A 72089-nucleotide genomic window follows, 5' to 3' on the forward strand; every position below is an offset into this window, starting at 1 on the left:
AGTCATCTATTGACTCCAGTTAGTACTTGTAAGATCTTAGTTAAAGGAATGTGTCTGATAGTGAGCGCTGCACTTCAGGAAAGATGTAAACCCACGAAGGATAGGGATTTTTCCTCATAATCTCCTTTATCCCTTACTGTCATTCTTGTTTTACATCAGTCACAGTAGTTGCAAAGCAGATTCCTCCCCTCCAAACATATACACAGAGCAGAAAAACCCTTGATGTCTATACAAGAAGGACATGAAAAATAGCCCAGAGAAGAGCAATCAGTGGCAATGCAATATCAGTTTTCAGAAAAGGCAAAAGGTTGATGCAAGAAGTGACAGAAGCACTGGATATGGAGTGAAGGGCTAAAATTACGCTCATGGACACGTCAGACATTAGGGCTGATTTCTAGTGAAAGAATAGTTGAGCATCAGGCTCTTTAAAGGACCTGTGGAATCTCTATTATTAGAGGCTCTTAAGAACAAATAAGATAACCATCTTTTAGAGGTGGTTTAATTATGAACTGGTCCTGTCTTGAGCCTAAGAGATGATCCTCTGAAGATCCTTTCCTGCCCCACTTTTTATTATTATATACCAGCTAATCCTCCAGTGAGCCTTTATGAAAAAAAAAAATCATCCCACGTATCCCCTGACCCAGCTGTGAGCTACAGACCACCCAGATCCTCCATACCAAAGAAAACACTAATTTTACTCTGAGCTGCCATTTCATAGCTGTTTGTCAGGGGGGCTCTATGTAACTCAGAGAGAATCACTCATCTGCAGAAAATGCATGACAGTCCCTTCAAACTTTGCCAACACCTGAAAAGAAATTTAAAAAGGAAAACAATTCCAGACGGAACAGATCTGGACCAAACCTGCAACATTTGTTTGGGAAAGCAGGAGAAGAAAGAGGAAACACTTGAGTTTGGAAAATGCTATTATTACACACCTGACTTTCTCTATGCAGTCTGTCACAGAGGTAGTTTGCAAGTGAAGAGCATGATCTCAAAGGAGAGATCGTGGTAGCAGGGAAGAGAACTGGGACAATAACTGGTTAAGTAGCACTGAGAATAGGAACCACCTATGTGAAACAAGAGTGGAAAATGTCAGGCAGTGAATGAGAAAGTGAAAACGTCAGAGAACAAAGAAGGGAAGAAAAGTCATCTTGGAAAGTAACCTTAAATGTGCAAATGCAACAGAGGCCTAATCCACAAAGATCTGACTGTTTTAGCGTGTTTTTAAAGGACTGCTGTGGGAGGAAAAGAAACCTGGTTCTAGAACCTGGATCCCCTGGTATGCTGCTGAGATCCTCACATTTCTGAAGCGGTGCATAAAATCTCAGTCAAAATTTTCATCTCATTCAGGGGATTGAGAAGGTATCCTTCATAGGTACGTTCTCTACCACAGGATACAACAAATGTTTCTTTCTCCCAGAGCTACACCCATTCTGTTTCCCACATGCGAAGGAAATCTTTCACACAATAGATTTTTGCTGCCTTCTTCAAATAAGTCTGGAAATCTCTTCACCCTGAAGGCTTCCACTGATTGATCCCAAAGGACTCATGGAGACCATAGTGTTGGTCTTTCTTCCCCACTGTCGGATGAAAAAGGAGAACTGCTGTCCCCTGATGCGTGAAGAAGAGGAATGAGCCTAAAGAAAGCAAAGGAGTCCACACCAACAGACACCTTACAAGAAGAAAGACTGCAACTACATTTCAAGTTCTTACATTTCTCCCATTCAAAGCTCTATCTCACAAAACATGGACGGGTTTCTGCCCTTTCTCTTCTCTTCAAAGATGCCCTGTCCTAATCCCTATAATTTTATCACCTTTCCTGCAGTTTAGTCCTCCTGTTTCTGATCAATCCTAAATACAGCTTGGAAGAGCAAAGAAGAATTCAGACTCCATGATCCACCAAGCACCTTCTCAGATCCGGCAGGTCTTTGGCAGACATACACTTAGGACTTCAACATTTCCTTTAGAAGGAGCTGCATTTCCTCTTAACTAAGGAGGTTCAGCTGAATTAAAAATCATAAAGATCAAATATGAAGATGCACCTTTAAGCTCATGATTTTTACTCACTATGCTATGGAAATATGTACATAAACTATGGAAATATGTACATACAGAGGCACAAACTATATTTGATACTGCACACAGAATCACAGAATGGCCAGGGTTGGAAAGGACCTCAAGGATCATGAATCTCCAACCCCCTGCCACATGCAGGGCCACCAACCTCCCCGTTTAATACCAGGCCAGGCTGCTCGGGACTCCATCCAGTCTGGCCTTGAACACCTCCAAGGGCATCCACAACCTCTCTGGGCAACTTGTTCCAGCACTGCCTGAATATAACAAATGATTCTTCACTATTTAGCTAATTTCAACCTAATTCAACAGTCACGCTGCATGGTAGCAAGGTGTGTTTTTGCATCCAGATGGCTCTTGTATTAAAAACCATTTAGAGACATGCAAAAAGTGGAAGGAAAAAGAGGATAGAAGTGAAGACCACTGTAGGAGAACAATTCACATCGTCTCTGTAGAGCTCGCTATCACCCTGTTTACTGAGACTCAGAGTGAAGGCCTGCAAATGTATGTAAATGATTTCCACTAAAAGAAAACATACATATGCATCTTTATGCAATCTGTGGAGTTTTGCCAGGAGTAGGGCGTTAGATGTGGCGCACTTACCCAGTTCAGCAGCAGCAGGTCCTGTATGGCCGTCCAGCTACACAGCTCTGGTGCAGAAAGCAAGCGTGAAGTGGGTGCAGACATCTGCCTTAATTAAGCCTTGCATGGCTTCCTGAGCATTGTGAATTGCCTTATGTTTAAATGAAAATCAAGCTGTGTGTTGTCTGCTCGGCATGGTGTTGGGTACACGTTCCAAAGGGATTTAAAGATAGCTTTGTTAAGATATGGGCTGGTATACTTGTTTTGTCTACTGGGAGGAAAGTGAAACTAGGGCATGACATGAGCCGACCATTTTCTCTTATTTGGATAGTGCTTACTACAGACAACTAGTATTTACTGAAAATACATACGAATAACAGTAAGTAAATAAACAAGTACATCACCATACATAACTCACAAAGACATCACAGCTTGTAACTGGCTGTTTCCCAGCCAACAGCGAGAAGAGAAAGAGAAGGAGAGGGAGAAAGAAAAACAAGGGGGAAAAAAAAGGAGAGAGGAAAATAAGAAGAAGAAGAAAGAAGAAAAAAATAAAGAAAAAAAAAGGAGGAGAGAAAAAAGGAGAAAAGCAAACTAGAGAAAAGCTCACTCAGCTGAAGAAAAAGGAAAAGCTGGCTGGTACAGATCAGCATTTTTTCATTCACCTTCTGGATTTTACACTTGATGACCTGGTAGAAAATCCAAGAGGCAAAAAAGGAAAAAGATTTGCTATCCTAAAACACCCTGAAGCAGTAAAATAAAACTTTGCAGCAGTGACAGCATCGTTTCCAGGGGAAGGGCGGCAGCTTGGAGGCAGAGGATGGAGGCCAGCAGGAACGAGGCGTTTGGGGAATTCCAAATGGGGGCACGTGGAAAATTTAGCAAACGCAGTCTTCTTCCCCCCCCCCTTATTTCTCTCCTTTCCTGCCGACCCCCCGGTGCCACCAAGGACCGTTCCCAGGCCGGGCCACCGGGATGCACTGCCCACAAACTGCCGCCTGCAGCCAGCAGAGGGCACAGGAAGCCTGCCCAAAGCCTGCAATCCAGAAGGACGCAATATCCCGAGTGCGAAGGGATCCACAAGGACCGTCGCGTCCAACCCCTGGCTCCACGCAGGACCACCCAAAACTCAAACCCGACGTCTGAAAACATTGTCCAAACGCTTCTTAAACTCCGGCAGCCGGGGGCTGCGACCGCCCGTGACTGGGGAGCCTGCTCTATGCTCAACAAAAGAAGTCTGAAAAGAAGTTGAAAAGCTGTGGTTTTCCAAGTGGCCTTTTGCTTTCAGCTGCACCCAGGTCCAGGGTGAGCATTTAGATTAGAAACAAAGGTGGGATTTGTTATTGTGCCTATGTAGCTTTGGGTCAGGTTGAGTATTAGGGAGAAAAGAAACCTGCCGGCACCCACCAGGAATGGTGAAGCTGATTGCTCCCCTCCTGCAGCATGCATACATACATACTGTACTAATTAGTATACTAATGTAATGACCAGATATTTGAATGAAGAAGTGAGACTTCAGACCCTGTCTGGCCAGGAAGCTCCCTGACAAGCAAGTTTCTTAAAAGAAAAGACTCAATTCCCAGGAACCAGATTTTCATTGAGACCAAACGATTTTCAGGTTGAAATAAAAATAATGATGAAATAAAAAGAGGAGAAAAATATATATATATATCCCAGGTACAACAAATACTGTTTTAGTGGGTGATAACATGTTTTTATGCTTCTTTTTGAAATTCTTAAATTGAGCGATAACTAACCTGAGGATACAAACAAATATCCTGGGTGAATGCATTCGTTGCAGGTTTATCAGACATGCACGGCTCCATGGCTTTTCTTGTTCCTTAAAATCAGCCTTTTGTACTCTTCCAAAGTCAATTTTTGCTTTTTCAATTCATTGTGAATTTATTTTCCCCTAATTATTCAGTCCATCAGCCAAAAAACCATCCTCAAACCCACTTCTTAAGACTCGAAAGTTGAGCTGTGCAAAGAGTGACACTGACAAAAAGTCATTTTGCCATTGTCATTTATTTTGGCTGCGTAGCTGGAATAAATTACATTAGAAATAAATGTATTTGCTGGCATAGCAACAACAGCAGAAGTTATTCTGCAATTCCAGTTCCGAATGTTAAAAAGAAATTAAAAAAAAAATCATCAAGACCTAACAAGAATCATAATAGTGTTTAGGATGCTATTATCCTAATTTTGGAGCAGTTTTATTTCACATCTTCACACAGCACCCCATCACATTTTGGGTCTCCAGGGCATGTTTTTAAGCAAGCAAAGAAAAAAGTGAAATATTACAATATTCAAGTCAAATTGCAGCAGAAAAGCACTGGGTCTCCTGGAGGTTGAAAAAGACGCCCTAATGCTGAAGTGAAATGCTTTAGTTTCAAAATTAGATTTAGGGGATTGCAGCCACCCCACGCTCAGATTTAAAACGAGTTTTGCGCCTACAGCTCTGCATCTGGGTGAGCAAATTGAAACAGCTCGTTTTAAAACGTTTTGCAGATGAAAAATAAGGCAATTCAGCAAAAAATAGCTGAGATCACACTTGCAGCTTATGAACGAGCTCCATGCTCCTCTCCTTTCCGCTGCAGATACAGAGCTCTGATAGAACGTTTTATGCCTCAACTTTATCAGGTTTTGAAATCATTGCTTTCTTCACTAGCATAAGAGCAGACCATCACGTCACATTTTTGTAACTGCTTGCATTTTTATTAAACTTGCCATTTCCTCACCGGCTCAGGATGCTTCTTTTAAGTGCTGCCTTTCAAAGCAACTTCACACGGAGCAAACTGTGTTAAGGCGTTTGTTAATGCAACAGCAGTGAGGCGTGGAACAAAACAAAAAGTGAAGCCATTATTCATTTTCAGATTATTTATGTCATATTCAATGGTGGGGGAAACGTTGCAGAGCTCCGCTTCTTTTCTCAGTTTTATTCCCACAGCCCGGTACACTTATTAATTCTTATGGCTTTCATTATTTAAATGAAGATGATATACAGTGCTCCGTTTCCTTTTCTGGGGTCCTTTTTGTCTTCTCTAGTTTCTCCATCTGGATGCACGCTCAGCCACGGTCATGAATCACAGATAAAGCCCAAAAATCCTTTTGGTGTCATTCTGCATCTGAATCACTGGTTCAGCTTCAGCCACGCAAATTACTTTATGCGGACCTGCTCCAGAACCAATGAGTAAAATAACCACTAGCAGGGCACCGTAAGGTGAAAATTAGGAGAAACACTCATTTTGCCTTGTTTGGATATATTCTATGTGTGATTTTTAGTGTGTTCTTGAATTGGCATCTGGTATGGCTGAAATTTGGATGCCTGGTCTGTTTTTCCTTCAGGTTACACACTTCTGGAAACCTTCTTCTTGAGCTAGCGTTGTCTTCTTTAACCTTACTGCAGTTCTGTTTACGATCATACTGCATGTGTGATTTTGTTACATGTTATTTTACGTGGCTTACAGTTTCTCGTGTGATTCTAGGTTCTAAAATGTCTCCATGGTCTCCTGTTATCATACCGTACAAATGGAGTGCAAAGTTTTACGGTTGGCACATAGAGCAATTCATCTCAAAATTACATGTTATTTGCTTAATTTGGTATTTCTATTTACACTAACTCTAAATACCCACTTGGATCTTATGATCAGCTTCCAATTTATTTCTGCTGTAACATCCAGACAGTTGCTATTTATGCCCTCCTAGTTTTTCCAGTGTGTTCATTCTGGCGAGCACATCCATCTCACCACAGCTGCATTGTGGATTCACATTTCCAGAATAATACAAGCGTTAAAAATATTTTAAGTCGCAACATTTTGAAGGTCAGGTTTGTGGACATGCTACTATTTGGGAAAAAAAAAGGCTTTACCAAAGTTTTTCTAAAGTTTGCACTTACAAATAATTATCAGCCATATCCCTCACAGCTTTCCGCTAGGATTTTAAACAGAGGTCCAAACGTACAGATAGAAGGCTGAACTAGGAGAGGAACTTGAACATCAGAGATCTCAGCTCCTCCATCATTAAGGGAACCTGGAGTGGCTCCAGGCAGACAAGACACCCAAACACCATCTGGTCTGTTTGTATGTTTATGAATGGGGGTGGGACCAACCAGTCCCAAGCCTGCTACCTGTATGCTGCCTATGGAGAGAAAAATGTGTTGTTTTTGCTGTGGGAGAAAGCTGGATGTAACAAGCAGCAGCAGCAGCTGAGGAACAGGGCTGGAGGCAGCCCACACTGGCTGCACTGAGGGCTCGCTCATCCTGTTCTCCTCCACTTAATTCTGCATTCCGGCTTCTCCCAGCTCCTTTTGAGGCAAGACAACTCCAGCCCATCTACTTGGGATGGGAGACGTCAGTTTTGCCTATGCGGTTGGGATGGCAGCTGTACCTTTGAGACAAGTACACAGACTCTTCTGCTTTGCATAAGGAGAACTAAGCTTCTGAGAGAAGGATCCACAAAGGAAACATGTTCCGATCCACATAAACAGAAGAGAGATTCACCCTTGCAGCTTAGATAAGCGTTCTTATTATTAAGGTAGCAAAGGAAAAGGAAGCATCCGTGTGTTCAGCCAAGCTTGTTGAAACATTAGGAGAACAAAGACAGGGAGCAAAAGAAGCTTTAGAATTCTGTTTCAGGAAAGGATGATAAAACTTTTAGGTTGGTCTCTAAATAAAAAAAAAAAGAAAGAAAAAAAAAATACTTCCAAAATAGCAAACCCCATAGGTAACACTTTCAAAAGAGGACAGAGGGATTTAGGAGCACGGTTCTTGCTAAAATTAGTGGGAGCTGCACACTTATTTTCCCTCGGGGCTTTGAAATCTCAGCCTACAATGATCCTTATTAGTCTTCTCCCTCATCAGGCATGTAACATGGAAAATACTTCCCTGTGACTTAAAACACAAGTAGTTGTCTGTCCAGAACTACTGGAAAACACGCCAAGTTGTCTTAAGTGCTAGGTAAGCCATGTGGTACATGCTAACTCATTTAAGAACAACTGAAAGACGTGTAAAGCCTCGTGAAGAAAATTAGGGGGCACAAGCGTTGGAGTTTTATATGTGCATACAAAAATGCAGGATGTTCCCAGAGCTTTGTAAAATGAAAGAGCAAATGCGGCCAAAGTCTTTAACCATCTGAAACAATCTAATCATCCTCTGGCAATGGACTGTTTGGGGTGACTGTGATAACTGAAAATGGGAGTGATTAAATAAAGTCAGGCTGATAAATCTCCTGAGTACTGCTAACTTATTTGTAGTACCACTGAAGATGAGCAGCACAACTGGTGCCTCGAGTGTAAAAGCTATGAAGAGGGAAGTAACTGGAAGGCTGCCACTCCAAAGCCGTGGGTATGCATTCAAATACAATCAATGCAAATTTTACAAGCATAAATTTGCATCAAGATAAAAATTAATCCTTCTTTTGGCTGCCCTGTCTATGAGAGAGCATAGGAATAAACTGTAGTAAGTTTGTAAGCGACTGCGTATCAACCATGACTTTAAGATAGGAAGTGAAAGTAAAAAACTGTTCTCTCCCACGTGCAGCTTTCTCACTGGAGAACAACAGCGAAGACAAACAGATTGCCTCATGAAACAAACAAAAAATGGCAGAACAGAAGGAGGAATGGTTTTCAGTAGGAAGACCCCTGACAAAAGGTGGCCCAATTCCAGTAGCTACTGCTAAGCATAGGCTAATTGTTTAAGAATCACAGCTCATCCCAGTTCTGTAGTAACTCAAAAAGTGGATTCTGATGATAACATATCCCCAAGTTATTTAGTATTTCACAGTTAAAATTATGGTATGTTCTGTCCATAAAGTCTGACTGGAAGGCAGTGTGGGGTGTAAGTAGGTCCTGAAATCCCACAGTTTCATATTATTGCTTTCAGGACATTTTAAGATGCCTTGAGGCAGAGACCCAGGTGAAAACTACAAGAGCAATTCTCGTTTGAGCTGACATAAGAATGAATAAATTGCCTCTGAAAAAGTAGGTAAAAACTTTTGACACAGATAGACAAAGGGATTCATAGCAATGTAGAAGAAATTCTAGGAACAGCTGACTAGAAGATAAGCACCTAAACAGAGAAAGGCTCCAGCTATTCAAGAAACTGTTACCTCCATCTCTGGGAGTAAACACCATAAATTATAGATTCAGTGGCAGTCATTTGCCCTTCTTTAATGCATCTTGCTGCTTGAAGTCCCCTCACAACACCTGGCTGAAATAAAGCAGACAAAGTGCTGAGTTCCCTACCTGTCTGAGGGACAGTGCTTCCTATCTGCACTGTTTTTGCTAACCATCTTTCTCCAAAAACAGGAGAACGCACAGTTTTGAAGACTGGTATCAAGCCATGGAAACCTTGACCTGAAATGAGGACACGGATGCCTCTCAGAAATAACTATTCTATTCCTGGTAGGCTTTGCAATGACAACAAAAACAAGTTGAAGTCAACTAGTAGATCAGAATAATTTAACATGGTTACTCTATTTTTAATTCAATAATAGGAAATGATCAACTAATTTAGCGTAGTCTCTGTAATCAAGACTGTTTTTAAACCTAAAAGGAAAAAAAAAAAAAATCACCAGTTTTTGCTAGGTCTGTTTGCAAAGGCATTTTTTATTAACAGAGCTAAAAATGCTGCAGTGGAGAATTACCACTGTCTGCACTGGGCTGAGCGAGTTATCGTGCTACTCTCAAAAATAAATAAATAAAAATAAATAAACAAACCCAGCAATGACAAAAAAATACCCCTCCGGCAAGCATCCCCACAGAATAGTTTTTAGACCCTTTAGTCATTACTGTGGAGATCAAGGAGCAGCTACTGCGGTTTTCTTAAAGGTCTCTGAAAGCCTCATTGACCAACGCTGATATCCATGCCTGGCTTTAATAAGGATCTTAGGTGTTAGACAACTGCTAGGCTCAAGTTCTTCACTGTATTCAATCCTCTTGTTTTCTTCTTGACAGTAGTAAATAAAGGCTGCACCAAGTTGTCACATGGACAAATTGACTCCACAAAACACGAGGAGTGTCCAGTTAGAAAGCCAGTGAAATACTTAAGCATTCACTTAACTGTAATCAGTTAAGCCTACTGATTTCAGCAAGATCTTTGGCAGAACTGTACCTTAAACAAGAACACCATCCCTGTTTCTGACCCAGGAAAAGCACCAATGCACGTGTTCAACACTGCATGTAAGCAAAAAGCCCCCTAGCCTGAGGTTAAGCAAAAGACTTTTATAGCACTGAATATCCATGAGAACAGATGCTTTTTAGCTACCAAGAAGTCATAAAAATACGACACAGACAAGACATCATACGCAGTTACCAACTCAATGAGCTGTTCTCATTTGCAAATATTCCAAAAGGAAAATGGATACATCTGGCTTACCTCAGGCTGTTCTCTCCTTGCTTACATTCAGACAGAAACCAAATTAAGGCAGCGCTACAGCTGTTCATTAGGACCTCACAGCTCTTCTACCATGTCAGGTTTCCCTGTAAGTCAACAACTCCTGTGAACTAGCTGCAAAAAAAGGCTCTACAGCTGATCTCAATTTGAGGATAAAACTGAACTGCAGGTGTGTAATGGAAACCTTTGGAGCAACACAAGGTTTTTTGTTAGAACCTCTTCAAGGTATGGCTCTTGCAAAAAGCTTGAAGGCACCTCTTTGGTTGTCTTAAGACTAGATAGGCTCTACTTGCACCCTTCTCCAGTAATGTATGCTTAACCCGTTCCTAAAGACTTCTATTTCCTTATCTACTCTAGGCAGTATGGTGTTTCATTATCCCTCTTCTTTGAATATCTAAGATATCTCAAGTGGCCCTCCCATGCTTTAGTAGGTTATGTAAATAGAAATAAAATGCTACTGAATAAAAGCCTATTTAAAACCTGTGGTAGATATGGAGAATTCCTTCCTTCCTTCTTTACATTCTATGTACATTGAAGACTTTATCACATCTCCCTGTTGTTCTAACTTTTCCAGGCTAAACAGACCAAATTCTTTTCAATTTTCTTCTCAGAGAGTGTTTTCTAGGTCTCTGTCTATTGGGAATCCTGGGATCCCCATATTTCAACTATTTAGTTGTACTCCAGTGGCTAAAATAGCAATTTCTCTGAATGTAAAGACAGGGCCCTTTGAAAGAACTATTTCTATAACGATATGCAAACTACAGCTATAGTTAACTACTGTACAGCAATCCTCCACGTGTTGGATTTAGGATTGAGACAAACTTTTGCAACCTTCTGTGTGAAAAATCTGTTGTTTGTTCCACTGCACTTAGCGTCACAGTTAGAGGGAAAAGAACAGAGGCAGAAGGCTTTGGCTAAATAAGAATGATATATCAAAACACCCAATATTTTAATGAAAGAAACTGAATATCCACACATTTGCACTTCTGTACAATTTGGTGATATATATATATATATAATTTTAAGCTGTTTACAAATAACATTTAATGCTTCAAATATTACATAATGTTGATATTATATTTCTAGCAGAAATAAATATATTGCACTTGAAAAGAAACTTTTCATTAGATGTTGCTTCATAGTTTATGTCCATAACTTCTTTTTCCATAAAAAGATTTCCCCCTCCCCACCCCCTACACACAAACACACACTTCAGTACATGGTGAATGTGCTCACGCAACGCATCATAAACAACAAAGTCAACACAGCAAACAGCAGAACTGTGGTACATTCTGTTAAAGAGATTACATCCAGTTTTTACCTTCCTTACTTTTAAAACAAATCTTTCCTCATGTTTCTGAAGGTACAATTGGAAAAAAAAAAAACGATTTAAATAAAGAAAAAAAAAAAAGTTGTTTAAATGTGCTAAAGGTAAAATACAGCAAACTGTATTTTTTGTCCTTAAAGTATTATAAGAAGTTAATTCAAAGTTTATTTAAATCGCTGCTTAGTTTCTTTTAGGAAGATAAAGGAAAAGAAGTTGTTATGTTATAAACTAAAGACTATATTTGGGGACAGTTTATCACAGAGTCAGTACATAAACCCTCTGGCCAGCAAGTAAATAGTACAGAAACCACATCTTCTGCAGCAGAAAGCACTCTGTAAGGAACGGTGAGAAAAACATCTCAGCAAAATGAAACACTATCTTGCAGTGAGTGAACATCACCCCTCTGCAGATGATGAGCATAAAGCTCTGAGGCCAAGGCTTCCTTCCAGATAAGGAGCCCAAAACGTTACACTGATCTCACCGTCTCTCTACCCCTTATCCAGGAAGGAATTACCACAGCTTCATTACCTCCCAGTTTTGGAAAGCTCCCCATGTTTTTGCAATATTTTTCCTTGATATTTCTGTTTCTTTATGGCATACACGTGCATACAGAGGATGCAGCATATAATCAAGTTGCCAGCCCAAGCTTTTTTCAATTTAGAAGAGATTCGTTTTCAAATACCAATTAATGTTTGTTGGATGCTGGAAGCTGCACCACCTTCACACGAATACCTGTTCGTACAGTGTCACAACCTTCAGGTGCACACTGCATGTGTGTATCCTTTATCCAAGAATGAAGCCTTCTGGGGAAAATTTTTCCATTGCATTTTTTAGGCTGCACTACGATGATGTTAGGTATCATAGAGCACACTATAGCTGAGCTCGTAAAGAAGCATTTCCATTAAAAACTGCACCTTTATCCACTTAGTGTGTGACTGTTTGCCTGTTTCTATCTGAAGAGTACCCTGAAACCAGCAGGACTGAATTTTTATCTTTTAGAGTTCCTCGGGCCACGTAAACCAGCACCACAAAACAAACAGCCAAATTTCTAGCTCCAAAACTAGAAGAAAAAAAATATGTATAGAACATGTTTATGTCAGTTCTGTTAGTCTTGGGATGCTTTTGTTGGATAAAAGACCTAAGGCTGTTAACTGTCTTTGGATAAAAGGGTAATCCAGAAAACACCCAAAAGTACTTTTAACGCTTTGGAAGGTAATCTTATCATGCTTTATGAAAAGCACATTCAGGCATGTTCTCTCCACCCTTCTTCAATAAAACAATAATAAAGAAAAGAACCACTAAGCAGCACCAGTTTGCTCAGCCAAGATAGCTCGTAAAGGTGAAGAGCACTTCTCATGGGATATAAAACGTGAATTATATTGGAAAATAAACTCTAGATTACATTTGGCATTCCTAGAACATCGACCAGCAACAGATGTTCTATCCTGAAAGTGATAGAATTGTGACAGCAGTACAGCAGTTCCTTCAATAAATTACTGAGTTATTTTGAAAGTAGTGCAATTTGAAGCAAAACTATTTTCTTCTTTAACCAGTTAATGACACATTTACATTAATGCTTTTTTCAGTTATGCACTCAGTGCTGAAGCTGACTAATAGCTGTTTTTCAGTCTGTTCTGCAAAGTTCCTGTATTGCTGCTATCATAACCACCATCCATGCAGACAGACTTTGTTTTTAGGAAAGAATGTAAATATGAATGAAATCCTGTCTTGCTTACAGTCAAGAAATTTCTCACTAAAGAGGAGCAGGAATTTCATGGTGGAATCACTCACCCTGGAAACAATCTCATGGAAGGGTGAGAAGAAATTAGGTGGAGAGAAGGTCCTGAGCCTTGACCTGACTGGGAAAATCAGGCTGTGGATTTGACAGATAATTCTGCAGAAGCCTTTCTTGGTCATCTCCAAAGTAAACCTCATCACAGAAAATTTGGAAGGTGTTGGCCTTGCCCGGTTTTTATACAGGGAAGAAGTCTACTGCCATCTTTTTCAGGTATGCTACACATTTTACTTACACCAAATGAAAGACAAATGCTTTTCATTATTTTTGTAAATGATGTCAAAATCGGGTTTCATTCCTTCAAGAAGAACCTGGAGCATTTTCTCTGAAGCAGAACCAGGGGAATTTTTACATGCCAAATATTGGTGTTTTTAGAGCTGAGATTGGAGAAGGGCTAAAAATTGTACGGTTTATTTCTCCAAATTTGACTCACAAAGGAAGGACAGGTCAACGTATGGGCAGTGTTTAGATAAATTGAACAGCTTGCCTAAACCAAGTTACCTGTTGCAAACTTATTTCTGAAGCCATAAGAAAGCTGCCTTCCTCCTACTTGACCCCTTTCTAGCATGAGTATCAGGATTAAAGCTACTGGTTTGATTTCTGGACTTAACCGTATTCATTGCAGCTTCAGATAAGTTAATGGAGCTGCAAAAGGAAATAGATATGAGAAACAGAACTTCCCCACAGGCTGTAAAGAACTTCACCACAGAACCTTCGTACAGCTGTGTGCTTTTTTTTGTTTGTTTTTTTAAACAGAAGTCAAGCAGTTGAAGAAGAGACATTAAAGTTTCCTTCCAAATCTCCCCTGAAATTTTTATGCCTGTAGAATTGGATATTTGCTTAAGGAGGTATTTTCTTGCAGCACTCTTCTAGTATAATCTAGATTTTTTCAGTATCATGTAATTTCATGAAAAATAGTATTATTATGTTAGAACAGGCCATGAGCACGCTCAACCTTGCAACGTGCACTTTCCAGATGAATCTATAGCAAAATTTAATGTTTAGATATATCAAGACAATTTGGTCACTGTCTGATTCTAAGCCACTTAAAAACTGCAGAGGTTGGCTCATGTTTTTACAGACCTGCTTGTAGTAGTGCTAAACCCAGAGACTGCAAATAGAGGTTTGGTTTCACTCACGTGCAGAGCACAAAAGTTGCCGGTTTTTCCCAGGTCATTTTTTATTAGCATGCCCAACAATGAGTAAAGGGAAAATTAGGATGATACAGCAAATGACTAAGGGGATTGTGATGGCCAATTTGCGAGATCTTAAATTCAACTACTGGAAAATACATAGACGGTCCTTATCTTTCAATGTATGCACTGGCCTATAATAGAAGCTGGGAGAAGTCTGGGATGTTGTCACTGCTGTCTGTGACCAAGCTGGTATAATGAGGCACTGGGACAACAACAGAAGCTGGTGACCTGCCCTGCACTTCACTCAGTGGACTGCACTATACTTCTCATTTTATGTCACCAACATCCACTGGTCAAGAGTAGAGGAGAATAGTGCCAAAATGTCTTTCTATCTGTTCCAGCTCTACACTAATCTTTTATTATGTAAGATTGAATTGCAAGTCCTTTTTTTACTAATAGATGTTACCACTGCAACTTGGATGCAACAACACACAGAAAGTCTGTGTTGACTCATTTACAGGCAGAAAACCAGCATCACACCAGTTCTCTTTTCAACAGTGCAAAGGATTCATGCTAACTCTCTGCAGAGGTCATTTTTTCCTATGAATCCACAGATCTTCTGTTGCATCAAACACAACGTACTAGAAAAAGTGGGCAGTATTTTCAGTGAGAACTCTTCTCACTAACTAAAATAAGGCAGATGTGAATAAAAAAAAAAATTATAGGCAAACCTCGTCAATGATATTTTCAAGTCCCAGGAAACTGGGACTTGAAAAACTCAAAAGTACAACTCTTGTGTCTTGGCCAAACAGCTTGTCTAGCAACACCTATGACCAAGAAAACAGAATAAGTAGAAAGACACTCCAAGATATTATTTTTGTATGAATCTACTGATTATTGATCTAGAGTCTAGATATAGACTGATCTAACCTGAAATACTGCTAAATAATGGTACTCATTTGCAGCTGGACGTATGGCAAGCACAGCAGCAAACAGTAGCTTTGGCTTAAAAATTTAGTGTCTTGAGTTTCTAAGTTTAAAAGCAACAGATTTTCTAAAACTCAGTGTTTTCCTTCATCATATCTTAATGGACTGCTAAATTGCTCCTCCTAGGATATGAGAGAAGCAGAACAGAATGCATCATTACTGCTTCCGGCCTGTAACACAGTTCTTCTCAGAACTGTTAAGTGTTTTGTGAAAGAAACAAAGAAAGATCAAAGAAAGAAAGAAATACTTGCTAATGATTTTCTCTATGAGATTATAGTAGCAATTATAAAATACTGCTCTTGGTGAATAAAAGCCAGACTTTTAAAAAGGACAGTGGCCTTTCTCCACTTTGTCCCATTCCTATTCCCATAGCCTAAAACATGCTCAAAGTTACAGGGATACATTTTTCTGTTTAGATGCTCATTAGTCACAAGAAGAGGTGAGGATGAATAAGAGTATTGCCTTTTTCAGAATCCTTCTAGCATACAGAAAAAGACTTATACACAATTAATTTGTACACTGCTGCATGAACATAGTCTCTTTCCACGAGGCTTAACGAACCTTTGGAACAACCTGCACATGACCAGAAATCCTGGGAACTCTGGGATCTGTTTTGACTGTGTTACACATAGGTCTGTGAGCAGCTCCAAGCTGCGTGCTCTCTTCTTGTGATCCCTCAATGGAGGAATCAATCTCCACAAAGCATTTTCTTAGCTGGTTTGAGTTCAGCAGTCTCCCACCGCAGGCCTTTTGAGAAGGTCCCTTATATTTTTTCATACCAAGCTTGCACATTTAAAATCTTATGCTTCTGTCATCTTACATCAGTCATACAAACGGTGTCATGACTGCGGAGGAGTGACGCAGTCCCTGGATGGCTGCATAAGGACCCTGCTGAAAGTAATGGTGGTACCTTGGCATGTGGAAAGAAGGGAAAGTGGGGCCAGTACCTTGCATGGAGCTGGCTATCGCAGAGGGCGTTAGAGGCATTCCCAAGCGGCTGTAGGGAGGCAAGGATCCTTGGATTGGATGAGGAATAGGCGTAGCAATGGATGCAGTGCTGGTACCCAGGGCACTCAAAGACTGGGGATGCTGAAATCCAGGAAAACTGGTTGACGAGGATACCCAGGAACTGAGGGACAGGTTATCAGATGTTGTAAAAGCTGATCCTGCAAATGAAGAGAAAGAACGCCTGACGTTTGCACTGCAATATACAAAGCTGGTAGAAGAGCAAAAAGAGGAAAATAATTTTTCACAGTAAGGCTTTATGAGTTGCCACTGGAAATACTTCCCAAATTCTTCTATCTCTTCACTGCATCTTTCTTTACATAGTAATTTGCCATTTAGTCTCCTTTATCCCTAACCTTAGACAAACTCCTTTACAGGAAGCTGGTTGCAGTTGGCTTGAACAGCAAAATCATTTTTACCCATTGGACATTTTTGGTATGAAACACCTTGCAATGGCAGGAACAAACACTGATGCACCTACTGCAACATGGAATCACCCTGCATCAGATCCCTGTGTTAAAACATGTTTGTGGTTTTTACAACAGACCTTCAGTAGAACTGATTAAATTCTGAAATCTCAGTCTGGTAAAGCATAAGAAAATATCATTTGCATTACAAGTTATTGGGTTTTGTTTTGCTAGTTTCATTGGCTCTTTTTTTTTTTTCATTTAGCACCAGGAAAGCATGTCAGCCATGCTTTCAACAGCATGTCAAGATGCAGATCTTTCCACTCAAATTTAGGTTTTCCAAAAAGCTCTAAAGTGTCAGAACATTCTTCTTATTTTTCCAACTGTGTATAGTGCTCTGTGGAACAGCAGCAATGCTGAATTATATTGAGATGCTGTTTTTTAGTACACAAAAATATGATAAACTTATTCCCAAGATAAATATGTACTTTTAATCCAGTGACTGTGGTTTCTTTGATATTTTTTCCATCTGAAGAGTTCCAAAAATTTCTGTTTACACAAGTTTTCTCCCTCTAAATCTTTTTCTCCAAAAGTGGCAGAATCTTATTTATTTTGACAGGTTTTTTTGTTGTTTTGTTGTTTTTTTTTGGGGGGGGGGCGAGGAAAATCAATGGATAGTTTGTGTTGGTAATTATACACAGTCATTTTCAAATAGTCTGATGAAGATATTGCCCCTCACTTCTGCTGTTCTTCTCAGCATCTGGTTATCATCAGATGCCTGGCTTCTAGAGATGGGGGGATAAAACAAAATCCTATAAATACACTCTTAATTTTATTCCTATTCAAACAAAAGTTCAACTTCTGTCCCTTCTGTATTTTATTTCTTGTCCAACCGCGTCCATTGAGAAAATGTTTCTTACTTTAAAAATAAATGTACTGGCAATTCTATTTATTTATTTTTTTTTCCAAAACATAATTTCAAGCCAGTAATGCAAAATGTCCAGAGAAGAATTTTTGCAGTTGTTATTACAGGTATTAGTTTCATAAATCTGGCTTTTAGAAGACAGGTTCATCTGAACAATAAAACAAAGAAATATAAAGACATCCATTTTTTTTTAAGATGCCTGTCTAGCAGTCATGGTCATGTACTCAAAATCGTGGCAAAGAACAACAGAAAGAAAAGACATAATACTATGATAATAATACATAAATGTAATCAGAGATTCTCAAATCAGAAAGAGTGCTGCTTTTGATTAATTCCTTCTCTGCCTAATGGAACGAGTGAAACGGCGCAGTAAGAGGAAGCAGAAATGGTGTCCATTCAGCAATAGGAATGGACTTGAACCAGATCCTGAACCCACCACAGAACCAAATCCTAACTGCTGGGAAATCAGGATCCAGAGCCAAACTGTACGGATAACAACACGCTCACAGGCCAGAGCAAAACCCATTAGAAATCAAGGAGTATCGGAGCATTATTGCGCTAGTGGGAAAGCTGGCTGTAAATCCGGATTTCAGCAGAAGTTGTACATCTGGCTCCGGTTCAGGTGGCTGCCATCAACCCTGAGTGTGAATGCTGGAGGACAGGCACCCAGACACCGCGCACTGAGGAGTTTTAATTTGATTTATTTCATGTCTGTTAATTCCTTTGGAAACAGACTTTCTGTGATAAACATACTACTGAAGGCTCGCCATTTCTATCTTTAGGCAGCTGAAATGGGCTGAGATGAGAAGGCTCAGGATGAGTGTTGAAGTAATTAGAAATATATCGCAGTGATAAACTTTCTTCTTTCTACACAGAACCAAGTATATGATTACTTCTCCTGAGAAACATCCAGAAATGCCCATTTCTCCTCCAACTACAATGGTCCCCAATTGCAATTTAGTATTCCAAGAAGTCTCACACGTCACATCTGCTGTTACCAAATAAATGTTTTCCAATAATCCTACACTGAGATTCTTACACACACCACCCAGCAGCACGCGTGTATTTAGCTGTTAGTTCTCACGTGTCTGGAAGGACACACCTCCATTTTGTGTTTTAAACTGCATCAGAAGAAATAAGTGTCTGAGGAGTTTCAGTGAAATAATTATTTCTCTATATATCTTGGAGGACTTTTTATTTTTTAAAGATACCAGACCTAAACAGAGAGTGAAAGCAGCACAAGTTAATTATTTGTAAAGGCAGCGTGTGTAACTGTTCTGGTTGCCCCAGAGAGTTGGGTCCCAGCATATGGCTCCCACATTAGAGAAAAGTTGGTTGCCATAACTCGTCATCTTCCTCACATACATGTCCTGTTGCAAGCAAATGCAGAAGTGTGCCCTGCATATATTTTACAAAAAATACATTTTAATAACTTGTTCTATCCTCCTGTTACACCTTCCTCCACCATTCTCTTCAGAATGGCTCTGACTGCCAGCACTCACTCTAATACTCACCTTTCTGACTCTGTCAGTCTCAAAGAAATACATCAGCCCGGGGAGAAACACAGATCTTGGAGGGAAGGTGCCTTGCTCTGCACTTTTGTCAAGTGAAAAATGTATGCTGTTCTCAACAATAAGTGTCCTAGGATCTAAGGAGACATAACACAAGGTAGTCCCCCAGAAGAATTTGCAAGGATGGCATCGTACCAGCTAAGGAGTTACTCTAGGAACTCCATAATCTATGGAACTACTCTCAGAATAGATGTGTGTGAACACACCCAACTAATCACATTTTGTTGAAGAGCGAGTTGTAGTTAAAAATAAGTGTGTTTTCCCTGCACAAGTCTAAATAGTTTATGCCCAGAAATAATGCTCTTATCTTAGCAACGCTGTATGAAGTTAGAGGACAAGACAAGGGCACTGCCAGTCAGAAGGCAAATAGAACTGCCTTACCTCAAGTGGCTGCTGCATATCAGACAGGTCACAAAGTCAACATGCAAAGCACACTGTAGCACAAGTTTATGCTAGTCAGCAGTATGGATCTATTTCCAGTGGCAAATTATGGCAGATGTGATTTGTCCCCACAAAGTAACCCCACAAAGAACAATTTTGTGTTACTACTACTTTTGTGACTGCTAAAGCAGACAAACCTGAAGTACTTGAGGTGAAATGCACAAGTAGTAAGGACACACTTTAGAAACTACTAGACAAATAATTACATGTCAGTTCACCAGGCAGCTATGGACTTCTCTCCCTGTAGAAGCAAAGCAAGCTAACCACAGGCTGGTTGAATGTGATCTGAACCAAATCCTTTGCTGGCAGCAAAGGGCACATCTGCATGGTACTTTACAGCTGATGCTGAGACCCAGCTTTCAAGTTCTACAAAAGGGTGGTTATCTGAGATTGCACTCAGCACTACAGCAATGAAGTTGTCTGTTTTTCAGCTCTCTTGAAATGGAAACAGCAGTAATTTTCTTCTGATGGCAGTTTAGATATATATGCATTTCTAGAGCTGTCTCCTCAGTGAGCCACCCACTGCAATCCATAGGCATATCAAATGTCCAACAGAGCAATACGGGAATAAGTATTCTTCTTTGTGGATTTGTAGCAGAGACAGACACCAAAGAAATGCTTCAGAGTACCACAGCACTGGCCATGATCCTGCTTTTCTTAAGCACAGTTTACCTCATGAGCAGATTTTCCTACCTCTGCTTTGCGTTGCCTGGCTGTCATCTCCCAGATCATCTTCTCCACCATAGGTTCGAATTGGGGATCGGGCATAGGAATGCTTTTGGATAAGGCTCTCCACACTTTCTCTGTGAAAGGAAACAACATACTACATCAATAACATCCTAAACAGCTCCTTATCTGTTTCACAGGATAACCCAAGTCGTCAGCCTCTGTTTGGCAGCAGCAGTTTAACCCTTGGAATATGAAAATAGTTGGGTTAAAAACAGTGAACATGCTGCCTTTTTCCTGCCCAAATCACACCTTTCTCACACAAGCTCTCCAAAGTAATTTACCAAAAAGGTTACCTCACCGCATGTTGCTGGAAACACCATACTTGGCCTGTGGTGTTTTAACATCAGTGATCACCTCTTAGTGCATGGTGCTGCTTCTTCAGCAGCCAAACTAGTGTAAGTTTCTTGCTACAGTACCTGAGGAAGGTCTCAGACAGCAAATACAAGACCAGAACTCCTTACCAGTGTGAAAATGCAAGCAATAAAACCTGTGCCCCGGATCTGTTAATGCTCAGTGACCAGTCCAGGTTCAGACACACGACTCAGTTCCTTTCAAACAAATTTCTGTGACACATGTAGCCGCTTCATCTGGCATCCTCTGTTTTCCTGAAATTAGGGGCACGAGAATGATCTATCCGGAGACAGCTAACCTCTTAACATGTCCTCTCCACACCAGGGCTCAGGCCAATTTGCAGCAGGAAGTCTGCAGACAGTACAGATCTCGTGCAGCATCTATTCTGGGAGGGTAGAAGTGTCTGCCAGGCTCATGCCTTGCCAATGGCACAATGCACTGAATTCACCCACACAATTTTTTAAATAGAAGGAAGGCATATCTGCCTGATAAGCCATAGCAGTCTGTAGGGAAGATCCAACCACATACCCAGCGTGTTTCCGTGTAAGTAGGTGGCATTCTACCAAAGATGAATCTAACCTAGGCACAATTTCAAAACGTGTCTGACTTCTGTTCCCATTTAAGAAATTTAAGCAGTGACAGCTGCTTAAAACTGCAGCTCCATGAAGATTCTGTCGAGCTCACCGTTTGTGTGTTCGCATTTCTTAATGCCCTTCGCTATGAGAGAGTGGCTGTTGCAGAAATTCCAAGAAAAAACATTTTCTAAGTAACAGGGTAAATCACAACGGCACATGTTTTCCTCTCCTGCAAAAAGCCCATTATAGTCATTTTGTCCTTGGTCTATCACTGGTATCATTACTTATGCTAGTCTCCTCGGAAAAAAATATAAATAAAAAGTGGATCTTATCAAAATGATTTACTTGTGTCAGGACTGGAAGGGGACTGAAAGCAATGGCAGTTCCTACATGGAGGATGATATAATTAAATTACTGCCTTTTAAGTGATTGAAAACAGTAGGCATATCGGGGCTATCTCAAAGAAGACTTTACAAAGAAAAAGACAGATGGTATTGTTTACATTATGTACCGAATGCCTCTTGATTTTTTTTTTCCAGTACAATGTGAAGTGCAACGAATTTTACTTAACTAAACAGACTATCTCAAATGAATGCAGAATTAACAAATAACAAATCAGACCAGTGTTTTCTAATTGATTTAGATGCCGGTCTATGTATTCAGAACCAAATAATTACTAATCTCTAAAGGTCTGAAAAATAACTGTAATTCGGGTGATTGCCTGTATTGTCTCTATTGACTGCATTTCTAGTAAGGGTCTGCTTATAATGACAGGCATTCCCGCAATATTCGGATGCAATGGAAAGACTACATACTCTAGTTCAAGTGCAGTGGGCCGAGTTCATCTCTAACCTCATTGGATCAGTTGGGGGATAAATTCACCCCAATAAATTTATGTTTGAATTACCTGCGGGGATTTAGAGTTAAATCAAATGCCCATGATTATTACAGACTAAATTTTTTCCAGATGGGTCTGTATGCAAGACAGAGTATTCTATTATTCTATACGGTTGTCTTCTTTTAAAGGAAAGAGATGACTTCTTAGTGAACCCTGTACCTGTAAAGTCCGAAAACAAAGAAGTATAAGGTTTGTTTGTTTATTTGTTTTTAATGTTGTAATGTTGCAGGTCATATGCTAAAATTTTAGAAGATTAATCTCACTTACTGGCACAAGAGGCCAGGTTTTTTTGGCAGAAGAAATGGTTTGAACATATTGGATAAGGGAAAGAAATTCACTTTGCAAAAGCAGTTCCTTTTGTGCATCTGGGACTTAAAGCTCAACATTTAATGCACTTATCTAGCCTAACTATGCTGGTGATTTAAGGTGTAACTTCATCACACCTAGTAATTTTTCATTTTGGACGTTGAAGCTTTGATTTATATCATGGATGCATGAGATTCACACCAGGATTTAGATACCTGGCCCCCACAGTGGACATTCTCTTTTTGCACACACACCTGCTGCATTTACAACTCTACACAGACCTGACAAAACACAAAACCATAAGCAGGAGAACACCTAGGCATGGAAAAGGAAACAAAGAGAAGCAAGAAGCGGTGCATTTTTTCCACACATGGAGCTTATCTCTGAGTTCTCCAATCTAGCAAAACAAGAGCTGAAATCTGCACTCAGGTTTTCCCCATCTGGCACAAGTGACCTAACGACCAAATCAAGGGATAACCTTTGCTTCTCTGTGTGTTTCAAAGGAAAGAGGTGGTGACATTTGCACGAGGCTCGACTATTTCACACTCAGAGACCACCACTCAGAGGTCAAGTCTTCCCAGAAAAGAAAATGGTTGGAACTCATCTAATCTGAGGAAACATGTAAAGTTTCCCACAGAGGTTGGAAAGAGAAGATTAAACTCTTCAACTCATTTCAAACAGAGGTACTACTTGCTCTGAAGTAGATGTGTAAGAGAAAGCTAAACTTACACAGCAGGCTTTAAGTGGCTGTGAAATCTTGTTCAGAATGGACACACAAAAAAGAATATGATGCCCTATAGAGTGGGCCAATAAAATAAACATTTTTTCTGAAGTCTCAAAATGTAATTGTAATAATAATATGAAAAGACTTATTTATTTAAACCTATGGCTTTACAGTTCCCTATGCAACATCTTCATATTTTGCTATCTGCCTGAAGAGGAAAGTGATTTCCAGTTGCTCCATATTTTTTTTTACCTGGGCTATTCAATTTGTGATCTCTCATTATCTAATACTTAGATCTAACAATTTGCATCTTTTAATGCAACTTAAAATGCTACAGTTTCTTTTACGAGCAATAATCTTGATTTCTGAGGAACCAAAACCTATCAGCAGGATACCAGAAGGATGTGTTCTTTCTGTCAAACCCTTTTCTGTGACCTACCAACAATTTTCATTCTTCCAGAATTCTCCTCAACTCACAGTTCCATCATGAATACTCTGAGGAGGTAATAAACAATTACACAGGCATGATATATTACTGTGATTTTAGCTACATTACATGTGCAATTGGATAACAGCAGATGACAAGCTGGAGAAGAGCAAGTTAGGAGCTGAAGGTGAAGGAAAAAAAAAATCACGTGCCAAATGGAGAGGAAAAAAACAAGCACTTATTGGCTACCACACCCTCCAAGGAAATACTAAGGCATGATAAAAGTAAGAAGAGGTAATAAGGAAAAGGAGTTCAGGCTGATCCAGATGATCTGCTTTCTGACAGAAGCACGCCTTGAGCCTGGTCCTTTTAACAAGCCTGTGCTGTTTAGAAACAAAAGCAAGAAAGAAACCAGTGAGTCCTGGACCAGAAATCTAAGGAAGTAAAGGACTGGGAGAAATGATCAGTTTGCATGGTTGTAAGGTACATAGGCAGGATACTCTATGCCTTGTAAATACATGCCGAGTCTTTGCCTACATTTACTTAGCATTGCACTTTACAGAGCACTCTGAAAGGGTCAGAAGTGGAGATGAAGACCTTGAACTGCCTGGTGAATAATTCACTAACACTTCACACATTAAACCCAAGATCTTGCCATGGTACTGGTTACTCACAGAGACTGCAGGAAGCATAGCTGGGGGACAGCTGAGAAGCAAGGGCCTGCATAAGGGTGCTCGATCTCCAATGCTGTCAAATCCAGATCAAAGTAGTTCTCTCTGGAGCCCGTAAAGCCCAGATCACATTGAGCAGGATCTTTAATCAAGATGAAAGAACACTGCTTCTCTGTAGATGGAAGCAGGTGTTTATTTGGTGCTTTTTTAATATCATTTTTTTCTGTTGCTTTTACTGTTACTCTGTTTCAGCTGTGCCTTCACAACAGCCTGCTAATTACCGTGACCCTGATCCTGAGGTGCGTGATCATGAGCTCTGCTGTTACCAGTGAGGGCTCACTTGGCCACAACGCCCCATAAACACAACACCCCCCATAAACACTTGCAACACGCGCCTGAAGCTATGGATTTTCCTCAGTTTGGCACAGAGAGCACCAAGGAGATGGAGACAGGAAGTCTACCTTTTCCTTTTGGGATGAGGAGGCTAAGGGCAATATATTTGGTTTTGGCAGAAGGTGTTAGAAAATCTAATCCAGAAGGAGTTTGCTGGAGCCAGGCCAGGGTCGGTATCCATCTTAAATCTATATCATGGATTCAGAGAGGATGGAGTTGATATAATATTCAGGTACCATTCCACCACAAGCCAGGTTCAAAACCTACTGAAAACAAAATGCAAAAGTGATAAAGAGCATGCGGTAGATCCAGGGACTCCAGACTCATATCCTCTTCAGAAGTCATTTTCTCAGTTATGTAGGGCAACAAATTTCAGAGCAGAGTACAGCAACCTGTTAGCATTTTCTCTATATGCCCTTACTATCCAAGTGATAGGTAAGCTAAATATAAGGATATCCTCAGAATCCACTCCCTATTCCTGCTGTCGTGGTTTTTGTCTTTTTCTTGAGGAGAAAAGCAATGCTAAAGAAAATCTTTAAAAAATGAAATAAGAAAACCTGACAACTATGTTTTACTTGGCCATTCCATTCAACGCAAAGAAAAATACAGAGCAGGATATAAAGTGTATGAATTATCAGTTTGCGGCCTGAATGACTTCTTTCGTTCTGCATTTCAAAGGTTTCCTTTTTTTTGTAGCTGCCAGTTAGTGTGTTTGGAAGAAAGCCCAGATAACAGAAGACATCAGAAGTGAGGTGAGGTGAAGACAGATGGGATAAATGGGCTGAGAAGGCATAAAAATAAACTTGTCGGAAGTCGCACTGTAGTAGACTTCTTTTTTTAAGGGAAAATATGACTAATTTGTCCAAGATGCAAGTGCTAAAAACAAGCCCTAAAAAAATAAACAAAACAGGAAGAAAAAAAAAAAGAGGAAAACAGCAGGAGGAGCAAATACATTTCTGTAACAGCAGCTAGGAGTGAACAATAAAAACTGTCAGAAGCACTGTTCAGTTATCACTCAGCCTTCATGTTTCCATGGCTTATAGCTGCTACCTTATGCATGTACGAACAGACAGACACAGATTGATCTGCTTGTTCCACTGGTAGATTAATATTGCAGGTTGACCTTAGAACCTAACTCAGCTCCAATAGGGTATGGACCAAATCCTCAACCAGAACAGAGCAGCACTGTTACATCATTTGTGTCAGCTGAGCCAACTCTAACCAGCTGAGAACCAGGGCTCATCAAACTACATTGGCTCACATGAACTGAAGTATAATTTGGCCCAAAACGTAGCACAGAAGCACCATACATTTTCACTGAAAGTCAAAACTATCAGGCAAGTGTTGGATGAAAGCAATTCTACAAGAATATATGCAATTTTAAAAAAGAAGTGAAAGGAAAATTAAGTTATGGAACACCTACTTCTAGATGATTTAAGGAGAAAGAATGAGTACATCACCAAGTGGTACTGGCATCCTCACAGTAAACATCTGATTAGCAATGACAGTTATGGAATAGCTGTAACATGGAGGTGATTTAGCTTGGCTGAAGCCATGACATGGGAAAAGTAATAACTGAAGGAGGAACATGAGGATATTAAGTATACCCACTCTACATCTCTCAGCTGAAAAAAAATGAGTAAGTCTTTATACAGGGAATGAAAAAAAAAAAGAACTTATTTTTTTTCTCCTGTTTGCCAAAAAGCATAACCACTACAAATGCATATCAAAGGTCTTTCTATGTATCTTTTTCCCTGCAAAATACGTTTCATACAATGGCCTGGGTTGAAGAGGACCACAATGAGCATCTAGTTTCAACCCCTCCCTGCTGTGTGCAGGGTCGCCAACCACTAGACAGAATGGTGACAAAATATGGTGACAACAACAGATAAGCAGCCCCACAAAGCTCCATTTCACCCAGTGAGTTCTATCAGTTCTTTGTGACTGTCAGGCAGAGGATGCAAGGTAAAGGCAGAGCAGCACCGTGACACACAGGTCTGGGGAAATCTCCTGGAAAATTTTCCCTGAGATAGAAATGGTGGATGTGATTCGACATCATCCCACCTGCTTAGCATGCACTGCTAAGCGGAAAACACTAGCAAGTTAAAATATTTTATGCAACTTTGCACAAGAAGGAGATAACAGAAAAGCAGGCCTAACTAGAAAATAAGCTAATGCTTAAAATCTTGGGAACTGAAGAGGTTTTAGCTAGCAAGGAAGGGTTTATGCTGGAGAAAAGGAAGAGTTGACTGCTAGCAGGAAGTAGAGTTGGAGGAATCAAATTTGAAGGGAATGTTTCAGGTTTCAGCTATTCCAGGTGCCTAAATGTAGGCAGGTAATGCTCACTATGTATCCTAAGCCATTCAAGCCTCCTGCACGGTCTGGAAAGGTGAATACAGAAGCTACAGATAATCAATCCAGCCCCTTGCAGCAGCAGTTGCTGGAATAACCTCAGCACATCTGCAACAGTATGAGTCACCAGGCGTTTAGGTACTGCTGCACCCAGTGTCTCTACCTAAGCTCTTCTCCCGACATCAACAACAGCTATGGGAAAGCCCTACTCGAGCATGGACAGAGGGTACGCGTTTCTGGCAGCAAGCTGGGGGCTATCCTCTAAGCTAGCAGTAACCAGTGGGAGCAGGGAGGAAGGTAGCCTCCGTAGGGTGAACAAGGAAGGGATGGGAGCAGAGACAGCTGCTGACAGCACATGAAGTACATGGTTTGACTGCTACTTCAGTGAGACACTACCTGTATCTGGGCATTAGCATCCGTTTCACTTGCAGCCTGGTAGGGCAGTACAATGTATCTCCACGTTTCAGACGTGAAGCTCCTCAGGGGGAAATTCAGAATCTGATTACTGTGCAAATCTAGCTGGTATGCTGGGTTGTGGCTCTCTTACTTCCCCTAGCCCGCAGTCCTTGCTTTCTCTGCCTAGAAATCACTTGGTTGTGCAGCCAGACTTTCCCATTATCTCCTTAAAGCAAGTCTCTATCTCCCAGAAAGGCTTGTATGTATGGGTATACTCCCTTAGTTGCCTTTAACAGTCTCAAGTTCACAACCTGAACTTGCCTATCACATGCTGGAGAAAATAGCCCAGCAGCATTCAAGTCATAATTATGCTGCGTCAATTCTTGTTTGATCATTAGGTTACAATTCAGTAGTTCAGGCAACTCACGCTCTTCAAACGATCACTCATTCCACTGGACTGTTTGCATGACACTTCACTCTAATAGTTTTAACTATTTATTTATTTTTGAAAGGCCACCTTTATCATAACTCAGAAGACAAACTCTGAATCTATTCTGTTTGAATTTTGTTTTTGCCTCTTTTATGAGCTTGGCAGTTTTACTTTAGCAGAAGCATAAAGATATTCCCTTAAAACTTAACCGCAGAGTGAACTGCCCATAAAACTTGCATTACCTTTTGGCTTATTTGTTTTTGTTGTTGTTGGTTGGTTTTGTTTTTTAATTACTATTATTAAACACAGGTTGCCATTAAAAAAGATTTCTCATCATCCGCATTACTGTGCTTGGCATTTTGTAGTCAACACCGCAGAACATCAAGTTACACAGTCTGGTAACTGAAGCTAAATGTTTGGTTTTTCAATCACAACCACTGCAGAAGCCTTCTTTATAATAGGAAAAAATAAATAAATACCACATAAAAAGATCAAAAGGTGAGTCAGAACTTATCTAAATCTCAGTAGCCATAGATAAAGCCTGTCCTGTTGCCATAAGTAGATTACCACAAGTAACGTATGGAAAGAGTTGATTGTGGAAGGAAGGAATCTCACATCCTACCGAAAATTCAATATATACCAAGTGAACAGTGAAAAGCTTTTACAGATAGCCATGAGTACTAGCAAATGGTTGTAAGGCAGTTAGACAACAACAAAAGAAAATGTAGGAACTTGAATAGCTTTGCATTTGTAGAGCTCCATTACCATTTTGCAAACCTGACTACTTTTACATATATTATAACTCCAACACATATAATGCAAACAAATTTAATCCTAAAGGCATTTGCAGCTTGAATTTCCTACACAGAGATCGTAAATCTAGAATGGGAAGCTTGAAATCGTTAAAGTCACATATTTATAAGATCATATTCAATTAGGTTAAAAAAGTGCAATTTCTGTCATCATGTCATAAAAAGATGTGTTTTTCTCTCAGATCTACTATAAAGAAAAGCTCCCTATATTGTTACAGATAGGGGCTGTTTTCAATCAGTTACAAGGAGCAATCCAATTACCGGATGGTTTAGTGCAGTAACTGACTCCAGACTAATTTAATTTCTTTAGGTCTCTAAAGATCAATTGATCTGATTTGTTTCCCTCCCCAAAGGCTGTTTAGGAAAAAGCAGGCTTAAATACCTGGAAATGAAATACAAAGCTCTGTACACTTTCACACTACTTAGGTCATTCTGAAAAGCTGGAACTTGTGGTAAATTAGTGCTCTCTTGGCCCTAACATCACAGGCAGCTTTACAGGAAACCGTTAAGATCACCGCACAGCATTGCAGATTATGCATGCACACGCTGTATGCAAGCTGTCTTAGGAAGAATTGCATGCAAGACAGGTTCACAGCTTCTAGGTCAAGAGCTGGGCAAATGTGCAGTTGCACTACAGTCCTTCCCCTGGCACAGATACACATGGTACGTGTCTAAAGTATTTCTTATCACACGGCCGTCTTACCAAACGTACCACATTTCCAGCTCGACTGAGGGAGAGTCACACTGCTCTGTCCTGTGCATCCCCTGCATCTTGTAATGCTCACCTCATTGGACATAAGCCCGGAAACCCTTCCTGTGTCATACCTCGCATTGCTATCTCTCCTGCTTCACATCACGTTTATTTAAGTAATATTGCTGGTGCTAAGATGAAAGCTGTAGAACAGTGAGCACTTTGAAAATGACATTCTTATGTGCCTGATTATTTAATGCTGGAAATGAATAAAACCTTTGGTATGTCTGGACTGTATCTAATAACTTAGGAAATCAATCTCCTATTAGCTAGCCCCCTTGTGTATCACACATTTACTGTCATATTACTTGATAAACAGTGCAGCAGATCTTTTTTCTTAAACACCACTGTGCCCTAACCAGAGCTAAATGCTTCCATTTAAGTGAAAATAAGATCGTATCCAAACCTAGACCCTCAAATGCAGAGTTTTAATGGTATTTCAATACTTTTCCACGGTCTGTTTTTGTATTTATTGTAGGTTTCACATTTGGATACCTTATCTTTCATGGCAACGTTCATGCCTGGGCTAGGCTGCCTGTCTCAGGCTCTATTCTTATCAATAAACAAAAGGGCACTGTGGTTTATGCTCAGCATTTCTGACTTCGTGCCATGTGCTGTTATAATAAAATGTCCTCTGGAAAAATTCCCTTCATACCCAGCACCACGATGGTCAGTTCATCAGCACAGAGGTAACTCAGTTTTTCTTCCCGCTTATCTATCTATTCAGACTCTCTCAGCTCTTGCAAAGCTGTGTCATTAGATGCTGCCTGTCTGTAAAGCAAAGAAACTGAAATGTGAGGATCAAGCTCTCTTCTCTTCCTACAGGTCCTTTCTTGACTATTTCCTGCATTCCTGCCTGAGCTTTGCACATTGTTTGTTTTCTAGTGCTCTGTCCAGAAACCAGGCTATGCTATTTTAGTTAAATTTATGTTACTTTTCTCCATTTTCATCTAAAAGTCCTTCACCTAGAAAGAAATTTTTAACAGCTTTGCAAGCATGCATTATTATTCACATGCTTTTTTTTTCCTCAGAATTACTGTTCTTTCACCCAGCAACTTAGCAGATCACTAATGATCCAGTAGGAGTAAGGTATAAGTTATATCAACACTTTCCAGCCATAGATTTGTTTGGATTTATGCACTTTTGCTGTAGGGAGATTTTCTAGCTATATGCTCAATAAAGTCATATTCCTTTTTGTCCCCTATGTGCACCCATGGAAAATGAATCACAGATACATCTGGATATCCCCAAATAGGAGCCTGGAGGGTTTTGGCCTCTCAAAGTTTACTTTCATGATCATATAGGAAAATTTGGATGTGCTACATCCATCTCCATCAAGTTCTCTTCCAGCCTAAAGGACACAGGCTGCTAAATTTACTTCATTTGCCAAACTGTTCGACACGATATCATAAAAATGTGAAGCACTGGAGAGCTACCAAGAGATCGGAGTTTATTTCCTACTCAGCTGTGGGTTAATGCTTCTGTCCCTATAGCAGCAGTTGCTTATAATGATCTGTACACACAAAACTCCACAGTTTGCAGATAAAGCTTTCCCCTGATGAAGCCTGCAGTACAATTTTGGTGAAACAAAAATGGCATCTTTGTCGTCAGAGTGGGAGTTATGGGATTTGTCCTGATGGCAATAATTGCTGACTTCAGTGTCTGGGACTGCTGAAGTGTATTTTGGGAAGCTCCCCCTCTCTTTTCCACTGTGTGAAGCAGTGAGGAGCTATAAAGATGTTTTTCACAGGACCACTGCCCTTGTTTCCCAGTGACCCAATTCACAGCCCTCAATAGGATTAAATGGCATGATAAGAAAAAAGCTTTTCATTCTAAAGTTTTAAAACTGACTGTCTCCCCCTTCAAGAAGCCCCATCAGGAAGATGAATATATTGGCCCCAACTGGAACAGATGTCAAAACTCAGCACAGCTCTTTCTTCGTAAAGTTTGTAAGTATTTTTAAAGGAGGTGCAGGAGGCTTACCATATGCAACAAGATAACTTTAAAATGCACAGCTTCTCAGGAGTTGAAAGGATGCTTTTCCTACAAACTCTCCCTTCTCTTTATCTTATCTGCATGGAAAGTAAACAGAAAGTCCCCATTACCTCTCGATATCAGTGAGTCTGGAAGAGTCGCGGAATCCTTTGGCAAAAGGGTTGCTGTCAATTTTCAACTTGGTTATCTGGAAACACAGAAAAAAGCAACGCAACATGAAAACAGTGTTAAAAGTATGGCAGTATACAGAGTGTTTGCCTATCCATTCTCCTGGCCTCACCACTAGTTGTATCCATGTTCTTTATGTGTGTGCACAACTCTTGAGGTGCTGCAAAGCCATGTATATAATTCATACAAGAGCAGAAAGACCAAAGGGTACAGCAGGCTCAGACTTTGCATTACCCGGAGCAGGAGTAACCCACCCACATGAGGCATCATTGCTTCCAGACAACACAAATCAGGTAGCTTTTATCCATGAGAAAGCACAGCACTCTGCGAGCATCTGAGCCTCTCCAGTGGAGCTGCACATCAGCTATGTCCAAACCGAGGGTAGCTGCCTACAAACTTCAGCCCATTTTTTTTCCTATTTTTTTTTAACTGTCATGCAAATATTCTCAGCCAGATTTACCTCCCATCACACAGGGGCAGTTTAGCTGGTTTTACATGGAAAGATGGAAGGGAAGGGAAGGGAAGGGAAGGGAAGGGAAGGGAAGGGAAGGGAAGGGAAGGGAAGGTTTAAAATAGTAACCCCATTAAAACAGTCAGTCCTAGAAAGCCAGATCTCTTGAAAGAAAAACTCCCCTCCCATCTTTAAATGCAGCCCTACAACTCATCAGCCTTTACTTTTGCCAGAGCAACCACAGACCAGGACACCCTGTGGCACCAGGGATGCACTGAAATTTGCAGTGAAACTTCCCTGGAAGAGATGGGGGCTTCCACTGTGTTTCTGGGAACAGGAAAACACACCGTTGCCTTAGCAGTTTTCTAGCTGTTCAGTGAAAAAAAGTTTGGTGAGTAGCACTTGAGAGAAGGACAAGGGGAAATGGCAGAACAAGGGGAAATGGTTTGAAGTCGAGGGAGGGAAGATTTAGGTTGGATGTCAGGGGGAAGTTCTTCACAGAGAGAGTGGTGAGGTGCTGGAACAGCTGCCCAAAGAGGCTGTGGATTCCCCATCCCTGGAGGTGTTCAGGGCCAGATTGGATGGGGCCCTGGGCAGCCTGGTTTAGCATTAAACGTGGAGGTTGGTGGCCCTGCCTGTGGCAGGGGGTTGGAGATTCATGATCCTTGAGGTCCCTTCCAACCCTGGCCATTCTGTGATTCTGTGACAATCAAAACAATATTTGGATTTACCATTTATGCTAAACAGCAAGTGGGAGTTATAGTTTTTCTTGGAGCAGAGGGACAACATGTGGTCTGACCTGAAGGGCAGCAATTGCCACCAGCTTCAGCTACAATTGATGAAAATCAACACTGCCTACTGAGCAGTGGTTTCAGCCCGACTTTCCTCAAAAAAAAAAAAAAAAAAAAAAAAAAAAAAAGACCAACCCCAAAACCCTGTGTCACAGAAGCTCCATTTTTTTTAAAGAAAGAATGGCCCTACGGACTCAAAAAGGAAAGGGTTCTTTTCCAAATCCTTAGACAATCACGTTGCCATCAAGCCCACGGTTGTCCACTGGAGGCTGGTCAAATGGCACAGGACCCCAGAGTTGGCTGAGGTTTTGGGGCTGTTCTGCCTTGCAAACACTCTCAGGGACAACTATCCTCAGCACTAGCTTTGCAACAGCTCAACAAGCCAGGTGCAGTGTCATCCACCTCCTGAGAAGCCTATGTGCCAGATTTGCAGCAATGCTGGGAAGAGCAGCAGGTTGCTGCCTCACGTATGGGGAACATTTTAGTGGCAGGACTTGAAAGCTACCTTGCAAAAAGACAAGCTCTAACTAGTTTGATTGACTTAGGTCACTGGCACGCTGAGCCAAGTGTACTGCAGAATCCTGAGGATTTCTATTCATCTCTTGAGTGTATTTTCACCAATCATACTTCCATTTTCCCCATATTAAAAATTTGGTATGACATCACAAGAGAAACTTTTTGTATTCACCAAAGCCAGATGAGACTCGCAATCATTTATGGCCATATTTTTCCTGAGAGACTGTCTCACAAACAATCAGAGAACATCTGCTAGAAAGCATTTTAAAATGAAATTTGACCTACAATTCAACTCTGTGGCAGTGGTTTGACTGTTTAAATAAATGCATGCCCTTTAAATCTTAAATTATGAGATAGTTTGTTGAAAGTGTAATGTATTTAGCTTTTATCTAATAACCTCCAGAAATGTAATCAGCCCCTCCTTAAAACAGTTCTGAAAGAAATGGCAAAAATGAAAAAAGGCTCCATTTTCATTAGTCATAAATAAAATGACAGCATCAACCTCTAGGGGTTCCGGAGATGTTCCATTGAGAAATTTTCCAGGACTCGTTGCATGTTCTTTGGGAAGGTTAGTTTGGAAACATCTCTTACATAAATATCGATGGTAAACATAAATCTATCCTATAGAAATAAATGCCAGGTTTAGCTAGCTTAGTGCCTCCTGTGTTCTACTAGTTTCTACAGACAGTTAAAAGGAAAAAATCTACCCAAATGTTCAAACTATATATTTTTTGAGATTGTCGTGTGCTGAACCTGAGTCTACAGTCAACACATCAGATGTTGGAGCCTTAAAGCTGGATGTGGGGTCTGTCACAAGAACTAACTGCTGCATCCACAGCTTATTTGTACCCTCGTGCTGTAGCTTCATTTTGTCCATGGCATTTGGAAATGAGTTAGTATTTCTTTATATTAAGAAGCGCAGACTTCTTTAAGAAAACAGTAGGTTCTTTGACTCCAGGATGCTGCCTGCCCACATGTTTGGACAGTACTTCTGAAATTTTTCTTAACTTGGGGGAATTAGAGATGGAAAGGGTTCTCTTTTTGAAATGCAGAAGACATTCATCCTCTTAAATACATTTTGAATCGCACTGAAGCCAACGACATGTTTCTACTGACTTAAATATTAAAGCTCTACCCACTGTTAAGTAAAGCCTCTGCTTTCCAATTGTTTATATACTTCCTAAAATTACTCATTAGCAATCCATTGTTTTGATCTCCTCCATTTTGTATACATTATTCACTGGCATGCAAATTGAAATTCAAACATCTGGATGTAATCTGGGCAGCCTCTGAAAAGCGTATCTCTGGGTGATTTCCTTTAGATTTGAGCCTTAAAGCTTCATCAGTCAACTTTTTAAACCCATGAAATCGTGACGTGCAAACCAGCGTATTGCGCAGCATGAAAGCTCATGGCATGAAAGATCACTTTGAATAAAAATGGTTCCTTAATGAACTATAATTAGAAAAGGACAGAATGATAATATGCAAACTGCCTTGTATAGAAAGAAAGGAATAAAAATGAAAGCTCCTTTCAAGTCATCTTCATTCCCGTGAATAATCCTTACGTCCCTTTGAAGTTAGCAGAACTATCTGTGTACATAAGGATGACTTCTGAATATGAATGAAGCCAGCCAAAGCCACTGCAAACATTAGAATGGAAAGGTAGGTTCTATCAGAAACTTTCCTAGACGAGACTGGGGAAAAAGGGAATTTTTAGCAGGGTGGAATTTAACTGTATCTGTGCAAATTAGCAACTGTACTCACCAATTGATTCTGGTAGGCTGTGACAGCAGTAAAAACTGTCTCTGGAAAGATAAATGTCCTGAACTCTTCGGATTTCAGATTTAACAAAGAAGCCGTGTGATCTTTCTTCTTAATGATGTGGACTCTTGGCTGGTACTTGTGCATGGAGTTTAAAATGATCTGCAAGAAAGAGTTACATGGCACTGCCCTGAGAGGAAGATTAACAAGACCCTTGAAGACTATAATGAAGCCGTAGAAGAAGTTCAAGAGGTGGTTTCCTCTGCCTCCCATGTTACTGGTAAGCGTCCATTTTTGGAACATGAGTACCTATTCCTACAGATGAAATGTGTTACCTACCCGATCTTATTGCTTGTATGGGACCTAGTTTGCAGGTTTCACCTGCAAATGTGGTTATTTTATTCTTGAAAGTATATGACCAAGCCCTAACGTTTACAAAATCATGCAGGTGCTGAGTGTAGAAAGCCAAGAATCACCCTCCCAAAAAATAAAAACCACCACTGCCAGCACAAACTGTCTGACCAAAAAATAAAACTTCCCAGATCTTCATATTGTAGCAAGCCTTTAAAGCAACCTACATGATAGATATTCTTCACCATAAACTACCAAGAAGGGAAACTAGTACAGAAACCCCAAATGACCAAGTTTTTCCATTTTGTCTCATTAATTCTTGTTTGTGGGCCCCCGAAATAATTCTAAACTTAATGTACCAACAAACCAATTCCAATGTTCACTGGCGTCAAACAGCGATTCCCATTTGCTTGAATTACCATGGGATGGAGGCCTTTTTGGCTGCCTCTAACCACAGCATTACAATATAAGAATTAAATACAGAGTTCGGCTTGCACCAGTCCTTGTTTTGGATATAATCACAGTCACAAGACTAAATTGGCAAAGGAGTGGGTGGTTCTATTTTACAGGGGCCATAACTACACTGCAGCCAGCTCTGTACATCTGGAATAGCTAATGTGCATTCCTTGGGAAGCGTTAACTTCAGCTGAAACACAGCAGAAGCAGGGCAGTACTTTGTGCTAGCTCAGTAAATACGAAAGGTTGCATGTCCTCGTTTTTCCTCTGGGGCCAAATATTGCTATGACATGCACTGTGACTGCAGGGGTCACACAGGCTGCACTCAGTGGAGACTGCACAAAGGTACCACCTTAAAGCATCATTGGATGTCATGGGAACAACCTGGAGGAGCTGGCTGCATTGAGTGCTTACTGGTTATTCAGCATGAGCACAGGCCCCCGGCCATCACATCTGCCCCCGTGCTGACACTTCAGGTGTGGAGGTGGCCAGAACAGGTCCTTTTAGGATTAGCAGGGGCCAGATGGACCTTGTGGGCAACTGGCTCTCACCGACGGCAGGCCAGTCACCAGAGGCAATCTGGATGCCAGCTGCAAAATCCTTAGAATTTGAGAACTGTGCTGGGAATCCACCTTCCACATTAGCTCAGGAAGAGTTGCTGGGCAAGGTTTGCTTTTTAAAAGCCTATAGGTTCCTAACTTCTGCCAGGTTAACTTCAAGAAACGCCTGGGCGTAACCGCCTGTGGCTGTTCTGAAATCCCAGCTTTCACAGTTGCCTGTGTTCACACCTCCATGTTTGCTTCTGCAAACATTCATCTGTGTAAGTTTTGCTATCATAAATGCCAGAAAAGCAATTATGATAATGTATACACTCATGATTCACCTCACCATAAACCAGAAATAATGCCACCACAACTGAGTGCAGCCAAAAGTCCCAGGAAAAAACAGCCAGTGTGAAAACCATCACCAGAAATCCAAAAAATGTCGTGCTCATCAGTGTATCACAAGCAGAAAGAAAGAGGAATTACTTGCTCCGCTGCAGAAATCCAGAGGCAAGAGCCACTTCCTTTCTCTGGTAAGGATATCTGCAAGTGTTTCCATGGTGCAAACTGTATGTCATGCACACAGAGATAAGACTTCTGCTTGATGCTTGGGGAGAAAATGTACATAGCTATGGGGTTATGTGTGCTGCTGAAGATACACAGCAGCAATGCTTGCCAACTCCAGAAGTCTCAGAATAAGAGAAAACAAACAAATGGTAAGGCAAACAAATGCCTCTCTTTTCTTCAGATTCCTTTTCAGGAAACTGAAGCACTCTACAAATGAAACACCGCAATTACCTTCACAACCAAAACTGTCTTCTGGATGATGGAGAAAGCAAGCCGCTAGAACAAACTGAAATTAGGCTGGTTCTAACTGCTGTACCCATAACTAGTATTTAAAGACAGGTTCTAGGTCATTAAAGCTTCCTCAGGAAGTGACACGCCTCATCAAACGTAATTAACGTTATAGCAGGACAATTAAAAAGATCTCATAAGCAAAGCACAACTCTTTCAAACAGAAAGGCAAATTTTAAAGAGGCATTTCCATTCCTCCCTTGTCTTGGACCTCAGCAGCCCCATTTGCCATGCCACAGCAAACATCCTTTAAAGGCTTCAGAGGAAGAATTTGCTCCTTCATTCTATAGAGCATCCAGACATGACATTTACACAGCTTCATAAGGCAGCACATAAAACCTGACACCCTCATTTGGAACATAAAACACGGCAAAACACTAAAAAGGCAGTGCTCCACGATTGCATAATATCTGTCACACAAATCTCAACACAGGATCAAGCCTTCCAGGCTTATTCTTAACCAAATGTGCAAAACTTTTCCATTAACTTCGAAAGCCTTCCACCTCCGCCACTTGGGAAGTGAACCGGCGGCCACACCTCACCCGCTGCAGGCCATGTTCCCCCGCTGCCTGCCTGCACAACACTGACATCTTGCTCTGTTATGTGTCCCTATTCCCGACAGCTTCGCAGACCGACTTCTTTTTTATACTCATCTGGGCTTCTGGGAACTGCACCGCTCCTAACTAGTGTGCGATACACTGCTTCAAGCCCTTTATTAGAGGCACACATGGCCCCTGTTATGATGAAAAATGCTTCTTTTTAAATGCGCACATATATACTGCTCTATCATCACTCGGTGAAAGAGCCCACAAATCTTCAGCCTTGCCCTTCTACAGGCTATGAAATAAGAGGGGGGAAAAAAAGACAGCCTCTGCTAGTCCCTCTGCTAGGAAGGGAGCAGTGCTGGGAACTGGATTCAAGAAAAATATATCCACATATATCCACACACAGAGCTTAACAAAGAACAACACATAGGCATCTAGCTGAGCGTTTTTTTAAAGAAACTATTTTTTGGTTGCTTGTTTCTAGGAGGATTTTTAAATGCAAATGATTGTGATTCAATTTTTAGGTCTTGAAATGATCACAAGTCTTCTCTCAGATGAGAAGTGTTAGCACCAAGTGCAGCTCCAGCGACTGGCTACCACCTCAGCCAGCCTGCAAAAGCAACAAGCAGCACTTTGTGGGGGCCTTGCTGACACCATGGACACCCCTGTTGCTCTGCTTTACCAGTCAGTTACCTCCTAGCACGTGTCAGAGCTCAAAATGAGCCCCCTCATCCTGACACCTTGTTTACTGACCCTGCATTTAGACTCTTTCCTTTTAACTCCCCCATTCTCAGCCCATAAGCCCATCCACTGGGTTCCAGCTAGGTCTCGTGACACCAGGCTGGTACCAACAAGACCAAATTTCTTTTGGGGCCAGTTTTGTCCAGAGTGACAAGTGAATGCTGTGGTACGCTGACTTTCAGGCATCCCACAGTTATCTCAACAGCTGTTGAGGCACATTTCATAATCCCATATTCCTTCTTGTGGTGTCTTTTCTGCTAACTCCACGCCCAACTTGTGTTGAGTCTGGAGGTAAAAGAGTTCCTGTGGAAGAACCCAACCCTAAGAGATGGCCTGCAATGAGAGGCATCTTCCAAGCACACAGGGACAAGCCTGTAAGCCAGTGTGGGTGGCTAAGCCTGCTGCCAAGTCTCAGCAAGGCAAAGGCAGGAGCACAGCACAAAGCTCAGTCCTCCCTTCTCTCCCTCACTGAAATGCTCAGCTCCACCCCAGGTGTTTCCCCATCCCCAATGGATGCGGTGGCAGAGCGCCGTTTCTCCGGGTCCTTTCCCCCAAGAAGGGTTACTCACGTGGCCATGCTGATCCAGCTCGTTGTTCGTGAGCTTCACCTTCTCAAACGACACCATCTGCTTCAGCAACTGCTCACCTGTGAACGGGGAGTCGGGGTGCACGTACAGCCTGAAAGACACAGGGAAGAGGCCTCCGCATGAAAACTCAACTCAAATAGGTACCATCTCCATAGGAAAATCCAAAGCAAGATTTTGCTTTCAAGATGTGGCATGGTTTCACAGCAGTAGGTTTCCTGAGAGCTCTGGGCAATACAGATCTGCTAGTACAGCAAGAAGCATGCAATCTGCCCAAATGAATGAATGCCATTAATGAAAGGCAGCAAAGCAGATGCCTGAAATTGTTTAGTTCACAGGATCTTAATGAAGAATTCTGTGACCAAGTGCTAGATTGCTCCCTGGCCGTAGCTATTATTTTATCTAGTTATCTAAAATGGAGACATTAACTAACGGTCACTGTTGCTTCTTTTCCCAAATGAAAAATTGATCGTCTTTCCCCACAGCTGTACTAACAAGCACTTAAAATAACAATGACTGCAGCTCCAAGAGAAAAAACACAGTGTCATTAGAGAGATAATGGGGGAATGCAGATAAAAATGCATTTTTCTTTATATGTAACATTAAGCCGTGATAATGATTTTAACCTGCATTCGATCACACGTTGGCTGTGGTGACGTGTGTTTATAAGAGGTTGAGGGCTGCGGTCCAGGACAGTGGTCTGACATGAAAGAAATTAATTGCAACTCTGTAATTAACAGCCCACAACCTAGGAAATTAAGCAGAAGAAAAGGAAGTAAGGAAGACATGTAGATAGAATGATATATACATTATGACTAGACGCAGTGCAAGTGCCGGCCTATTTAAAAACAATGATTTTATACGAATAATACGTTGATAAAAATGATTTAACTTGAAAGTGCTTTTGAGATAGCCAATTAAGGGCTGAATTAGAGCTTCAGCCAGTGCAAACCAGGCTGGTTCTGCTGCTGTCGGTGCGTGTTATCACTTGCAGAGGGCCTGGCTCTCTACAGACAGTGTTTTTGGCCACACCAAGAGATTCCCTCTATCATGCAGGGCTGAAATGCTGGCCAACAGAGAGAATTTGTTTGCTTTTTTTTTTTTTCATTGAGCCATGATTCTAGTTAAGCAAAAGGAGAATAGAAAACCCTAAAAACGATGAGGCTTAGCTGCTTGAGGAACCATGCAGGTCCCTAATCAGCAAACAGCTGAGCTAAAGCCCCCTGAGGCACCGCTCTGCTGCTCCGAGGGGAAAGAGATATGATCGTGGGCTCGCTGTTTTGCCAACAGAATCCACAAGGCACAGTCCTGCTGGTGAAACTGAAGCTTTACTGGCACGGCTCGCTCCAGGCGGGCAGGATGTTTTCCTTCTCTTGATCCACAGCACCGCTCGGCTGGTGCAGCTGCACCCATGGGAGGGATGCTGTGCCAGCGAGCCCAACACACAGGGTCCTCCCTACTCCCAGCTGTAGAGCAAAGCTCGTGAGGACATAACAGTGCGCCTGAAAACCTAAGATCTTTTATGAAAATCCACTTTGCTTTCCTGTATAAAACAGTCAAAACGTGAATTTTCGAAGCCTCAAATTACAGAAGGCAAAGAAAAAACAATCCTGACCATATCGCTTCCAGCCCCTGCATCTTTGCAGCCAGTCTCATGATTTTTTTTGGAGCCTGACTCCTAATTTTGCATGTCTGGATAGCTAATGCTGTTTACTGTGATCACAGAGCATCAGGCTCAGCAAGGTTTGGCTAATTGGGACCAAAAAGCCAAACTATTTCAAATATGCACTTGGGGAGCGAGTCAGGATTGTTGTGTGCCTACAAGCCGAGCACCATTGTTTTATGCCATACACAGTTAATGGCTGGCACAGCACTCATGCTGTGAACGAGTTAGCAACGAGCTCGCAAGGAAGAAGCAGAAGGATTGGCACCCCAATAGTGGTTAGGCACACGTGTAATAAACCTGGCTCTTCCATGCTGATGCACCGCATGCCTCCAATCCCCCTGCACGCGTGGCTCCACCTGGCTGACCGCACCTCCCTGCACGCTTCTCCTGCAGCCCGACCCTGCAGCAGAGGGCTCACAGCTAAATGCATTGCCCTCTGAGGCAGGGAAAGCTGATGCGGGTGGATTAGAGAAATAAACGCGCGCATTCCTGCGCTGCACACAAAACAACCCCAGAGCTGCGTGAGCTCTGCTGCCCACGGCCGGATGCGGGGATCGCTCGCCCGAGCTCACTGCAGCTTCAGGAGCCTTATTTGGTTGTGAATTTGCTCCACGGTGTTTCGTGATACAGCCCAGGTTTGGGTACGGTTTCCTTCTCGCATAGTTGGGAGTGCTGCAGTGCTCTGCTTCTGTTTAGCTTAGCAGCTGTTCTGGTCCTACAAGCCCTAAAGCTTCTACACATGTTGCTTTTAATTACATCTGTGACCCAAACAGATAATTTTCAAAGTACAATGCCTTTAAAAAATTTCCTCCGTAAGCATGCAAACACTACAATTCCATTAAATAAATGATGATGGGCAGCTTACTGCAGCCAAATAAAATACGTAGATGGAAGTGTGTGTGGTGGGGGGGGATGAGAGAAAAGAACTTTATAAGTGAAAGAAAGGGGATGAAAAAGAAGAGGGGCAAACAAATGTACATGCTGAAACTTATGAAACTGATGATTCTTTCTCAAAGCCTCAGCAATGTGGAAGAACAAACATGAAGTATCACACAGGAATTCTATTTCCAGATAGCAGCCTAGCAGATTGACAAAGGACTCTCTGAAAAGTAGTTGTATTCAAGTGATCGTTGCAGCACAAACTTGTCTGACAGCAGGAAGGCAAGGATATTACTGCTTCTTGCAGCAAGTTCCCTGAAGGGCTCATCTTTCAGAGGGAATCACAGCGTACTGTTCAGTTCTGAGGAAGGCTGGCTTAGCGCTGAAAGTTAGTTTTATAATAAGAAAGAGCAGAGCAACTCACAGGTTTGATTCTGCAGAGCCTTTCAGGTAGGCATAAGGGGACTCCTGAGCAATCCTCAGGTTGCAGTGCTACCCACACAGATATGGGACCTGCTCAGGTGAGGGGGGACACAGCCGTGTGCCTGGGGGTGTGAGAGAGTGCTGCTGGCAGGGCTACTCTTATCACAGCAGGAGCAGATCCATTCAGGATGGGAATGGTGCTGCTTTCTGCTTGAGCAGGATGGAGGCCTCCTACCTCAAAAGTGGTACCAGCACTCTGCCAGCAGCATCGGTAATGCAAACAGCAGCATGCTCCACCTCTTGCCAAGCTTTCCTTACCAAATAATTTAAAGAGCACAAAGTGCATGTACATGGCACCGTGCATACAAAGGACCTGTGTCTGCCATCAGCCTGTTGGCTGAACAGCCCGAAAACGAAATGAGATGTGCAGCAGAGGTACACGTTTGTACAGAGGAGCACTGACCCAACAGGAACCTTACAGAGCTCCCACCAGACAGTGGTAATTAATGCTAAATTCCAGCAAGGTTTGACCCCAGCCCTATAGCAGCTAGCAGGAAAGGAGTTGCTCATTATTTCAAAGGATCGGTCTCTTATCTTATACTCTTGTGAATATTTCCCCATTGAGCCAGTTCATGTGTGCATCAACAGCCTATGTAAGGGTACCCCAAAAGCAAATGCTAAAGGGAGAAGCCTGCCCTGAAACTATTTCTGTCCTTCCCCTATTTTTTCTTTTGATGCTGACTCCTTTGGAGCAGGACCCATGTATTTTCCGTGGGGTTTGATCAGTGCCCATTACAATACCCCAGATGAAGCCCTCTGACGCCAACCACGCTGCAGGAAGGAGCTTTTGGCCACGAAAACAAAGCTGCCATAACTCCTGGGTTACTGCTTTAATAACAGCTTCTCCCTGCACGCCTCCTGCGTACTTCCCCGAGCCGCCTTCAGAGACGAGCAGTCAGCAGGATTTCAGCAGAGCTGCTCCAACAAGGAAATCTCTCAGCCTTCGGTCCCCAAACCCATCCATACAAAGCGCTGCCACTCCTTCCTTCACTCCTAAGGTCTCTCTCTCTAATAAGCAAGATCTCAGCCCCGGGCTAAGGCACCTGGCGCTGCCCTCGATGCCTGCATGGAGCCAGGCATTACCCCCGTACAGCCGCAGCTCTAGCTGAGCAGCGCTGGTCGCGTTGTGATCCCGTGCCGTGCAGGGGATGTGCCACAGAACTGCTGCACTCTGCCTGGAACGGCGGCTTCCCCGTGCAGGGAGGAGTCGTATTTATCAACAGCAGTAAGGGAATGCTCACGGAGATTCGTTTCCTACAGCATTTTGCTTCTGTACGGAAGAGGTGTTGGTGTGGAGAAAACAGCTTCGATTGTCGGTGGGTTTGTTTTTGTTTTTGTCCCCTAAAGTCTCAAGGTCTGCCACAGATCCTCAATAAGAAACCCTCTGTGCCATAGGACTGACCCACGCTTCACTTGTTCCGTAAGGGACAACTAAAGGCAAGAGTGGTCAGTAAGCACTGGACACGTTTTTAAGAAATAATGTGATGCCAAACACAAGCAGTGCTGCGCTGTAACGTGGCATCACCGCCGGATTTGGATAGCGTTAAATTACAAGGTCAGACATAGCGGGGAGGGCAGAACAAACCCAGGGACAAAGCAATGGGTTTCTGAAATTTTTTTCTGATCTGAATTGAGGTAAACTTCATTTAAAAATACATATAGGCATAAAAGAGCCTTCAGCCAGCAGCTTCCTTTAGAAACGCACGCAAATATGCAAGAGCTTTTGGCCAAACCCTGTTCAGCTTCGAACACTGGGTATAAATCAGCCCTCAAGCAAAGATCTGAGGCCCCACTCTGCACCACAGAAATTAATCAGAGTTCTGAGATCGAGTTTGTCGGGCACGGACTCGAGCTCTCAGAGCGCTGTTTGCAAACGGCATCAAAGATTAACAGCAGGTATTTCAGGAAGGAGGGGGAGGGGGGGGAGAATGAATAAATAAAGGGAAGAGAAGGGAAGAAATCCAGCTGCAGAGCCCACAAACCTTGCTGGGAGCGGAGGGTCGGCTTTCCCAGCCACCAGCCAGGAGGAGCGGTGGTAGGCATATCTGTATCTCTTATTGTCCACCGGAACGATATCCATTAGCACAATGTACTTGGCTTCAGGATCCACCCCCGAGAAAGAAACCCTGATCGTGGGAAACATCCTCCTGCAAGAGAGGAAAGCAGGAAATAAATATGGGACAGGGGACAGAATGAAGCACTTCAGAAAAGCTGCTACGAAGGAAATTTCTATTCAAATCTCATAGAAAAAAAATAAAATAAAATGAAAGCATCTACCAATATTGCTACAGCGTGACAGAAATTGCATCCTGTGCACCTCTGCAATATGCACAGAAGTGCTGCTTGAAGTTCAAACGATTTCTTTAAAGCAAAAGGAGAAATGGCAAAAGTGAAAAAGTAAAGGAGACCACGATCATTGCCCGGTTATTAACAGCACGCTGTGCTTCCAGAAAATCGTTGCGCCAAAGAAATACTGATTCAAATCTATTTTTAATGAGATACATGCTGGAGCTAGAGCAGTAACGCAGCACTTAATTCAGCAAACATGCTCACTGATCTTAGATGCATTCCTACAGTATTTCTGAGAGGCGTTTTGAGAATTCAGCTCTCCCTTCGGCATTACCATTTTGACAAATTTCACAGTTTTTTCAGTGTAAGCTTTTTGCCGTAGACCAGAAACAGCTTTAAACAACTTTCGACATATATGTATATATTTTTTTTTAATGAGCTTCAAATTCCAGATTTTATATATCCGTTGGGGTTATTTTTTTAACAGACACTGGTGCGGAGCCGTTCCGTAGAGAACCAGTCAGCAAACTCCGTTCCGAACGAGTCGCTTCGGGACCAACCCCGAGCAGACGCTCGGCTCCCCCGCGCAGCCAAACCAACACGAAAACCTCCCTGGAAAAACGGTTTGAGGCGACAGCAAAGCCTGGAGTCCTTCTGCGTACTATTTACAAACGAGAGCGGGGATAATCCCCGCTTTCCGTGCCATGTCCGTGCCGGCACAGCCCCGCACTCACAGCCGGGAGCCCGGCGCAGCTGCGTGCGGGCAGCTCCGGGCACAACCAAAGCTCCACCGCACCGCACGGCTCTCCCTTTGCGCACCCCGCAGCGCAGCGCGCGCTGCTCTCACTCCTATTCGCGTTGCGCTCCCGGGTCACAGTCGGGAGCTGTGACTTTTTTCATCCTTATTTCCCCCCCACCCCCTTTATTTTTCAAATTTCTCTCTTTTGCTTCTTTTTATCACTGCAACTCTTCCCCTTCCCTCCCCCCCGGGCGCTGCTGTCGGGCCGCCGCCAGCCGTACCTGCCGGACTTGGTGATGATCATCTCCGTGCCCAGCTCGTGAAACTTGTCCCACAGCTCCTTGGTCTCCAGGCTGCAGGAGATTTTGGCCATCTCCTCGCTGGGGATGATGGGGGTGGTGGGGATGAGGGGCTCGGTACACAGGGCCGAGGGGCTGCCGCTGAAGTCCCCGTGGGGCTCCAGGCCGGACAGATCGCTCAGAGGCTGCGCGCAGGAGGACTTCTCAACGAATTGCTCTGCGGGGTTCGGGGGAAAGGAGACAGTGAGGGGACGTTGAGCCGGGCTGGCTGCCGGCAAAAAAGAGCTGTCCAAAAAGGAGGCATTTCTCGCTCGGTCGGGCCCCTCCTTCCAGCGCTCCCGCAGAGCCGCGCTGCTCCTCCAGCTGGTGATTTGAGCTAGAATATGGGGAGGCTGGCTCCAGCCTTTCATCCACCCCAAAAAAGGGGAAGGATGCCCGGAGCCGACCCCGGCTGTGGGGCGCGACGGCTGAGGGCGGCCCCGGAGTGAGACTGGAAAGGGGATTTCCCCCAAATCTCCGGGTAATAGAAGCCGGGGTACAGACAGTCGTTTTGCTTAGATTTCTAAGTGAATGGCGTGGGGAAATGGGTTAAAAAAGTTTGAAAAACGATAAAGCGAACGTTTCTAAAAATAAAATAAAATAATAGTAATCATAAAGAGAGAGAGAGAGAGAGAGAGAGAAATAGCCAAGCTTAGCCCGCTTAAATGTTCCCAACAGGAGCACTGTGACACAGCCGGCCTGTACCGTGCCTCAGCAAAGAAATAAAGTTCGCGATGGATCCCTGGAATACCCGGGCGGGGAACTCGGGGGGAACGCACAGAAAGCGGCCCTTCCCGGCCCCCAGCCCAACGTTCACGTCGGGCAGTGGCCCTGCGAGCGCGATGCTGATTTCTTGTAGAGCTCTGCGCTCTCTTGGATACGCGCAAGGGACGCAAAGCGCACAGATCGGAGAGGGGGGTGCAGGCGTCTTTTTAATATCCGTCAGGAACGGGAATGCGGGCGATCGCAGAGAAGCCAAATCGCTCACCCGAAAGTCACCCGGAATTGCCAGAAACACCCCTAACTCCCGGCCCGGGTGCCGCAGGCTGACGCTGCCGCTCGGAGCCCGCAGCTAGCGCTGGGAGCGAGGGGCTTTGAGGGCTGCAGGCAGTTTTGTCCTTCCCTGTGTACCCCGGGGCTTCTTTTCTTTGACTTTGAGAACCATGGGTCATTCGCTTTGCATATTTAAGCGCTTTATGTCGCAGCAGAAGACGGAAACGCTGCTACCTCGGAGTGTGAGATTATTCTACGAATAGCGAAACCCGAGAAAAAAAAAACAGCGGAATGGAACACGGAGGGACCCACGAAAGGGGTTGCGCTCCGAGCAGCCTCTCCCGAAAGCGACGAAAAAAAGACAGCAGCGGCTTTGGCGGAGCGGTTCTCCGCGGGGAGCCTGGAAGAGGCAGAGCCGGGCCGGAGCGTGGGCCGGGTCCCGTTCACCCACCGCCCCGCCGCCCACCTGCGCTCGCCGCCCGCCCACCCGCTCTCACCCAGCGGCTTGATGGTGCTCTCGGCGGCCTCCTTGTCCTTGGAGCTGCCGCTCGACATCAGGGCGGCGATGGAGAAGGCGTTGGCCCGCGACGAGAGCTGCGGCTTCGGGGGCGGTGTGTACTCCATGGCGAGCCCCGCCGGGGCGGCTCGACTCCGCTATTCTCCGCTCTGTCCCGTCCCGTCCCGTCCCGTCCCGTCCCGTCCCGTCGCAGCGACTCTCTGCAGCCGGGCCCGCGCTCTCCCTCGCCTTAACGCGCGGCCGCCGAGATGCTATCGGCCGGCGGCCAATCGGCGGCGGGACACGTCAAGGGCCCCGGGCTCGGCGCGGCCGCGGAGGAGGGGGCGGAGGCGGGAGGAGGAGGAGGATGGAGCAGGAGGAGGATGCGGGAGGAGGAGGAGAAGGAGGAGGAGGAGGGGTGGGCAGGGGGCGGCCGTCCCCGCGCTCTTTCCGCGGGCGCTGAGCTCCCCCGGGCCGCCCCGCTCTCGGCGTCGGTTTTCCCGTAGCGGAATCCCCCGTGCTTTGTGCCGGTCCCGCGGAGACCCAGCGCGGTCCCAGCCCCGCACCGAGTGCTGCTGGTGGAGCGCGCAGAGCGAGGAGATCCAGGAGAGTCACAGCTGAGGACTGCTCTGGGGCGGCGATGGGAACGGACTCGTGCTCCCTTCAGCTCTCAGAGTCACAGAGACACAGAACCACAGGACGTCCCGAGTTGGAAGGGGCCCACAAGGACCGTGGAGCCCAAATCCCAGCTCCGCACAGCACCACAGCACCATGTGAGCACTTGTCCGTAAATAAAGAAGCGGGAATGTAACTGAAGTTCCTCGAATAAAATAAACAGAACGGCTTTGCTCCCCGAAACGAGTCAAGGGCAGGCGCGAATTTGTAGCTAAGTTCCACCTTCTAAACTCAAAACGGGGTCCGGGAGAGCTGCAGGGGCAGCAGCGCGCTGCTGGGATCGCTCAAGAGCATCCGCGGAGCTGCCCTTGCATCAGCAGAGCTCCCTCAATGCGTATATATACACTACGTGACAAATGCGTATTCAATACAAAAATAAAATTTTATATATATATATATGTACAGAGGAGATCTCGCTTTGCCTCGTAGGAGATCCGGCAGCACTTTGGGCTGCCACTCTCACGGATGGGTCGAACGTAGAGCCCAGCAGCGGCACTGCCGCCCGGCCGCTCCTCTCCGTCCAGGGCAGCGGGGCAATAAAGCGCCCGGCCCGGCGGGGGCTGCCATGCAGGTGCGGCACTGTTCGTGGCTCACGGTGCGGGTCTGACCCGGCCCTACCCGTGCCTTCCTGAGGAGCCGGAACCGGGACCCCGCCGGTACAACGTGCGGCGTGTGCAGAGTGGGGCTTCGTTTTGTTTCAAACGGGGTCCTTCCCCGAGAGAGGGAGAGAGAGAGAGAAAGCAGATCTGCGAGCTGGGCAGGGTCTCTCTCCGTCCGGCGAGAACCTTTAAATTCTCGGTTTTGATGAGGATGAGGGAACGAGGCCCGTCTGGCCCCCCACTCCCCGGGGCAACGAATGGGGGGCCGGCTCCGGCCGCCCCACCCGGGCCTGGCGGAGACGCGCGTGGAGCGGGGCCGCGAGCTGGGATCGCCGTGGCTTGGGATGTCGGGCTGGGGGTGCCCGCCGCCCCCCGATCCCCGGGGATGTCACCGCTCTTTGTCGCTGCCCCCCTCGGCAGCACCGCTTCGCCCGAGCGGGACGGAGCGTTTCGCCTTCTGCGAACCCGTTTGAACGAAATCCGTCAGTGCTGCAAAGCACACGAAACGAGCACCGCAGCTCTTTCTGCGTAGCACACCCAGGGGTTTGCCGTTGGCGTCCCTCTGGCACGGCAGAGCCATTTCATTATACTTCCCCCGAGATTTAAAAACACTTCCATCTCCTCCCCCCTCTCCCAATTACACGAAGACCCCTCGCTGCCTTTTGCCGTGGAAAACACGGCCGCCACCAAGAGAGGCGGCCGATTCGGTATCTCCCCGATGCAAATCCATGCTGGGAAGAGAAAGGCTCTATTAATACCCGAGGGCTGGCAATGAGATTAGAGCCCAATTGCGGGCGGATAATGTGCTAAAAGCTTTCCCGTTCCGTGTAACTCCCCGACGAAAATTATTCGCACATCGCAGGCGGCGGACGGAAGCGGCTTTGTATGCGCGGAGCGGGCACGGGGACACACACACACACACACACACACGCACACGCACACGCACACACGCACACTCGAGGTCTCCCAGGCGGAAGGACCCCGTCAAAACGCTCCTCACCCCGACCCCGACCCACGCAACAGACCCGCTCCCGGGCCAGCCCTCGCTCCTAACGAGACAGACGACACTTTCTCAAAGAGTTTAACCTCCGTCCGTGTGCAGCTCCCGTCGATTTCAGGTCGGGTTGAAGCAATCTCCGCGCACCGAACGGACGCGCACCCGGCGTTGCCCTCGCAGCGTTCCGCCGCCGTAACCCGGAGCAGCAGCGGCCGGCTCGAGGGGAACGGGCACCCTCGTTTAATTCAATTCGTGATCGCTTCGCGTTGTGACAGCCGCCAGGAACGGCTGCAAACCCTTTATCCCGGCCCGGGCTCGGCAGCACCCACGCTGCGCCCGCGGGATCCGCATTTCCCCCGGCCCCGCACCGCTCCCGCCCCGCCCGGCGAAGGGCTCCAAAAGAACTCAATGCACCGCATTTTATGTGCGCCGTCCCAGCTGTTTCTTGGGCAGGGAGCGGGCTTTGGTGTTCTCTGGGAGGATGGTCGCGTGATTTGTTTGTACAAAATAAAGCGTTTTCCATTTCTTGACACACACACACACAAAAAAAAAAAGCATTGAGAAATGTCCTTCAAAATCACGAAACGTGGCTCGCTCACTTAGCGGATGAGAATAGAATTCAAATGGGAATAAAATTCAACGTGAAGAAAAAAAACAAACAAACAAAACCACAACTATATATGTAACTATAGCTATATCTATCTGTCCATCTACGGATATATCCGTCCTTTCATCCGTATGCACATAGCTGCGCCCTACAGCCGAGCTCGCCCGGCGATGCTCCCTCTCTTAGTTACGTTCCGCGCAGCCCGAGGGTCCCCGCACACTGAAACCGCCCCTTCACCCCATCGTTTTCCTGCAAAACAAACAGCGCTCCTGCATTTCAGAGCTCATCTTAAAGACGTAAAAAAGGGGCAGCTCCCGCTACCCCGGCCGTGGCTCGATCCTGCGGCGGAGCTGGGGCGAGCCGGCACCGGGCTGCTGCGCGCTGCAGAGGGACGCGGGGCTGCCCGAGCGATGCTCCAACGCTCCCAGCAACGACCGGTTCTTTGGGCTTGTTCTTGTTTTCTGCTAACAGCAACAGGCATTTGTTGGGAAACTTGGGAATTATCTTTTTCAAGCTATTGGCTATTTCGTATTTTCATAGTGCCAGATTTTCGTCCTTTCGTATTTTCATAGCTTCGTATCTTTGTATTTAATTTTAAACTTAAGAATTATCTAATAAACACTTTAAAACTGTATTACCTGACGGGCATATAAAAATTTTGTTTACTTTGTATTTGTTTTAATTTTTTTAAATAAATTGTATATTTAAAATACATTAACAAGCAACACGTTGCCAATTAAAAGCATCCAGATTGGTGCCATCTCAAGGAGCACAACGCAAACACAAGGAGTGTTTTCTCAGAACACGCTCAGAACAGAGCTCAGAGCCACTCTTGTGATGGTCCCACGCACACTCAGACAAGAGGCAGTTTTTCTCCCCTGGCTTCTGCAGGCCATGGATTGGTTGGTGAATGTCAGTGCTGAGAGCGACGGCGATACGAAAATAGGAATAGCGGGAAGTGTGGGGAAGGACAGAAACCTCAAGAACTAAGAAAAACAGCATCTGGCCAATGCTAAGACTTTTTTTTCTTTTTTTTCTTTTTTTTCTTTTTTTTTTTTTCTCTTCTAAATAGAAGCGTCTCTGGTTTTAGGTCTTCAGCTCGCGAGGTGCTGGGTGTTGCTTACTTCATCCAGATTTATGGCTCCTCAACACTTCTTTTGCTGTGTCCCAAGTTCCGTCCCAAAATATCTAAAGCTGAGAACCTAAAATTAGAGCCTGCCTCTGAAACTGCTGACCCCTGCACATTTTCCCTCTGCAAACGCACAGCAGCAGGAGCACACCCAAAGACAACGGGTTTTGCTTCGAGGGCTGGCAGTAGAAGAAATTAAGAAAAGGCTATCGGCCACTTCTTGAAAACTTTCTGGTTTTTGCACAGTGATGCACTGTGCTCACTTTGTGTCCCGGATCTCATCTGGGAGAGGCAAAAGAAAATGTTTGTCAGTTTCCAAAATATAAAGAGCGAGAAAGAATAGAGATGCAGGGAGCAGCCCCATCTGCTGCCCGAAGCACCACTGCAGCCCCAGCACAGAGGGCACGGCCAGAGCATGGCCAGGCACAGCTGGTGTGGTTCCACGTGGGGACACGAGGAGAGCATTCCTGCAGCACAGAGAGAGGCAGCACAGTATGGGGAGCTGCAATGGGGTGTTCTGGCATGAAAATGATTTTGTTTAAAGTGTGCAGTGCTAAGGCCTGCTGTTTCAAAAGTATTCAGGATTAGGGCTTGGAAAACATATTTCAGTACCCATAGCATACTGCTGATTTATCTGGCTGAGCTTGTTGGGTGAAACAGGGCTTATTTAGAATAAGCTGGTCGTAAATAATGCTGGGGGAAAGCAGTTCCCAAGTTTGTGCAGCTCTCTGCGCAAGCTCTGCTGGCAGCTTGGCACCCGCACCGTTTTCATTTCAACGGTGTGAAGACAAGTGTACAAGCTGTGTGCTTCCTGCCCCGGCTGCCAGCCCTGCAACACAGCCCAGCCTGCTCCCATTGCTTCCATCAGAGCACGGAAACCAGCCCACCTGGAACCACAGCTGTAACACATTCCCAAAAGCCACTCTGGTCACTGCTGGCGTGCAGAGGTGAAAATCCAGCCCTGCTCACATTAACAGTTTGCTTAGTGTGGATAGAGGAGGAACACAAACCACTGGTCCAATGGGTTTTTTGAGACTTGGTGGTGGTAACGCAATATTTGTGGTCTGTACGAAAGCTCTTAGCAAGAACGAAAATGAGACTTCTGGGTGACGTTGAAACTAACACAACAATTACAATGGTTTATATGTAGTATACATATGAATGTGGGTTTTGTGAAGGAGGGATGTGTGTAGCCTTGTGGCGCCTGAACTTGTTAGTTGGAAGTCTGTCTTATCAGTGAGGAAGCACTGGCCTCAAGTCTCCTCATGGAATGTAAACTGAGGCTTGGTTTTTGCTGAGATACAGGGAGATTTGCCACATTTGACAAAATTGTGACTGATGTTGCATTTATGTAATACATGAATGAAGCAAAAGTAACTTGGTGGGTAGAATCATGGCTCACTAGACATAACCAATGCATACAACCATAATTTATAGCAGCGTATGTAAGTTGGATATTTTAGGGATCAAATCAATAGGAAGTATAAAGATGTGAAAACAGCTCTTTTCCGCCAAAATAAAGAGATCATTTATCACAAATGAGAGATATGAGAGAAATCAGCACTGCTAGACTCACTTTGGGACGCTGTTGAGCAGGGATGGCACTGCATTATCTGCCCAGCACTCTGTTTTAGAACTGTGGAGCAGAAGGAATTCCTCCCATGCAAGGCAATATCAGAGACAAAGACCATCCCTGCGCCCTTATTGATATCCCTGCCTCCAAGCAAACTGCAAGCATTCCTGTGTTCTCATATCACCTGTCCCAGCCAAATCCCAGAGCACAGAGCTGGTGGTCAGCAGCAGCAAGAGCAGCCCTGACCTCTGCTCAGTCAGTTACATTCTCTGTCTGCCAGTCAAGAGAGCACAGAGTGTACTTTCACCATCACCCACTGCTCACAGCTGTGCTAAGCATGGCCAGGGATTCCCTACTTTGACTCCACAGTTTCCTCTGAAATGTAGAGTTAGGCATTTACTCATGTTTTGTTTTTTTTTTCTTTTTCCTCTACTCTTGAAGAGAACTTTCTGTGATGGAGGGATTGATGGAAATCAGCACAGTGCCATGCACTGTAATGCCACCTGTATGTGGAAATCAAAGTAGAAATTATTTGTCAAATCACAGATCTCTTTCATTAATTGTTTTCCTTTAATGGAAATTATTGTTTAAACTATATCAATATAATACATCTCAAGTTAAAAACTTATTTTATGTTGTTGCTTTTCAGCAAGGCAAGGATGTGACCAAGAACTAAGGTGTAGCACAAGCTGCTATAGCCAAGTGTTGTTCAGAAAACCAAGGCACAACTCCTCTTATATGCAAATCCTCACATTCCTCCTTCTTTTGAAGAAGTCCTTGAGCAGGTATGGAGCACAGAACTTTGTTTTACATCTTCCAGCGTGAAACACAGCAGCCAAAGCATAATGCAAGAAAAAATATTTTGGTATCTCTTTCTTTTTGGAAACAGGAGCACAATGAATGCAGGCACTAAGGCAAACCTGCTCTCTCAGGATTGAAACACTTGGACATAAGTGATTCTGTGGAAAGCACTATTTATATAGTACACAGAATACTGGAGCTGTTCTCCACAATTAGCATGGATAGCCTAAAAATGCCCAGAATAAGTGAAACTTGAGAGGAAAATTCCCTTTAGCATACCAGAATAAATTAGGAGGATTTACTAAGCAGAGAGCAAAACCGAGACTGGCACTGGAAGAAAGATAACAGCATAAAGTAGGTTGCAACAGCAGGGGAGAGCTGGAGCTGAATTCAGTGCAGATTTTGAAACAGGTATGTTATATCTAAAAGGGAAATAAAGGATAAATTCTGAAAAAGAAAAAAAGGAAGAGGGAAAGGGAGGGGAGGAGAAGGGAAAGGAGAGTTAGATATATTTGGACTTCACAACAGAAAAATAATTAAGACCAGTGATTGAGAGCAAGGAGGCTTGGTGCTAGGTCCCAGGGCTGGAACCACGTGCTGGGATAACAGCTTCTTGACACAGCGAGCTTCTACGGCCATCCCAGTTGTTTTGTGTTTCCACCCCTCGTTGGCAGTGCTGTGCTTACTTTTGATCCATGCGGGATGGGAGCAGAAAACGAGTGGGATTTAAGCTTTGGTTGAAGCCCAGGATTGCAACTGCTCCCATGCTTCTGCTCACCGCCAAAAATGCGTGCAGTGCCACCAGCCTGATCAACGAGGGCTTTGTACCAGAAGTGCCATACAGAGAGCTGGAATTAGCACTGCTCACTAACTGGGATCTTCAGAAGACAAATGATCCGTGGGCTCTGGCCAAGCTTTCACACAGAAGAAGATAGAGTCTCTTCCTAAAGCTGGTGTGGGTGCTCCCTACAAGCCGATGACACTCTCATATTCAATCAGGTCAGATTTAAGAGAGCTTTTAAAATATTTTTGTTATCAAAGCAGCTAAAACTTGAACCCTTTCTGAGTTCATTTCACAAGGCACTGAGCCTTCTGCACTGATGTGTTTCTGAAGACTGGGAAGTGCATTTATACTTTTAACATGCACTCAGGTTTTCAGCAAAAGAAATGCCGTATGAAATCAGTCACTTAATATTTGCAACCCGCGTGGCAGCCTTTTCTTCAGTTTGACAGAGGAGATTATGCCCACAAATAAACATTCCCAATAGTACATTTGGGCTCTTACCACGTGGCATCTGTCAAACAACTTGCCATCAGCTTTCTAAAATTGACAGTTTCAGTGGATTTCTGCTAAATGCTGAAAAATAGTTTTTCTGACCTCTTCTCCATTGAAGATTCAGACACCAGCTGAGGCAGCTGTCCAGTTTGCAGCATGATATAAGAGGAGAGGAATTAACCGAATGGCAATTGAATTTGGAAATGTCTTTAGAGAAGCCACTGACTGCTGCAGGAAAAGGAGTATTACTGAGTTCTGCTGTCACGAAAATGGATGACATGTGCTAATCTACACTGACTGATTCCTCTCTAATGTGTGACCTCAGCACCGGGAGACTGAATGGGAACAGCTTGCGCTCACATGCAACACAATGGTCACCTTCATTTTGCTGAGCTTCTCCGTTAGAACCTGAATATATTCAGCTTTAAATAACATGTAGCCTTGGCATTTCTCATCTCTACACTATACTCTTTCATCTAAAAATTTGTGTCTGTTACGGGATGGCACTTTCAATATCGATGACAGTGGAATTATGGTAGTGGTGCACACGTGCCCCATTGATAGCAGTGTAGATAGTGAAGAAAGGGGCTGGAGAAGCAGACACTGCAGAGCAGAATCTCTTCTGTACCCCTCTCTTACCCTTTTATTTTTTGTTGTTTTTTCCCCTCTTTTTTCAGAAGAATGCACGTCGTGAAAGCTGCACCATGCTGAATGCTGGAGAACTAATTGCCATGTGAGAGAGCTTTGACAGCAAGTTGGGAACAAAAAGACAGGACCTTGGAGTGTATCTGAGACATAAACGTGAGCTTCATGGGTACAGGGATGGAGAAGAGAGGTCATACATGCAGCTGTGGAAAGGAAGGGTTAGCCCTTGTGAAAGTCATCTTTCTCTTTCCCGTCTTTCTCTAAGCAAAATAGTCTTCAGTTGATTTAAAATGACTGCATAGATCATCTAAAATGACTGTATAGATCATCTGAGTGCTACTTCACAGCCATCACTGGAAGCCTGCAGTTCTTGACATCTGTAACTTACTTTTGCTTCTCATTTTCCTATGTAAATTTGCCTTATTTTTTGAAAAGAAAAACAATTGTTTCTTCTGTGACATTTCAGGTCCCCCTTGGAGCACGTAAGCTTTGGGGCAAGGCTGAAACATCTCCACTTTCAATCTCAGTCTCCAGAGATGTTAACAATAGGTGATCATCCTTCAGCGCTCTTCCCGTGGCATCTTAGAGAATCACAGAACAGCTTGGGTTGGAAGGGAACTCAAAGACCATCTAAGCCCAGCCCCCTTGCTGTCGGCAGGGTTGACAACCACCAGGTCAAGCACTGGATAAGGACACCCAGGGGCGCATCCAGCCTCTCCCTGAACACCTCAGGGACAGGGCACAATCTCTCTGGGCAGTCTGTGCCAGCACCTCATCACCCTGTCACTGTATTATGTACTTAGGCAGCCATTTAGCTGGAGCTTTGCTAAAACCCAGAGTTCCTGGTGAATGCCCTAGCAAAGACAGGGTCATTTCAGCAGCTAGCAATATTCCTGGACTGATTCTTGGTGTCTTAAAACAACTTCTCCTCAGAGCTATAAATCAAGTGGGAAGGACTGCAACACTTTTGCAGCCCAATGGAAAGTGAATTACGCAAATAAGCTGTCCATAACTCCATCACATTTTTTTTTCACCGACCCTTACAGCTGACACCACAAGCGGTGGTTATTTGCTGCTTGGTGTACCCGGGTCCTTGCAGCACACCCATTGCTTCTGTCCCTGGGCCTCTCTGTTAATTGATAGAGTGTATGTGGAACTTTCATGTTATTGTCTGTCTCTGGTGAGGAGGAGGCAGCATGAGAAAGCGTGGGTACTGCTCCTGGGGGAGGAAGGAACATGAGAGGAATAACAGAATTCATAAAGCTTGAGGACAACGATGCAGGCTTTTCCTGTGAAAGGAAAGACTTCATAGTTGGCTCTGCATATGGAACCCAGATTTTACAAAAGCTGGGTTCCCTTCTTCAGAAGAAAGACAGAAACCAGACTTACGGTCTGTTGAGCAGACTGTATCAGTGTGCCACAAGGATTCCACACCACCTCAGACCTGGCCAGGTGTCATCCTGTGCAAGAGGGTGATGGGGAGCTCCTAGCAGGCTGTGGCCATCCAATGGCCAGGGTTTGGAAGAGCTTTAAACTATTACTGTTAGATGAGATAACAACACGTGCAACGCAGCTACCATCAATTTCTCCTTCACTAGTATGATTCACTTCTTATTTTTTCAAACTGGAGCATGCAACAGATGAAATCATTGCATAAACCCCTATAATCAAAGCAAAGAAGAACGTGCCAGATCTCACAGAATTCTCTGTGTAGGGAGATTACCTTCACTTCCTGGGCTCAAGGAACAAGCCTGCTGATACCAGCATCCTTCATACCGGCTGTATGGAGGAGCAGGCTGCTGCCCCATGACACAATGATGCATGCAGAGTGAGCAAATTTCAGTACAACTTCTTCAGAGCATGTCTTGAAGGGGCATAAAAAAGAAATACTTTGCCTAAGCAGCAGGATCAGTGAAAGCAGGTCACACACAGATTTATGCCTCTTGATAAACTTCTCTGTGTCAATAACTCTTCCATAAAGAATCTCTATCTCCTATATTAGGCTTCCTGCAGTCACAAAACACGCAATCATTTAATATTATTAGCATCCTGTCCTTACTTTCACATTTATTTGAAAAAGGCCATGTAGTTCAGACAGATTTCTGGAAGAGGGGCAGACAGGCAGAATAGTTTCAGCTTTGTTTCTTTAGTAAGCCAGCTTTAAAAAAAAAACAGGCAAAAACCATATTTCCTTCATGGTAATATCAGAGCCACCAAGCATATCTGCTTTGTGTTATATAAACAAATACAGGCTTTGGGGTCACAAGCCCCCCAAGAGAGGCATGGAGATGTTTTCCTAACAGCCCATATGCTCAGTGTGGAAGATGAGGATCCCGCAGGTGACTCATTAGGATAGACCTCCCCAAATAAAAGAGGTATTGAAAGCAAATTGCATAACATCCCTGTCAGATGGATGCAGAAAACAGCAAAAAGCAAAAGGCCCCTTGGGCAGAGTGAGTGGAGAAATCCTGACTGGTATTTCCCCGTCGCTTCATGTCCTATAGTTCAGGGGAGAAAAAAAGGGCAGCGTTAATAAGGTAAGAGCACAATACTCTGGGAGCTTGTCCTGCTCTTTGCAGCTTGACCAGCATCTGGTTAAAAAAAAAAAAAGAAAAAAAAAAAAAAGATAATGAAATACTGTGGATGTGGGAATATTTTGCCCTTGGCAACAGTGAAGAAACCCATATAACTTATCTAATATGTCAGCAGATTGTTAGGAGCCAACGTGACCCCGGTTGGGTGGGTACCGCATCTATGCAGAAGTATAATGGTACGGAGAGGAACATAATGAGAACCAGGCCGAGCTGCAGCATGGCTCACATGGAGAAAGGCTTTCTTTGCAGTCACTGCTATGTGTCAAGGAAGTGGAGCCTTTTGTGAGTCAGCAGCAGCAGCACCAGCGTTCCCTCAGAGGGACATTGAAGAAATGGCTAACAGATCTGAATCAAAGCTGCGCAGGCTGGAAATTAGCTATTGTAGCATATGAAACCTTCCATGAGAATGTCAGGAAGGCTTTACTTGCTCTCTGTTTTCATAGAAAGTTTTAGATTATTTGGGAATGAAATCTGCTCCTTTTTCTCCTCAAAGAAGTCCTCAGAGCTTTGTGGAGAAGCAAATGCTGTAATACAGTGCAGGAAGGGAGGGAGCAGAGAAGTAAAGATAGCTTGGGACTACTGGTCTGTTAATTCAAGTACTGCCTGCAGGACAAGGGGAACTTGTAGGAAAAGCACCAGGGAACCAGGTATGAGTTCATCACTGTATGACACACTCCTTTGAAAAGTAACATACAACTATTTTACTTCCCCTGTTCCTCAGTTCTTGTTCATGGCTAATTATGTGAAAGATCTGGCACTGCAGCCATCTCTATACAATTGTACTTCCATGGTGGTGGATTTTAGAAGAGAGATTTCAGTTATGTCAGTAGTAGCCCTGTGCCCAATCCCGACAGCTCCATTGCACTGACAAAGCACCAGCCAGGAGAAAAGTGAGTAGAAAAGGGGATTAGAGCTGCAGGCTGACTAGACGTTTAGTACTGCACATACTCTGCATATCAACCACTATCTCCAGCCAGCTCAAGAAGGCAACAGAGCACATCGGGCCAATAGTCCAACTTTCACACTATTCTTTCAATGACTCACTAACAAAGATTCTGAGAGATGGTGCTGGTATTAGCCAGCTCATTCCACTGAACTCTGCTGGAAGCAAATGTAAGCTTTATGGCTGAGCAAGGGTATTGGGCAAGCGTTCATGTAAGAAGGGCAACAGGGTAAATACCATTCATGAGCCTGAGGAGCAACAAAGCTCATCTTCCTACTGCTTGAACAAACAGTACTTCCCACTCTCTTAAATAAAACATGGTTCTTCGCTAGGTCTGAGCATAACCAAAATACATATCCTCAGGATGCAAAAGCTGATCATTGCTTGGTTGGGGGCACACAGATAATGACAACAGCCATACAGGAGTAGGCAGGCATTCCTGAGGAGTCCATGAGAGAAAGATCTGGGGATTTCTAGCACCAGGAGAACACAGTGAAACTCAGCTGAGCTCAGACCACACAGCTGGCCACTGACATCTGCAGAAAGCTGTAGCTGCCAAATCTCTTTCTTGGGACAGATCTGTGGGGAAGTGCTTCACTTGTTTGTTAAAAGCATCTCCCCATACTCAGCAGGTAAGCTGCAAGAGTACAAAGCTGAGAGCCTACAAGCACACACCATGGGGACAAGGGGAGACAGCAAAAAGCAAAACAGGTCCTTTATCCCACAGCCCTCTTTGGAGAAAGTGTGCCACCAAGTGTCTGCTAACACACCAGCTGCTGAAAGCGCAGCACGTTTAATGTCAGTTAATTAATGCATAGAGAATGCATTAAGAGAGAGAGAATTCTGCATGAATGAAGCAGAGTGCTCATTTAATTACTAGAGAGACCCAGCAAACACGTGGTATTGCATCCATATCACTCTGAATACTGAGGAGGTCATTGTCCCTCTCTCTCTGGTATATGAGAAACAAAGAGCTTGATTGCAGTCTCAGTTCCTGGACATTCTGCTTTGGTGCAATAGTGTTTCTCAAGAATATGTCCTTAGCTTCAGTTGCAGAAGGCAATGCTTCTGCATTAACCATAATAATAACAATAAATAATGATGAAAGGCCTGTGATGCTACTTCCCAGTGTACAACTTGTGAGCTTAGGAAATAAGGAAAATTACTATTGATAGTCTGGAAAAAACTACGTGGGTTAGATCCAGTATTGTCTTCTAGAAGAAGGACACCATGGTAGGATGTATGCTTACCTCTCATGAGGCTCAGACCAGCGCCACATCAATCAGAAAGCAGCAATGATCTTTCACAGCATGCAGCCAAAAGAGCTACCTGAATACAGAGGTGTTCCATTGCCATGCCAGGAGCCCTCATCTGGAGACACAGCCAACAGAATGGGGTACTTTGCAGGAGCAAAGCAGTTTGGCAGCCCCTAGGGAAGGAGCAGAGTTTCTGTCTGGCGTGACAGTGATAGCTGTGACAGCAAAACCAAGGCACACTGCAGGTTGACTACTACTGCAACACAACAAGCAATCTTCGCTGGGATCTGCAGTGAAACCAGTGCTGAGGGATGTGCTGTGACACGTCATCATCACGAAGACCCAGCATGTACACTGACAGAACTCCTACTGCAGTGGAAGTGGTCTGGTTTTTTTTCCCTTTACTTACTAAATAAATGCAAACCCTATGCAGAGTATTTTGCAGCCCACTTTCCAGCGGATTAATTAAACCACGTTCAATCTCCATGTGAACTTTTGTTAAAACCAAGGTTGCTTTTATTTGATCTCATCTGCTTCACTTCCAAAGTAAAAAGAACCATAATAAAAGATAAATTGAACTAGGAGTTTGACTCAAGAACCGAAATGGAGCTCACCTAATAAAATGCACACTTTTCATTCATTTGGTTGCTTTTTTCTATCTGTCCCCATGTAGAAAAGCCATTAAGCTTCACAAGCTTTGGTCTTCTCTTCCATTCACAGATTGAATCTATCATGGTCACAACTTCACCTCAAGTTAGAGCCAGTACGCAGACATTATGGCAAAATTAAAAGCAATCAAAGCTTTACTGCTACATATTTTGTCTTGCAGACTGCATGAGACAGAGACAGTTTGGTTCACAATGCAACTTTAAAAAGTCAGATGCAGTCTCTCTCAAACAGCACAATTCCCTGGGATTAGGAGACTGTCACTCAGCTTTCATCTCTCATTTTTCCCTTTGCTCATTTTTCCATCTAAACAAGAAGCGTTATTAAATCGAGAGGATTAGCAACAAGATCAGTGCTATTTTTTGGTGCATTTTGCAAGGAAAGAAGCACCCTGCAATTACTTGCAAAGCGAGTGATTGTGAAGATGCTGCAGGAACGGACACGCACACGAAGCTTAGCGCTGCAGCTGAGCTCCTGCTGCTTATGCAAGCCCTTCAGACAGGCTACCTGTTCTCAACCTAATTTCGGTATTATGGTAGGGAGAGAAGTCTCTCGGTATGAGATCTGACAGGCATGTGTTCTTGAGGAAGTGGAGGGGAAGCCCTCCGTTCATATGACTAATTAGACAGGCTTCATGCTGGGTTGCTCTTTTTTGATGCTGATCCCTGTACTAATTGTCAGTTTGTTCCTCGGCAAAGCAAGGTTGAGTTCAAATGCTGCAGCGCCTTGTTCCCCGTTAGCTTTCCTGACCTGAAACTGATGCGAGTTGACAAGCAGCAGACTGGGAGAGCGCGCAGCTCATTCCGCTCGCAGAGCGCGCATTTTGGAGCCGGGTCACAAGAGGAAACGGGAGCACAATTAGCAGGGAGCAGTCACCACTCAAATAAAGTGGCGGCTGGACCCTGAAGCGGCAAAAAGAGGGATTTGAAGAGGAAGAGGCAGTGTGATGGATGAGTAGCCGGTCCTGTTTGAGACCTCACAGCCCGCTCGTAGAAGTGGAGAGGGTTTCGTTTTTGACCAGATCTCTGCTCTGACTTTTTGTTCCGCTTTTCTTTTGGTTCAATCTGCAACAATTTAAGACCAAGCCACCACAGCTGAGCCAGAGTCGCTTCCCACCAGCTGCCTTTTTCTTTCTCAGGCTGTTTCAGCTCTGATCAGGCTTTCATGGTAGGAGAGGAGGGGGCAGAGGGGGAGCATTTAATCAAATCTGACATTCAGGAGCTCAATCCTGCAAGGTACTGAGCTCATTGACCTCAGCCCACCAAAACAATATACATAGGACTTCAAAGGGGATACTCACATGCTTAAAGTTAAGCAGATGTCTAAGTGGTGTATTGGATCCTGGCCAGAGAAAGCAGGGCCATCCAAAAAGCTAAGGCACACTCAGGTCTGCAAAACACTACCTTTATCGGCTCCGCTCCCCGTGCAGCTCCAGGACAGGTGTTACCATGCAGCAGGGACTGAGATGAAAGGTGCCCACAAGCCGAGCTGCACTGGCAGAAGAGAACTGGCAGATTTCTGGGCAGCAATCCCCGTCCTGATCCTTGTGCTCTCCTGTGCTGTTCCTGATCTAGCATGAAATGAGGCAGCCAAATGCTCTGTTCTCATCGAAAGTCCTACAATTTTAATTTACAACTGAGGCATGACGACTCCACAAAAGAGGGGAGAAAAAGATATGAACTGATGTTTGGGCTTTTTTTTTCCCTCTTTCTGATGCTTTTGATTTCAGTAAAAGAGTTCAGGAGTGCAAGGTTGTAGCTTTCTGATTTCAGTGGAAGACAGCTTGGAAATTTCTTTGTGCACGAGAACATCCTCAGAACACGACTTGAAAAGGTTGGCACTGTGCAATGCGAACAGGCTTTCCTCCATGCTGTGTGCAGTCCTCTGGGGGAGACAGTAAAGTTTTCAGCTGAACAAAGACTCTTTAGGTCTGATTTCAGACATGGTCTCAGTAGAACTTCAGCTATCCAGTGCATCTTGGAGGTAAAGAAAGAGCAAAGACCCAAGCAACGAACTCCAAAGGAAACACTAAGATCTGCCCGGCTCTCACTTTTTTGTCCAGTGTTCATCAGTTAAATATGTTCCACACAAGCATATATGCATACAACCATGTATCTCCCTGTTCTTATTCTGCAGCACAGAATTTAGACAACTGAAAAGCTGTTTTCTGAAGACAGCACAGAAAATATTTCTGTCCACCTTGGTGCATGGAGATACAAGCAAGTAGGAGGGACAGAAATAAAATATTTCAAACTCTGAAAAAAATTAATTCCGCAGACATTGAATCAGCTGGACAAGAGGTGGGCAATTACCAAAGATCTGTGAAAATCCAGCCTTTGAAATGTCTTTGAGATAAGCAGGGGACATGTACTAATCACTACGGTATGGTCAATGTCAGCTGTCTGATAAAAGTCACTACTAAATGTTAAGTGTTTGGGGCTTTACGCTGTGCTCCACGTGACTTTCAGATTTTCTTTCAAGATATGTCATTTTTAAAATGTTCATATTTAGGATATTCTCCCATCTTCAGTAAGAATTTCACGTCAGTGTGCTTCACAAACAGGCAGGAGATATCAGAGAAAGTAGAAAACAGAGAAAATTGAGAGAGTTCAGGTAAGCAAAATACTGTCATGGGTCCAGTCTGATTTAAGAATTATGGCAGAGGTAGAGGCTAACATATATTAACAAGATATATAAAGACAAGTGTTCTTAATACTTTTCCAGAACAATTCAAAAGCATCTACCAGTGTGGGTAAGAAAATGACTAGCTACTCCAGTCCAACTTTTACTAAAAGTTAAAGCATCAGAAAAAAGAGAGGAAAAAGAGGACATTGCATTTATTGATGTCACAAAATAAAATCTTCTCAGTCTTTCAACTTTCGCAGGTTCTCTTAAACTGCAGACTCTCCCAGCTTTACTAAAAGCATGTAGATTGAGGGCTGCCATTTAACAGACCATTCTTTCTTCCTCTACCATCATTAACCCTATTGTAGAAGGCTGCCTAGTCTGGAATTAACAAATATGAACGAATACAAGTCTGCAGTCAGGTCAAAGAGCTCACTCCAAAGCCAGTTGCAGGGAGCCTTCGTGCAGCCTTAAGTAAAGCGCCTCTCCTTTTCCTTTTTAATACAGAAGGAAGTATTTTCTGTTGTTGCTGTTGTTTGTTTTCTTCTCCCAGTTTCCTGAAGCTGTTTTAAGAGTCGGTGGTAAAGTTCTACCCATCTGCAAAAGAATAGCTATTTGCATCCTATTCCCATATGTTTGGAAAACGTTCAGACAGCAGCACTGAGCACTGAGAAGTAAAGCTGAGTTGAGTACAGCCGCCGTTGTATGGCTGTAAAAGCTCCTGATGCATCAAGCTCTCAGAAACACGCACAGACAGACAAAAAACCAGAATGCTGGATGCTATATCCTCGTATCCTGGAGTTCCTATATCTGTGATAACAATTCTCTATGCAGAGATGGTGTGGTATTTTATTTTTTGTCCTCTTTCTCTTTCACAGGCAAACAAAACAAGGCGAGGGGAAATAAAATGCAATTCTGATGCCAATTTATGATTGCTTAGGTTCTATCATGAGGGCTGCGTCAGAATGCATTCATCATACAAAGTTTCCTGAAGATCACTGCAGAAGAAATGTTTTTTGATGTTGTTACATGAGAAGCAGACCATCTAAAACAAAAAAGAAGAGTGGAGTATCTCAGCTGCAATTAGAGGACATTTGCAAGTATCTATTCAAAGAGATCTCATGAAAACACATTCTTGATATTCCAGAGATCATCTGCCCAAAAAGTTGGTTTCTCAGTGTGACGATAACAAACTCAAGCACAACAACAGGGACGGAATATTAGGGTGGTAAAGTCTCCAACCTTCCTTTTTCAATTTCAGCCTGCCTGTGCAGGGAGGAGACAGCAGTGTGTGGCACAGCTTCTGACCGAGGTACAAGGTCACTGAAAGCAAAAACACACCACTTGGTGAAATAGGAGTTTAGACTACATAGTAGGTGACATTGTTGACACTTGACCACGTGAAGGAAACTTTCATCACCACATCGCTTTCTACCAGATGTTCACAAGTGCACACACCCAAACCCTCAATCTCTTGTCTGCTGGAAGGAATTTGTGCCATTTCCCTTTGTTCATTAGTGCATTAGGGTCTTATTTGGATGAGGTTTATAGGAACATTTCAACATATAACAGCTCCCACTGTAGACAGCTGGGAGTGAATACTTGAAAATCTAGTCATCAGATGTAATCGCTGGGGAGGGAGCAAAGGAGACAAGGAGAGCTGGCCGAGCAGACTGCTACTGAAACTATTATTGAAAGGTTATTGCAACACGTATCGAGCAGCGCCAGGAAAACGAGCTGGGAGGACTGTGGGTACTTAGGGTAAATGGTGACGAAAAGTTGTTGTTCTGAGAAAAGGAACAGAGAGGTCTGAATAGGAACTGTTCGGGGAAGGGACTTGAAGAATGGGTGCGATGTGTTGGAAAAGTGTCAGAAATCAGAAGTACTGGGGACGTCCTTGAACTCTAGGACAGGAGGGTTGAGAAGTGGAATATTGTGAGTTCCCATCATCCGGCTTCTCATGCTAAGTCAGGAGGAGATGGGATTATCTTTAGCTAGACATAAGCAGACCCTCATTAGGAGTCCAGGACACACAGAACTGTTCAATCATTTTCTGGTTTTGGACTGTTAGGGCACTCATGCTAATAAGCTGGAAATATCCCAGCCTTTCCAGACTGTCTTGCTCATAGGGTAGACACATCAGAATTTTCTAGACAGTTTCAGGTATCTTTCATACTACGCTCTCTCTCCTATAAAAAAAAAGCTTTTTTTCCCCCTTATCCAAGAAATTCTAACACTTTAACTCAGCTAATGCACGTGCTTCAGCTACAGCAATGCAACAGCCTGCACAAATCCAAGGGAAGACACCAATCCACCCACTCAATTTATGCATTCCCCCTCCATGCCAATTAGTCTTAGCTACTGCTCAGGAGTTTTGGCTTAGTCAGAGAAGTCCAGGCAGTTCCAAACACAAGCATGATGCAGCAGTAGAAAGCTATTTATTGGAAGCATCCAAAGTCAGATCACAGCAGTAACATTGCTGCTAATAAATGAACACAACTTTCTGAGAGGCACAGCTTTCTGAAGTGCACGTAATTAGAAGATATTACAATTTCACTTTAAATTTTGCAGCAGAGCATGACGAATAACAAATAATTCATGCGTAAAGCATATATGTGAATGAAAGTGAAAAGCATATATTTAACTTTTGAGCTAATCAGATAAAGAAACTGTATATGGCTAATCAAGCAGCAGTACCATAATATTTTCTGTGTCAAATTGGAGATGTTTAAATACAAGAGACTTCTCATCTTAAAAGAGGTTAATCTTTCCCTCACCCAATCATGCTTACTGCAAATTGAAATCTGGGCTGTGGATGGATTTCTATAATTAAATTATTTCAAAATGATGCAAAAGCCTGATGGTGGTCTCTGTGTGAGAATCTCAACAAAGAACACTTCCCGAAAGTTAATATTTATTTTAACAAATGGATCTTAAAGAAAGTTTGACTATACTGCATCGAAGAATAATTGATCAATAATTAATCTGAAAACAGTACTGGATGTTATTAAACCAATTTATATTTTGGGCTATTTTTTCATTCAGCTTGCAGTTCGTTTCTTTCCCTCAGTCCTTCCACAGCTCTAGGCTAAGCCAAGTACACTATAGCTGGCTACGGAGACCGTGCTGGTAGAGGGGCACCTTTGTGGGAGAAAAGAACAAGATTTATCTCCTTGGTGTCTTGCTGTTGTGTTGACCACACAAGAATGAAGAGGGGACCAGGTTTCCTAGCCTTGGCCTCTCCTGTAACACCAAGTTAGTGAGGGAATCTCAGAGAGGCAGAGATTTGTTCACCCTCCACCATTAAACCAGGCACTACAGTTTTATGTGAGCTTCTGTATGACAAGGACCAAATGAGTCAAAGGGTCCAAATGAACTCTCTTGCAAAAACTCATTTGAGGTACAACTTGCTACACACTCTTTGTATACACTGCTGCCTCACAGAAGCAACAAATCGAGAACAACGTATTCATTAAATATCTTGTATGTTGGGGCCCATGTAAGGAAAAAAAAAAAAAAAAGATTTATTTACACAGGTAGGTGGGATATTTCATTTTCTTTAACACAAGAGCTAAGTTTCAGTAGCTTTTTGGGTCTTTCTCCCAAAGAGAGAGTGCCGGGAAGCAGATTATTTTTTAGTACAAGTGCTGCTGAAAATAATGCCTCCTATTTTATTACGTTGGTCCATGATATCAGAGGTGGATGTTGGTGGTGTGGCAGTAGGGGCTGAACCTTCCTGCCAATATTCCATTATATTTTGTTGCTGTGTGACAGATGGCAGCAGATGGGAGGTCTGACAAAATGGTGTCTGACATGGAGGTGCGTATGAAGCAAATATGTGGAACTGAATTCCTCAGAGCAAGAAAAATGGCACCCAAGCAACCCCAGAGGCACCAAAGTAAATTATCCAACTGTAACCTCACAGGCAAAGGAAGAGAAGCACTTCCCACACAAACAGATAAATTCTGGGACTGGTTGTCACGAAAGGCTGTGACTAAGAAAACATGTTCAGAGGAGAATTAGGAGAATCCACACAGGATATATCCTATGCATGTCAAAGAGAAGCAGTAACCCTTAAAACACTTGTGTTCATAAGTCAGGAAAGGATACCTCAAAAATGATCCTTCTTTCTTTGTCCAGCTAGCTTGTAGCTGCTGCATACAAGTTTACATGCATATTCCGGTCTGATACACCATAGCAGACCTCATGCTCTTGGGAGCCCCCAAAAAATTTTCATATCTCTTATTTACCAATATATTTTCCCCTGTTCTTTACTGCCTCCTTGCTGTTTAAACATAAAGTTATAAAAGCCTGTTGATAGCATCTTGCTGTAATAGTTGCAATTACTGAACACGTGAATAGTAGACATGAAACTGATTGCAAAGAAAGCCATCATCATTCAAAACCAGGTTTGCGGTAAAAATCTATCCATTGTGTATCAGTTCAGCCACTGTCCTTTAGAGGTTTTGTTTGCAATTGTTTGTTTTGGTAATCCTGTCCGAGAATAATTTAATCCTACTAGTAGCTTTAGACTTTAATAATTAATATATTTTTAAATTAAGTCTTAGAACTATAAACAAGACCAAAACCCAACAATAATGTATTTTAAGAGTATCTTCAGTAGTGTTTCTTTCAGCTAAAAAAAAACCAAAACCACCGTATCCTGAATATAGAACAAAGAATGTGGAAAAGAAGAAGGCCAGCTGCCACCAACACCCTGACTACAAGGCAAAGACACATCAAAAGGAACACAGTTTTATCATCATACTAAAGTTCCAACTTAAAGATCCAGAAAAACAATCTTCCACTTATTGGCAAGCTCTTCTTAAACTTCACCGCTACACTCAACTCACTGTAATTAATGGGAGCCCATGTTAAAACATACAGCATCAACTTGAGTTTTTACCAGCATTTCTCAGGAGTGCAGGATAGCCCGATAACCACAGCCATAAAAGCTATAACCTCACTGCCTGCAGGCACCCTGGGTGATAAAAGAACAACACGACACCAGCTAGATAAGACACATACTAGAGAGGTATGTGCTCACAGTCATCCTTGGAGATGCTTTGCACAGACATTTATACTGTCACAGTACGTAGGCACAGGTTGCATACAAGAAGCTTAAATATACCATTCCCTGTCATTTTTAGCCTTAGAAGTAAACCAGGGTTACCTGAGGTCCAGAAGAATGCTACTCATCCTCACAGAACTCTCCTACACAAGGAGGTCTTCATCACATTCCCTTATCTAGAAGAGCTGCAGCACTGCAGATGTTCAGTATTTTCATTAATGGCAAAGCTCTTTGTCATCTAGAACTGGGTTAGTTGGGTGGTAAGCTGGTTAAGATGCAGGCTGCTCAGTGCATCTTGGAGAAGCCTCACCAGTGGTGTCTACATCTCAGTAGAAATGAAGACTGTGTTTCTCATAGCTTTTCTGGTTTCTTAGCGGGCTGCTGTGAATCACATAGCAACCCCCACTGAGAACTGATGTAAAAAGATCGCCTGATTCAGCCTTCTATAGAAGATCTGTTCAGGTGAGATTATCCAGCTCCCTGTCTACCTGTGTCTTGAAGCCATCAGCGTGCAATGATTAGGGCCTGGGACCTGGGTACAGGTTTCAGCTCAGTTAAACTGACTGTGAGTCTTCAATAGGCACTAATTTAGTAACTGTGTCTTCAAGCTTTACACTTCAGGAGTTGCACATCCACAGAGATAAGCTATTTTGTAACTGCCACAAACAAAGAGTTTATATAAGCCAATATGCTACATGATACCTTCTTAGCAACCAGTTCAAGGCCAGCTGTTCTCACTTCATTTAATTAAAGCTTCCTAAAGAGGTATCCAGAGATGGCTGAGAGGTATTTCCACTCCGTACTTCTCCAGATGGCTTTTGTGATTTTTATGATTTTCATTTTCTTTAAAAGAGCAAGTTGGTGGTGTAGAGAGAAGCAAGATTTTATTGCAGGAAAAAAAGAAATAAAATGAAGGTCTTAGTGAACGGAGGATTTTTTACTTTACTGTAAACAAGTTCCTCCATTCTGTTGAGCAGAATCCAAAACCTGCTGAAGGTTATGAAGCCTCCCTATTGATTTAAGTGAGCTTTGGAACTTCTCTAATTCCCTCCTCACAGTTTTATCTTGTTTCTAAAAGGCCAGATGCTGGGTTCGTATCTGCTCAAATCTATATTTTGCTAATGGAGCTCAGGTTTCCGTAGAAAGAAATATAACCAACTTCCCCTAATACCCACTGCTGGGTGACTATAAAAGAAAGATTTAGTCCATCCTGCGGTGGAGAGATAAGAATCATATTTTAAACCACCTTATTTTAAATGAAATTAAATAGCTGTCAGTGTTAATTGAGGACACTTGTCCACGGAACTGAAAAACCAGGCTTTATTTCTTCCTTTTAAAGGATCTGCACTTATTTTGCCTCTCCAAACGGTGAGATAGGGATGACCTCCCAGGGAATTGAGGAGACACTCGTCTGTGCAAATTACTTTTGGGGAGAGAGGGAAACTTCACTAAGTTCCTGTATAATTTATGTTTCGCTCACCCTCTGATAAAGTGACAAATTGTGTATATGTGGGTAGAATCCTTTTAATAATAACTTTCAGCTGCTTGTGAGTGATGAATTACCTTACCTGCGCAATGTCACAGTCAAAAAGAAAAAAATCCTGGATAATATAAGCAAAAAAATTGCTGCATCTGAGTGCCCTGTGCCACAAACAACCTCCTGCACATGACATGGCATGTAACATGTGAGGCAATAGTGAAGAAGGTCACAGAGCAGCAAAAGGGCTGTTCTGTGCTTTTATCTATAGGTGGTATTATAGACCACTATATTCTTCAATGTTCTTCCTTCAAAACATCGTACAGATTAACAGAGAAATAAATCCCAATGAAGCAAACAAGGAACAAAGAATTGAATGTTGCCTGCAATTTATAATTCCCTTCAAAATAGATGTTCTTTTGAAAACCTAACAATCTTCTATGTTGCTGCCTTTATATGCAGAAGATTAACACAAAGTCCACAGCCACTGTTTGATATTCAGTGTCTGAACTGTACTGATTTGGCAGCTTTCGTAAGAGGAGCTAATGTGCATTATCAGACCAGAAAAAGTGGAAGAAACAACAAGCTTTTGGGTTCATCTGTTCAGACAAGCCACCCAGCACCATCTCTTACTGAAACAACAAATATGCCAGCATTTCATACAATTCACGTGTAAGAGATTTTCCTTTTTGGCATGTCAAAGTTATTCATAGATTGCCTTCTTTAAATACACACACCAACGAAGCTCCACTGCACAAACCCAAGAAGCCATCCAGAAAGGAACTAACATGGCAGGAGACAACTCACCCAAAGAAAGGCACAAAAGTTCGCAGTCTCTTTTTTGCACTCTCTCTCTCGGATCATAACTGCAAAGCCTGTATTTCTGAAATACTTCAAGGAACTTTTCTCATCTGCTACCCTTAAGACTGCAAAAATTGTTGCCAGCATCACGATTTCCTCTTCGTTCGGAGCTTATCCCTTTCTGCTTGAGCTAGCTCCTGAAATGCATCCTTCTGTTTGCATTTCACTCCAGCTAGCAGAGCTAACAGCAAAGCAGTGATCCAGATCCTGACATTGCTTATGCTAGCAAAGTTCAGAACTTTATATAGGTGTTATTTTAATTAACGTATATATATGTGTGTGCATTTTTAATTAACGCATATATACGTTAACTAAAATAACAGCTAGCATCTAAACCATGTCCCTTCCAAATGTACTGAATCAGTCTCAAGGATCAAAGGTTTATTTGGTGATCAAATCTGAAGGATCAAATGGTCTAAAACTAAACAGAGGCAAAAATTTAAAAAAAAAACAACTTGGGTACAAGTGAAAAATTTGACGAAGGAATAAAAACCAGAATGATCTCATTCCATTATATTTAAAGGAGTCAAACCCATTTTGTCCTCTGGTACTTTAGGGAACAAGAGAACTGCAGTTTGTTCTTTTGTTTTCACACATGGAATGAAAAACAGAATAAAGGATGAATACTCAGAGGAATATTTTGCTTTCCATCGCGGCCTCTACTTTCTGCTTTTCCCACCTCCTCTCACCCACCCCCAGTTGTTTTATTCAGAAGACACAGCATGAATAAATTACACCTCTAATAAGAATATGAAGTATTAATGGAAGAAGCTTGTCATATTTTTTTACTGCAGCCACATATAGAACTTGGTTAAAAACAAATACATGGCACATTAGGCTTTATTAACACCCTCCTCCCACTTTCAGTTCTTCCATTTGATTTTCTCAATTCCAGGCTTTTATCACCAGAGTGGATTGTTAAAAGTCTAGCTTAGTTGTGTGACACTGCAAAAAGGGTAATACACTCAAAAACATTCTCACCATTTCTGAGTATCCAATTTTCGTCTCACTTGTACTGAAGAATACTTGTCCTCCAGGGTGTTTTTTACTCCACTTGAGTGCTGTGATTTTTACATTTATACATTTATCCCAACTATGTCTTTAAGTTAATATTTAATGGATGGCACTTTTCATCCTCTACCTGGGGTTAAGGTTAGACGAGGTCCTGACTGAATAGCAAGCAATGAAAGTTGTTCATAT

At 43.3% G+C, this 72089-nt stretch overlaps 1 protein-coding gene across 1 annotated transcript; it reads right to left on the reverse strand.

Moving 5' to 3' along the window:
* Window positions 1-11443: 11443 nt before the first annotated feature.
* Window positions 11444-47285, reverse strand: TBX20 (T-box transcription factor 20). Its single transcript, XM_042888785.1, has 8 exons — window positions 47096-47285; window positions 45549-45783; window positions 44222-44386; window positions 39197-39305; window positions 35141-35299; window positions 31561-31637; window positions 20334-20443; window positions 11444-16457 (listed from the first exon to the last, which is right to left on the reverse strand). The coding sequence occupies exons 1-8, from the start codon at window positions 47220-47222 to the stop codon at window positions 16117-16119; spliced, it is 1323 nt and encodes a 440-aa protein (XP_042744719.1). The 5' UTR covers window positions 47223-47285; the 3' UTR covers window positions 11444-16116.
* Between the last annotated feature and the right edge of the window lie 24804 nt (window positions 47286-72089).

This window comes from Lagopus leucura, unplaced genomic scaffold (assembly GCF_019238085.1).
Source record: "Lagopus leucura isolate 7727_CA_CO unplaced genomic scaffold, USGS_WTPT01 Super-Scaffold_100157, whole genome shotgun sequence".
NCBI lineage: Eukaryota > Metazoa > Chordata > Aves > Galliformes > Phasianidae > Lagopus > Lagopus leucura.

Bases quoted from the DNA above. Each gene is read 5' to 3' on its own strand.
- TBX20 (XM_042888785.1), bottom strand. From the start codon at position 47,222: ATGGAGTACACACCGCCCCCGAAGCCGCAGCTCTCGTCGCGGGCCAAC. The intron at 39,306-44,221 runs GTTTGTGGGCTC...TGTGTCTTTCAG, and splicing joins GACCCTCCGCTCCCAGCAAG to GCTGTACGTGCACCCCGACT. The intron at 20,444-31,560 runs GTAATGGGGACT...TTCCTTTCACAG, and splicing joins AGACTCACTGATATCGAGAG to AGAAAGTGTGGAGAGCCTTA.